The following is a 72,089-nucleotide window of genomic DNA, read 5'->3' as shown; positions in this document are numbered from 1 at the left end:
GCTCCACGATCCGACTTCTCGCAGTGTACTCCGATATCTCTCGAGTCTCCTTCGATTCCGGCCGGCTTTTCACGGCGTTTTTCTCTAGGGAGCACTCGATCGAATCCCGAGGAGGCATTGAAATAACCTCCGTCACCGGAGCTCTGCAAGGTCTGACCGCGGGTGCACGAGGATTTGAGGAAGACACTCGAACGTTCCTTGCCGAATGTTCCTCACGCTCGACGGCTGGAGTTTTAACGAGATCGTTGGTCATAGACGAAGGCATTGAAATAACCTCTGCTGCCAATTTATCGCGAGGCTCAGCCGTGGGCGCGCAAGGGTTCGAGAAGGGAACCCGAATGTTTCCTATCGTAATGTATTCATTCGCAAAGGAGATCTCGGCTCCTGTTCTGAAGAAGGGAGAACCGAGGATTCCGTCGATGTTAATTGGGAAGTTTTCTTCCAAGACATGAAATTCGATAGGGTTTTGACCCTGTAAGTGTATTTTAATTTGACCGAGAGTTGGAATGGATCCCTCGGTTATTCCTTGGACTTCTATAGTGTTCGTATGATCTATAGGTAGATTTGGTTCAAGACTTGACGCACGAATTAAATTGATCTCCGAACCTGTGTCTAACAAAAATTCACACTTCTTTTGTAATTGAGGGGCGGAGATTTTTACGCGAGGGATTGGTGAGTCTGCAGCAAGATTTACTGCTGAGACGAATCGTCGGACTGGTCGTTCGTCCGGATAGCTGTTTGGGTGCCGGCTGTAGTTTGAGTTGAAGATGCGGCCTCCCGCCTGGGGTTGGCTTCGGTCGGGAGGCCGGACTCGTTTCCCGACCTCCTATTATTATTGAAAGTGCGCTTACGGCACTCGTGAATATCGTGCCCGGGGACTTTGCAGTAGTTGCAAAATTTGTTAGAGCTTGAAGGGCGATCTGTGCGACCATCGCGGTACGTGTTTTGGTCGCGAGGATTATTTTCCCATCGCCGTTGCGACGTCGGGGAGCGATAAGAGTCCCGGTTTAAGTTTCTCGAGGACTGCTGAGACGAGTCCGGTCTGTTATCGCGGCGTTCTTGAGTTCGCTCTGGAATGTCACGAGCGGACTCGTACGTGGAACGCTGGCGATACGGCCGGTTATCAGAGAAGCTGACTCGTTTTTCTTCGCGGATCAGTTCTCGTCGACGAGTCTGGTCTGACTCATACTGCCTGTAAGCAGAGATGGCTGCTTCGAAAACAGTGGCAGGATTTCGCGAAGGGCAATGAAGCACTTCGGCACGCAGCTGAGGAAGGAGACCTCGTAGAAAACAATCTACTACGAAGCGATCTAGTTCTTCGTAATTAAGGCCAATGTCTGTGGCATCTTGAATCGCGGTTCGAAGGTCTTTGACGCGATTGATGAAGTCTAGGATGTGCTCGTTTGGAGCTTGGAGTACACTCGCGAGATCGCCACGGTACTGGTCAACGAATTTGTATGGGCCCAGTACTGTTCGTAATTTCTCGCATAGTGCAGAAATTGTGAATATGTGCTGGCCTTCTATAGCGGCATAAGCACGATCGTGGAGTTTATTGCAGAGCAATTTCGTGAGGGCACGCTCTGCAGTGGCCGGTACGGTGTCACGCGCGCGTTTGCATGCACGTATGAATTGTAGGACGGAAGACGAAGTACCGTCGAATCTAGGGACAAGCTCGGCGGCTTGTTTTAGAGCGAAATTACCAGTAGGTTCATACTGTGGGATTTCGCGTGGCTCTGGCGGTGAAGGTTCCCGCATATTAGAGACGTTACTAGGGCCTGGTGTAGGCGATTGTTGACGTAGGCTTTGACTCGTGATTTGGATGTTATGAAGCTCTTTTCGTATTTCGTCGAGCATATTCTTTTGGTTTTGTGCGTCTTCTTCATATTTGAGACGCAATTTGGCAATGAAATCTGTTTCCTCTTTGAGATATTGCTCTCTACGGGCGAGGTCTTGCGCATAAAGGAGTAACTCTTCCTCGGTCATTGGGGGAAGGTCTGCGTTAGGATCTGCTCGGAGATCCTTTTGAGATCGCGTGATTGGGCGAGACATTTTGAAAGATATAAATGGGATTTAAGAAATGTGAACTTCGTACTGACACGCGTCGGGGCTTATTAATGCAAATATCGGCGACCACTTCGATGTCCTACCGACTGCGCCAAATTTGTCACGTCCGTCACTGTGTTTTTGTTACAGGTACCAGGAGAGAGAAAAGAGAACAGTGACAGACGGACGGTTGAGATATTATGATTAAAATGAGGAGTGGTCTTTCGTGCCGAGACAGCCGCGGGCTGTCATATGCACTAGGACAACCGATATTGCTATGGATGCAGTCAAGAAAAGAACGTCCGACGCGGTTACAAGAAGTGTCCCGACAAGAATCACGCGCGAGATGATGCAACGAAAACGGTGAGTTTACAGGATTCAGCAATTATACAAGACATTATATGACTCACCGCAATGCTGTATTAACGCCTAATAATATTGTTGCAGCAGGAACTGGCGGTACTGACAGTAGGTGTCGTACATCGGGTCTTCTATACAGATGTCCTCGAGGTGGGGAAGATCTGGCAGAGCTGCTGCTGCTCTCCTCGGGACGACATTAGTGCCCTTGGATGCTGGCCGCAAGATGACACGTTGATGAGCTGGCAGAGGAACGTCACGGATGATTCGGCAACGGACCCTGGGAACGATGATCGTGTCTCGGCTGTCGTCGTCGTCGGCTATGTCGATCACCTCTGGACAATCGACCGGATGTAGAACTGGCGTCGGAGCTCGCGAGAGGTCCGCGTGGTTGACCTCTTTAGGAGGGTTGCAAGGGCAACCGTATACAGAAACGTAATCGGACGCGTCACACGGAATGTGCTCGGTGGTTCCCAGAAGTTCTGTCCACTCGGTAGTGGCAATGATTTGATCGAGCACCGCTTTATTTCTCAACGCGCGTCTCAATTTAGCAAGTTGATACTTGCGTCCCGCTCGACGTGGGCGTCGCATGGGTAAGGAATAGTAGTGACGGAATATTAATAAGATAATGAAAATGAACTTCCATTTGTTGTTAACCTTTTAGGTAGTTAACTCGCTTCACGTCTATAGTGGCGGCTCAGCGTTTCCACTGCGCTCTTTAGACCAATTCTAGACGTGGCACGAGAACTTCTCTATGACTCGCTTCAAATTCCTTATTGGCGGCTCAGCGTTTCCACTGCGCACTTTAGACCAAGTCCGGATATGTCACGAGTTTAATATATTCGATGCAAGAACTGAATTGGAAGATGGTGTTGAACTAACACAAGAATAACAAGATCGAAGCACTGGTATAACAACGATATATTAAATAAGAACTGGTAAGTACACTGGTATACAATATGTAAGTAGTATTATAATAGGAGTAGTAATTGGATTAATGAATAATGGATATAGTAATATGTTGTAGGAATAATGTATGAGAATTAGGAGTTGAGTTGAGTTGAGTTAGAGTTGGAATTGGAATTGGAATTAGGAGTGAAGGATCGACACACTTCACTTTCGCGGAGCTAGACTGAACACGTCTGCTCTTGAAGTCGGAAGAAGCCGGACTGGCGGCTGAGGCCAGGTTGGCACGTCTGTGCGAGTCGCTGGCTGAAGGCGGACTGATGCAAGCGCCTGCTCTGCCTTGCCTCCTTCGTTCGGAGTGGGGATAGCTGACGCTGCAGTCTCTTTGTTCTTCAGTCGTCGGAGTGGGAGAACCGCTGACGCAGCAGCGTCTTCGCTCCCGGGGACTGCACGTGCATTTCTGCTGACGCTGCAGTCTCGTGGCTGTCCTATTGCCCTCTACGAGCGTGGGACTGCTGATGCAGCAGTCTTTGGACTTCTCGACGTTTCTAGAAGCTTCTAGATGCTTCCAGAGTGATGCAATACTTTATTGCATTATGTGTCGTGGTGATGGGTTGAAACTGAGGTAAGGTGTTGATCAAGGTGAAGTTATGGTGATGGATAGAGACGGAGATAAGGATTAGAACAATAGAATATATGAGATCTTAATATTACGTTCTTATGTCTAGGGGACGGTGTATGGATCTTATGCAGATCAGACCTTGTATACATAGTGTGTGTACAAGGCTAACGTCGTATATCGGACGACGTAACAGTTGACGATATTTTGATTCGAGAAAACGGACGTGGATGCTGCGGAGCTTGCTATGCGAGCAAGTCTATCACTATCACGCACGTACGCGAACACGTTGAAACAGGAAATTGAATAAGGAATACTATTCGCGAACTTTCCAGTGAGAACTCTATCTCTAACTAACAACGTGTCACTTCAAACTACGAAGTTAGGAGCAAGGAAATAATAATTGGGATTTAGATTAACTCTGGTAAAACAAAGTATATTAAAAACGTAAAAGTGTTACGTCGTCCGATGTACGACGTTGGCCTTGTACACACACTATGTATACAAGGTCTGATCTACATAAGATCCACACACCGTCCCCTAGACATAAGAGCATAATATTAAGATCTCATATATTCTATTGTTCTAATCCTTATCTCCGCCTCTACCCATCACCATAACTTCACCTTGATCAACACCTTACCTCAGTTTCAACCCATCACCACGACACATAATGCAATAAAGTATTGCATCACTCTGGAAGCATCTAGAAGCTTCTAGAAACGTCGAGAAGTCCAAAGACTGCTGCATCAGCAGTCCCACGCTCGTAGAGGGCAATAGGACAGCCACGAGACTGCACCGTCAGCAGAAATGCACGTGCAGTCCCCGGGAGCGAAGACGCTGCTGCGTCAGCGGTTCTCCCACTCCGACGACCGAAGAACAAAGAGACTGCAGCGTCAGCTATCCCCACTCCGAACGAAGGAGGCAAGGCAGAGCGGACGCTTGCATCAGTCCGCCTCCATCTCGCGACTCGAGCAGTCCGCCTTCAGCCAGCGACTCGCACAGACGTGCCTACCTGGCCTCAGTCGCCAGTCCGGCTTCAAGAGCAGACGTGTTCAGTCTAGCTCCGCGAAAGTGAAGTGTGTCGATCCTTCACTCCTAATTCCAATTCCAATTCCAACTCTAACTCAACTCAACTCAAGTCCTAATTCTCATACGTTATTCCTATAACATATTACAATATCCATTATTCATTAATCCAATTACTACTCCTATTATAATATTACTTACATATTGTATACCAGTGTACTTACCAGTTCTTATTTAATATATCGTTGTTATACCAGTGCTTCGATCCTGTTATTCTTGTGTTAGTTCAACACCATCTTCCAATTCAGTTCTTGCATCGAATATATTAAACTCGTGACATATCCGGACTTGGTCTAAAGTGCGCAGTGGAAACGCTGAGCCGCCAATAAGGAATTTGAAGCGAGTCATAGAGAAGTTCTCGTGCCGCGTCTAGAATTGGTCTAAAGTGCGCAGTGGAAACGCTGAGCCGCCACTATAGACGTGAAGCGAGTTAACTACCAAAAAGGTTAATAACAAGTGGAAGTTCATTTTCATTATATTATTAATATTCCATCATTACTATTTCTTACCCATGCGACGCCCACGTCGAGCGGGACGCAAGTATCAACTCGCTAAATTGAGACGCGCGTTAAGAAATAAAGCGGTGCTCGATCAAATCATTGCCACTACCGAGTGGACAGAACTTCTGGGAACCACCGAGCACATTCCGTGTGACGCGTCCGATTACGTTTCTGTATACGGTTGCCCTTGCAGCCTTCCTAAAGAGGTCAACCACGCGGACCTCTCGCGAGCTCCGACGCCAGTTCTGCATCCGGTTGATCGTCCAGAGGTGATCGACATAGCCGACGACGACGACAGCCAAGACACGATCATCGTTCCCAGGGTCCGTTGCCGAATCATCAGTGACGTCCCTCTGCCAACTCATCAACGTGTCATCTTGCGGCCAGCATCCAAGGCCACTAATGTCGTCCCGAGGAGAGCAGCAGCAACTCTGCCAGATCTTCCCCACCTCGAGGACATCTGTATAGAAGACCCGATGTACGACACCTACCGCCAGTACCGCCAGTTCCTGCTGCAACAATATTATTAGGCGTTAATACAGCATTGCGGTGAGTCGTATAATATCTTGTATAATTGCTGAATCCTGTAAACTCACCGTTTTCGTTGCATCATCTCGCGCGTGATTCTTGTCGGACACTTCTTGTAACCGCGTCGGACGTTCTCTTCTTGACTGCATCCATAGCAATATCGGTTGTCCTAGTGCATATGACAGCCCGCGGCTGTCTCGGCACGAAAGACCACTCCTCATTTTAATCTTCATATCTCAACCGTCCGTCTGTCACTGTTCTCTTTTCTCTCTCCTGGTACCTGTAACAAAAACACAGTGACGGACGTGACAAATTTGGCGCAGTCGGTAGGACGTCGAAGTGGTCGCCGATATTTGCATTAATAAGCCCCGACGCGTGTCAGTGCGAAGTTCACATTTCTTAAATCCCATTTATATCTTTCAAAATGTCTCGCCCAATCACGCGATCTCAAAAGGATCTCCGAGCAGATCCTAACGCAGACCTTCCTCCAATGACCGAGGAAGAGTTACTCCTTTACGCGCAAGACCTCGCCCGTAGAGAGCAATATCTCAAAGAAGAAACTGATTTTATTGCCAAATTGCGTCTCAAATATGAAGAAGACGCACAAAACCAAAAGAATATGCTCGACGAAATACGAAAAGAGCTTCATAACATCCAAATCACGAGTCAAACCCTACGTCAACAATCGCCTACACCAGGCCCTAGTAACGTCTCTAATATGCGGGAACCTTCACCGCCAGAGCCACGCGAAATCCCACAGTATGAACCTACTGGTAATTTCGCTCTAAAACAAGCCGCCGAGCTTGTCCCTAGATTCGACGGAACTTCGTCTTCCGTCCTGCAATTCATACGTGCATGCAAACGCGCGCGTGACACCGTACCGGCCACTGCAGAGCGTGCCCTCACGAAATTGCTCTGCAATAAACTCCACGATCGTGCTTATGCCGCTATAGAAGGCGAGCACATAGTCACAATTTCTGCACTATGCGAAAAGTTACGTACAGTACTGGGCCCATACAAATTCGTGGACCAGTACCGTGGCGATCTCGCGAGTGTACTCCAAGCTCCAAACGAGCACATCTTAGACTTCATCAATCGCGTTAAAGACCTTCGAACCGCGATTCAAGATGCCACAGATATTGGCCTTGATTACGAAGAACTAGATCGCTTCGTAGTAGATTGTTTTCTACGAGGTCTCCTTCCCCAGCTGCGTGCCGAAGTGCTTCATTGCCCTTCGCGAAATCCTGCCACTGTTTTCGAAGCAGCCATCTCTGCTTACAGGCAGTATGAGTCAGACCAGACTCGTCGACGAGAACTGATCCGCGAAGAAAAACGAGTCAGCTTCTCTGATAACCGGCCGTATCGCCCGCGTTCCACGTACGAGTCCCCTCGTGACATTCCAGAGCGAACTCAAGAACGCCGCGATAACAGACCGGACTCGTCTCAGCAGTCCTCGAGAAACTCAAACCGGGACTCTTATCGCTCCCCGACGCCGCAACGGCGATGGGAAAATAATCCTCGCGACCAAAATACGTACCGCGATGGTCGCACAGATCGCCCCTCAAGCCCTAACAAATTTTGCAACTACTGCAAAGTCCCCGGGCACGATATTCACGAGTGCCGTAAGCGCACTTTTAATAATAATAGGAGGTCGGGAAACGAGTCCGGCCTCCCGACCGAAGCCAACCCCAGGCGGGAGGCCGCATCTTCAACTCAAACTACAGCCCGCACCCAAACAGCTATCCGGACGAACGACCAGTCCGACGATTCGTCTCAGCAGTAAATCTTGCTGCAGACTCACCAATCCCGCGCGTAAAAATCTCCGCCCCTCAATTACAAAAGAAGTGTGAATTTTTGTTAGACACGGGTTCGGAGATCAATTTAATTCGTGCGTCAAGTCTAGAACCAAATCTACCTATAGATTATACGAACACTATAGAAGTCCAAGGAATAACCGAGGGATCCATTCCAACTCTCGGCCAAATTAAAATACACTTACAGGGTCAAAACCCTATCGAATTTCATGTCTTGGAAGAAAACTTCCCAATTAACATCGACGGAATCCTCGGTTCTCCCTTCTTCAGAACAGGAGCCGAAATCTCCTTTGCGAATCAATCCATAACGATAGGAAACATTCGGGTTCCCTTCTCGAACCCTTGCGCGCCCACGGCTGAGCCTCGCGATAAATTGGCAGCAGAGGTTATTTCAATGCCTTCGTCTATGACCAACGATCTCGTTAAAACTCCAGCCGCCAAGCGTAAGGAACATTCGGCAAGGAACGTTCGAGTGTCTTCCTCAAATCCTCGTGCACCCGCGGTCAGACCTTGCAGAGCTCCGGTGACGGAGGTTATTTCAATGCCTCCTCGGGATTCGATCGAGTGCTCCCTAGAGAAAAACGCCGTGAAAAGCCGGCCGGAATCGAAGGAGACTCGAGAGATATCGGAGTACACTGCGAGAAGTCGGGTCGTGGAGCGTGAGGATCGAGTCCGAACAAAGACTCCTCCGAAATCCGAAGAATTCGTCCTCGAACCTCGTACCGTTGCGTGCATAGCGGTCGACGTCGAAGGACCCAAACAGGGATATATCCGCCGTGTTAATGTAGCGCCGGATGTATTCCTGGGTGACTGCGTTGTCACCAATCGTAAAGGCAAAGCGAGCCTCCGGTGTTTTAACACCTCGTCGGAAAGAGTTTCATTTCGATTGCCCCCATTGGAGATGGAAGAAATCGAGTCGTACTCTTCCGACCTTTCTAATTCCGGGTATCATCCCGACGTATTCGGTAACCATCCCGACCTTTCCAATTCCGGGAACCATCCCGACGCATTCGGTAACCATCCCGACATTACTAACTCCGGTAACCAGCCCGATTCTCATACTAACTCCGGTAACCAGCCCGATCATTGTACTAACTCCGGTAACCAGCCCGATAAAACCAAGGTCAGAATGACCTATTCCATCGCAAATTCCCACGAAGCTCGCGTGAAAGAGCTATTAGAAACTATCCCCATGGATCATCTCAGCGGTGACGAAATGGACCATGTTAAATCTTTGTTAGAAAAGCACAATGATCTTTTCCATCTCCAAGGGGATCGTTTGGGAAAAACAAACGCGGTGACTCACAAAATCATTACGACGGATGATATTCCAATCCATGTTAAACAGTATCGCTACCCACCAATCCACAAGGACGAAATCAACAAGCAAATGTCCGAACTCTTACGGAATGACATAGTCGTTCCATCTAACTCACCTTATAATTCCCCCTTGTGGATTGTTCCTAAGAAAGCGGACGCCGAGGGTAACAAAAAATGGCGCATGGTAATCGATTACCGCGCATTAAACGAGAAATCGGTGGCCGACGCGTACCCGCTACCTAGCATTAACGAAATCCTAGATCAGTTAGGCAGCGCGGCATACTTCAGTGTGTTTGACTTAGCCAGCGGATTCCATCAGATAGGAATGGAGAAGGAGGATGCCGCGAAGACCGCCTTCTCCACGCCTTTCGGCCACTACGAATTCAACAGAATGCCATTCGGTCTCCGTAATGCTCCGGCTACCTTCCAAAGATTAATGGACACAGTCCTCTGCGGCCTACAAGGCAACGAACTCTTCGTGTACCTCGATGATATCGTGATCTACGCGCGTTCACTAGAAGAACATTATGCCAAATTCAATAAACTAGCCCGCCGACTGCGCGGAGCCAACCTCAAATTACAGCCCTCGAAATGCGGCTTCCTTCATAAGGAAGTGGCATACCTGGGACATCAGATTAGTCAAGACGGCGTCAGACCATGTCCAAAGAAAATTAATGCCGTACAAAATTTCCCACGACCTAAGAACGCGAAAAACGTGCGCGAATTTCTAGGCCTTGCAGGGTACTACCGCAAATTTATTAATGACTTCGCTAAAATCTCCAAACCCCTAACCCAACTCCTCGCCAAAGAGCACAATTTCGAATGGGGTCCAAAACAAGAAAAGGCCTTCGAAGACCTACGACAAGCTCTGTGTGACGAACCGGTCCTTCAATACCCGGATTTCGATAAGCCGTTTAACGTCACCTGCGATGCATCTGGATATGCCATCGGCGCCGTACTAAGCCAAGGCGAAGTAGGCAAGGATCGTCCCGTTGCCTATGCCTCAAGGATCCTGCAGGGCGCTGAAGTGAACTATTCTACAATAGAGAAGGAGTGCTTAGCAATAATATTCGCAGTACAGTATTTTAGACCATATATTTACGGCCGAAAATTTACACTAATCACAGACCATAAACCGCTGGTCTGGATGACGTCAGTAAAAGACCCTACGTCGCGCCTCCTCAGATGGCGCCTAAAACTGGCCGAGTTTGAATATAAAGTCGTCTACAAACCTGGAAAAGCGAATTCTAACGCTGATGCCCTCTCCCGAAACCCAGTTACGTTGCCCCTCTCATGGAGCACCCCTGGAGGCACATCGCCGCCAAGAGCACCGTTATCAAATCCAGGAACCCCTCTCTTCGATAACCGCCGAAGGAGATGGGCCGACTCGCATCTTATGCCACCGCCTCAGTCAATTCCCCCGAGGAAGAGGAAATCATCGTCAAACTCAACATCTGAACCACCATCGAAAACGCCACCACGCCCTAGGGCGAGTTCAGATGACGACAGCCTTTTGGTATCACCACCCCTAGTACCCGCCTCCAGTCAAGAGGAGTCACCCATAACAGGACTAGAGGACATTTTAACCGCCGTCCCCAGCCTAATTCCCCAACCAACGGGACCAAACTGGCTCGATGAAGAAGAAGAAACCTTACCCTCTGAGGACGAGGAAGAAGATGAGGAGCCAAGACGACAAGGGAGAATAACGTACCTCCGCGACCGACTAATTATGAGGAAAGATAATTTAGTATGTTTCACAACCCTGGATGGTCAACCTATAGACCCAGGAGCCGTAGACCTCCATAGACAAAGGAAACTGTCCGACGGTCGAGATCTGACCTTATTCAAAGCAAAGATAAGTAATTTCGGTAGCAACAAGCTGATACAGATACCCATCAAACCATCCCTGACTCACGAGGTTTCAACTGACGACCTAAAAGAATGTTTCCGGACATTACTTGATGTAGCCAACGAACTCAGACTGCGAACATTTTCAATCTCTAAAACCTATATAGACGACAATTCCATGGAGTACGTCTCGAACCTCCTCATCGCGACATTCGAAGACACCCCCGTACACATATTCTTCTGCGCAAACGAAATCCAGATACCGGCCGAAGATAGATGGAAAGATATTATCGCAGAAAATCACGTCTCTGCGTACGCAGGGCACAAAGGAATTACAAAAACCCTGAAGAGAATCCGCGAAAGATATTGGTGGAGCGGTATGAAGATCCAGATAACGAACTACGTTAATAACTGCCTCAGTTGCCAACGTAATAAACTGACCAGGGTAATAACGCGCCTGCCGATGAGAATAACGGATACACCCGGTAGAGCGTTCGATAAGGTGTCCATGGACATTGTAGGGCCCCTTCCAACAACCAACGACGGAAACACATACATTTTAACCATACAGGATCTATTAACGAAACACTCAACCGCAATCCCTCTCAAATCCGCCGATGCTATCAGCACTGCGGATGCATTTATAAACAATTTTATCTGTCGTTTCGGAACACCTAAAGCCATCCTAACGGATCAAGGAGCAAATTTCACAAGCTCCCTGATGAAGGCCATCGCAAAACGATTCAGAATAACTCGGCTGCAAACAACAGCCTTCCACCCTCAAAGCAACGGGTCAATCGAAAGATCCCACCACGTCTTAGCAGAGTACCTGAAGCAATACGTCCACAAGAACAACTGGGACAAATGGGTCGATTTGGCAATGTTTAGTTACAATACAAGTGTCCACGAGGGCACAGATTTCACGCCGCACGAGTTAGTATTCGGCTCTTTGGCACGAGTCCCATCCGCCGATTCCTACTCCTACGAATGCGAAAACGACTCCTATACCCACTACCTCTCCCAATTGCAAAGAAAGATAACCGAAACCCAGATTCGCGCGCGCGGAAACTTAGTCTCCGCGAAAAGAAAATCAAAATCATACTACGATAGAAGAATTAACCCGGTAGAATTCAAGGTAGGAGAACAGGTATTCCTACTCAAAGAACCCTGCAAGGGCAAATTCGATGCGCAATATACGGGTCCTCACGAAATTTGCGACATCCTAGACTCAAACAATGTAAAAATTAAAGTAGGGAACCATTTTAAGATTGTACATGCAAACAAACTCAAGCGTGCACCGAATAATCTAACACAAACCCCGCGTCAGCGAAACGTGACACTCATCTGGAAGAAGATAAGGAAAGAACCCTGCCCGTTCTCAGTAGCCCCCACCTCCCTGATGAGATACAGGCAACACCAAAGTAATGACGACACTAGCAACTTGACGAAAGACCGTCAGTACGCTACGAACCGTCAAGACAGCAGCATCCAAGCGGGACAACCTAACAAGATGTGCAAACAAGGCAAGATCCATAGGACATCAGACCGTAGAGCCAAGAGGTATCTACAGAACTACCTCCAAGTAATCTGTTTCACGGGAACAATCTATATAACCTCCGAGGGAAAACAATTATGCTGCACATGCAGTCTGCCTGCTAAGATAGGAAGAACGGAACGCTTCGATCACGTTAGAATGTACGGCATGTACAACACATGTGAACAATGCAAAGAGAACATCTGTGATGAAAAGCCAGTCTGGGACTGTGCTCCATGCGCTTACCAAATAGCTCGTATGCGATCCAGGACGGATTTCCCTCACAGCCGTAGGCCAATTATCGAAGAATTCAGTTTCGACTCTGAATCCAATTCCGACTCCGACACTGACTTCGACTCTGATTCCGACTCGGAAGACCTCCAAACCAGCGATAGTGACGCCACTTCAGACGAAGATGACTGGACGGTGCCATCAAAGGTACACATAGCTGCAGACATCAGGGACCACAATGCGGATCCCGACCAGGACGGAACAGCCGAACCTAACAATTAAAATATACAGTCAGTTACAGGAAAAGTGCAAGTGAAAGTATTAGTGAACAAAGTGATTCCCCACCCACCCAAAACCCAACTATGCAAAATGAACAAAGCGAAATAAATTGCATAAAACCAGCCCCAGCCCCACGTGCCGACACCGATAACATTTCAGTGCGACCAGTGTTTCGTACAAATATAGGAAATACTCGCCGAGAACCGTGCTCCCTGCGCGGAGTACCCCCGGACGATGCGTCGCATGAATGAATGTGAGGTCGAGTGTTGAGCGAGAAATTTCTTCCTTGTAAGAAATTTCTTTTCCGCGTTGGGAGGTGTTACGTCGTCCGATGTACGACGTTGGCCTTGTACACACACTATGTATACAAGGTCTGATCTACATAAGATCCACACACCGTCCCCTAGACATAAGAGCATAATATTAAGATCTCATATATTCTATTGTTCTAATCCTTATCTCCGCCTCTACCCATCACCATAACTTCACCTTGATCAACACCTTACCTCAGTTTCAACCCATCACCACGACACATAATGCAATAAAGTATTGCATCACTCTGGAAGCATCTAGAAGCTTCTAGAAACGTCGAGAAGTCCAAAGACTGCTGCATCAGCAGTCCCACGCTCGTAGAGGGCAATAGGACAGCCACGAGACTGCACCGTCAGCAGAAATGCACGTGCAGTCCCCGGGAGCGAAGACGCTGCTGCGTCAGCGGTTCTCCCACTCCGACGACCGAAGAACAAAGAGACTGCAGCGTCAGCTATCCCCACTCCGAACGAAGGAGGCAAGGCAGAGCGGACGCTTGCATCAGTCCGCCTCCATCTCGCGACTCGAGCAGTCCGCCTTCAGCCAGCGACTCGCACAGACGTGCCTACCTGGCCTCAGTCGCCAGTCCGGCTTCAAGAGCAGACGTGTTCAGTCTAGCTCCGCGAAAGTGAAGTGTGTCGATCCTTCACTCCTAATTCCAATTCCAATTCCAACTCTAACTCAACTCAACTCAAGTCCTAATTCTCATACGTTATTCCTATAACATATTACAATATCCATTATTCATTAATCCAATTACTACTCCTATTATAATATTACTTACATATTGTATACCAGTGTACTTACCAGTTCTTATTTAATATATCGTTGTTATACCAGTGCTTCGATCCTGTTATTCTTGTGTTAGTTCAACACCATCTTCCAATTCAGTTCTTGCATCGAATATATTAAACTCGTGACATATCCGGACTTGGTCTAAAGTGCGCAGTGGAAACGCTGAGCCGCCAATAAGGAATTTGAAGCGAGTCATAGAGAAGTTCTCGTGCCGCGTCTAGAATTGGTCTAAAGTGCGCAGTGGAAACGCTGAGCCGCCACTATAGACGTGAAGCGAGTTAACTACCAAAAAGGTTAATAACAGGTGGAAGTTCATTTTCATTATATTATTAATATTCCATCATTACTATTTCTTACCCATGCGACGCCCACGTCGAGCGGGACGCAAGTATCAACTCGCTAAATTGAGACGCGCGTTAAGAAATAAAGCGGTGCTCGATCAAATCATTGCCACTACCGAGTGGACAGAACTTCTGGGAACCACCGAGCACATTCCGTGTGACGCGTCCGATTACGTTTCTGTATACGGTTGCCCTTGCAGCCTTCCTAAAGAGGTCAACCACGCGGACCTCTCGCGAGCTCCGACGCCAGTTCTGCATCCGGTTGATCGTCCAGAGGTGATCGACATAGCCGACGACGACGACAGCCAAGACACGATCATCGTTCCCAGGGTCCGTTGCCGAATCATCAGTGACGTCCCTCTGCCAACTCATCAACGTGTCATCTTGCGGCCAGCATCCAAGGCCACTAATGTCGTCCCGAGGAGAGCAGCAGCAACTCTGCCAGATCTTCCCCACCTCGAGGACATCTGTATAGAAGACCCGATGTACGACACCTACCGCCAGTACCGCCAGTTCCTGCTGCAACAATATTATTAGGCGTTAATACAGCATTGCGGTGAGTCGTATAATATCTTGTATAATTGCTGAATCCTGTAAACTCACCGTTTTCGTTGCATCATCTCGCGCGTGATTCTTGTCGGACACTTCTTGTAACCGCGTCGGACGTTCTCTTCTTGACTGCATCCATAGCAATATCGGTTGTCCTAGTGCATATGACAGCCCGCGGCTGTCTCGGCACGAAAGACCACTCCTCATTTTAATCTTCATATCTCAACCGTCCGTCTGTCACTGTTCTCTTTTCTCTCTCCTGGTGTCACGTCCGTCACTGTGTTTTTGTTACAGGTACCAAGAGAGAGAAAAGAGAACAGTGACAGACGGACGGTTGAGATATTATGATTAAATGAGGAGTGGTCTTTCGTGCCGAGACAGCCGCGGGCTGTCATATGCACTAGGACAACCGATATTGCTATGATGCAGTCAAGAAAAGAACGTCCGACGCGGTTACAAGAAGTGTCCCGACAAGAATCGCGCGCGAGAGGATGCAACGAGAACGGTGAGTTTACAGGATTCAGCAATTATACAAGACATTATACGACTCACCGCAATGCTGTATTAACGCCTAATAATATTGTTGCAGCAGGAACTGGCGGTACTGACAGTAGGTGTCGTACATCGGGTCTTCTATACAGATGTCCTCGAGGTGGGGAAGATCTGGCAGAGTTGCTGCTGCTCGGTTCGGGACGACGTTAGTGGCCTTGGATGCTGGCCGCAAGATGACACGTTGATGAGCTGGCAGAGGAACGTCACGGATGATTCGGCAACGGACCCTGGGAACGATGATCGTGTCTCGGCTGTCGTCGTCGTCGGCTATGTTGATCACCTCTGGACAATCGACCGGATGTAGAACTGGCGTCGGAGCTCGCGAGAGGTCCGCGTGGTTGACCTCTTTAGGAGGGTTGCAAGGGCAACCGTATACAGAAACGTAATCGGACGCGTCACACGGAATGTGCTCGGTGGTTCCCAGAAGTTCTGTCCACTCGGTAGTGGCGATGATTTGTTCGAGCACCGCTTTATTTCTTAACGCGCGTCTCAATTTAGCAAGTTGATACTTGCGTCTCGCTCGACGTGGGCGTCGCATGGGTAAGGAATAGTAATGATGGAATAATAATAATAATATAATGAAATGAACTTCCACTTGTTATTAACCTTTTTGGTAGTTAACTCGCTTCACGTCTATAGTGGCGGCTCAGCGTTACCACTGCGCACTTTAGACCAATTCTAGACGTGGCACGAGAACTTCTCTACGACTCGCTTCAAATTCCTTATTGGCGGCTCAGCGTTTCCACTGCGCACTTTAGACCAAGTCCGGATATGTCACGAGTTTAATATATTCGATGCAAGAACTGAATTGGAAGATGGTGTTGAACTAACACAAGAATAACAAGATCGAAGCACTGGTACAACAACGATATATTAAATAAGAACTGGTAAGTACACTGGTATACAATATGTAAGTAGTATTATAATAGGAGTAGTAATTGGATTAATGAATAATGGATATAGTAATATGTTGTAGGAATAATGTATGAGAATTAGGAGTTGAGTTGAGTTGAGTTAGAGTTGGAATTGGAATTGGAATTAGGAGTGAAGGATCGACACACTTCACTATCGCGGAGCTAGACTGAACACGTCTGCTCTTGAAGTCGGAAGAAGCCGGACTGGCGGCTGAGGCCAGGTTGGCACGACTGCTCGAGTCGCCGGTCGGAGGCGGACTGATGCAAGCGTCCGCTCTGCCTTGCCTCCTTCGTTCGGAGTGGGGATAGCTGACGCTGCAGTCTCTGTGTTCTTCAGTCGTCGGAGTGGGAGAACCGCTGACGCAGCAGCGTCTTCGCTCCCGGGGACTGCACGTGCATTTCTGCTGACGCTGCAGTCTCGTGGCTGTCCTATTGCCCTCTACGAGCGTGGGACTGCTGATGCAGCAGTCTTTGGACTTCTCGACGTTTCTAGAAGCTTCTAGATGCTTCCAGAGTGATGCAATACTTTATTGCATTATGTGTCGTGGTGATGGGTTGAAACTGAGGTAAGGTGTTGATCAAGGTGAAGTTATGGTGATGGGTAGAGACGGAGATAAGGATTAGAACAATAGAATAATGAGATCTTAATACTATGCTCTTATGTCTAGGGGACGGTGTATGGATCTTATGCAGATCAGACCTTGTATACATAGTGTGTGTACAAGGCCAACGTCGTACATCGGACGACGTAACACCTCCCAACGCGGAAAAGAAATTTCTGACAAGGAAGAAATTTCTCGCTCAACACTCGATCACACACTCATTCATGCGACGCATCGTCCGGAGGTACTCCGCGCAGGGAGCACAGTTCTCGGCGAGTATTTCCTATATTTGTACGAAACACTGGTCGCACTGAAATGTTGTCGGTGTCGGCACGTGGGGCTGGGGCTGATTTTATGCAATTTATTTCGCTTTGTTCATTTTGCATAATTGGGTTTTGGGTGGGTGGGGAATCACTGGTGTCACTGTCACTTTCGTCTTTTCTTATCTGCGTCCAGATGAGTGTCACGTTTCGATGACGCGGGGTTTGCGTTGGATTATTCGGCGCACGCTTGAGTTTGTTTGCATGTACAATCTTAAAATGGTTCCCTACTTTAATTTTTACATTGTTTGAGTCTAGGATGTCGCAAATTTCGTGAGGACCCGTATATTGCGCATGTTCTATATCTTCCGGTGGTCGAAGGAGATTTTGCCGATGCTGGGCTTCGAATTTCGCTCGCTTATTCTCATAGGGATATCCTTTATCGCGAGGGTACTCTGATTTATATTGCTTTCTTGCTGACGCGTATTTCGCTGTAGCGCAGAGATTAATTTTATCGTATTCGTTTCGCTTCGCATGGCAACGTGCAGATGGAAGTTGAAAGGAATCGAGTTTCTGTGGATCATCAAAGATATGATTTTGAAGTAAGTTAAGAAGTTCTTTTACTCTGGAGGCTTTGATATCCTTCTCTGGTTTAGAACTGTCGCTGGATTTATCGTGCAATATAGAACAGACCTGCTTACATATGGGTCTTGAAAATCTTTGATTGTCGTAGGAATGGAGTTGGTCTTGGAATTGATCGGGCTGGTTACCGGAGTTAGAATAAGGATCGGGCTGGTTACCGGAATTAGTATGAGAATCGGGCTGGTTACCGGAGTTAGAAAGGTCGGGATGGTTACCGAATACGTCGGGACGATACCCGGAATTAGAAAGGTCGGGATGGTTACCGAATACGTCGGGATGGTTCCCGGAATTAGTAAGGTCGGGATGGTTACCGAATGCGTCGGGATGGTTCCCGGAATTAGAAAGGTCGGGATGGTTACCGAATGCGTCGGGATAGTACCCGGAATTAGAAAGGTCGGGATGGTTACCGAATGCGTCGGGATGATACCCGGAATTAGAAAGGTCGGAAGAGTACGACTCGATTTCTTCCATCTCCAATGGGGGCAATCGAAATGAAACTCTTTCCGACGAGGTGTTAAAACACCGGAGGCTCGCTTTGCCTTTACGATTGGTGACGACGCAGTCACCCAGGAATACATCCGGCGCTACATTAACACGGCGGATATATCCCTGTTTAGGTCCTTCGACGTCGACCGCTATGCACGCAACGGTACGAGGTTCGAGGACGAATTCTTCGGATTTCGGAGGAGTCTTTGTTCGGACTCGATCCTCACGCTCCACGATCCGACTTCTCGCAGTGTACTCCGATATCTCTCGAGTCTCCTTCGATTCCGGCCGGCTTTTCACGGCGTTTTTCTCTAGGGAGTACTCGATTGAATCCCGAGGAGGCATTGAAATAACCTCCGTCACCGGAGCTCTGCAAGGTCTGACCGCGGGTGCACGAGGATTTGAGGAAGACACTCGAACGTTCCTTGCCGAATGTTCCTCACGCTTGGCGGCTGGAGTTTTAACGAGATCGTTGGTCATAGACGAAGGCATTGAAATAACCTCTGCTGCCAATTTATCGCGAGGCTCAGCCGTGGGCGCGCGAGGGTTCGAGAAGGGGACCCGAATGTTTCCTATAGTAATGTATTCGTTCGCAAAGGAGATCTCGGCTCCTGTTCTGAAGAAGGGAGAACCGAGGATTCCGTCGATGTTAATTGGGAAGTTTTCTTCCAAGACATGAAATTCGATAGGGTTTTGACCCTGTAAGTGTATTTTAATTTGACCGAGAGTTGGAATGGATCCCTCGGTTATTCCTTGGACTTCTATAGTGTTCGTATGATCTATAGGTAGATTTGGTTCTAGACTTGACGCACGAATTAAATTGATCTCCGAACCCGTGTCCAACAAAAATTCACACTTCTTTTGTAATTGAGGGGCGGAGATTTTTACGCGCGGGATTGGTGAGTCTGCAGCAAGATTTACTGCTGAGACGAATCGTCGGACTGGTCGTTCGTCCGGATAGCCGTTTGGGTGCGGGCTGTAGTTTGAGTTGAAGATGCGGCCTCCCGCCTTGGGTTGGCTTCGGTCGGGAGGCCGGACTCGTTTCCCGACCTCCTATTATTATTAAAAGCGCGCTTACGGCACTCGTGAATATCGTGCCCGGGGACTTTGCAGTAGTTGCAAAATTTGTTAGGGCTTGAGGGGCGATCTGTGCGACCATCGCGGTACGTGTTTTGGTCGCGAGGATTATTTTCCCATCGCCGTTGCGGCGTCGGGGAGCGATAAGAGTCCCGGTTTAAGTTTCTCGAGGACTGCTGAGACGAGTCCGGTCTGTTATCGCGGCGTTCTTGAGTTCGCTCTGGAATGTCACGAGCGGACTCGTACGTGGAACGCGGGCGATACGGCCGGTTATCAGAGAAGCTGACTCGTTTTTCTTCGCGGATCAGTTCTCGTCGACGAGTCTGGTCTGACTCATACTGCCTGTAAGCAGAGATGGCTGCTTCGAAAACAGTGGCAGGATTTCGCGAAGGGCAATGAAGCACTTCGGCACGCAGCTGGGGAAGGAGACCTCGCAGAAAACAATCTACTACGAAGCGATCTAGTTCTTCGTAATCAAGGCCAATATCTGTGGCATCTTGAATCGCGGTTCGAAGGTCTTTAACGCGATTGATGAAGTCTAGGATGTGCTCGTTTGGAGCTTGGAGTACACTCGCGAGATCGCCACGGTACTGGTCAACGAATTTGTATGGGCCCAGTACTGTTCGTAATTTCTCGCATAGTGCAGAAATTGTGAATATGTGCTGGCCTTCTATAGCGGCATAAGCACGATCGTGGAGTTTATTGCAGAGCAATTTCGTGAGGGCACGCTCTGCAGTGGCCGGTACGGTGTCACGCGCGCGTTTGCATGCACGTATGAATTGCAGGACGGAAGACGAAGTTCCGTCGAATCTAGGGACAAGCTCGGCGGCTTGTTTTAGAGCGAAATTACCAGTAGGTTCATACTGTGGGATTTCGCGTGGCTCTGGCGGTGAAGGTTCCCGCATATTAGAGACGTTACTAGGGCCTGGTGTAGGCGATTGTTGACGTAGGCTTTGACTCGTGATTTGGATGTTATGAAGCTCTTTTCGTATTTCGTCGAGCATATTCTTTTGGTTTTGTGCGTCTTCTTCATATTTGAGACGCAATTTGGCAATAAAATCAGTTTCTTCTTTGAGATATTGCTCTCTACGGGCGAGGTCTTGCGCGTAAAGGAGTAACTCTTCCTCGGTCATTGGAGGAAGGTCTGCGTTAGGATCTGCTCGGAGATCCTTTTGAGATCGCGTGATTGGGCGAGACATTTTGAAAGTTATGAATGGGATTTAAGAAATGTGAACTTCGTACTGACACGCGTCGGGGCTTGTTAATGCAAATATCGGCGACCACTTCGATGTCCTACCGACTGCGCCAAATTTGTCACGTCCGTCACTGTGTTTTTGTTACAGGTACCAAGAGAGAGAAAAGAGAACAGTGACAGACGGACGGTTGAGATATTATGATTAAATGAGGAGTGGTCTTTCGTGCCGAGACAGCCGCGGGCTGTCATATGCACTAGGACAACCGATATTGCTATGATGCAGTCAAGAAAAGAACGTCCGACGCGGTTACAAGAAGTGTCCCGACAAGAATCGCGCGCGAGAGGATGCAACGAGAACGGTGAGTTTACAGGATTCAGCAATTATACAAGACATTATACGACTCACCGCAATGCTGTATTAACGCCTAATAATATTGTTGCAGCAGGAACTGGCGGTACTGACAGTAGGTGTCGTACATCGGGTCTTCTATACAGATGTCCTCGAGGTGGGGAAGATCTGGCAGAGTTGCTGCTGCTCGGTTCGGGACGACGTTAGTGGCCTTGGATGCTGGCCGCAAGATGACACGTTGATGAGCTGGCAGAGGAACGTCACGGATGATTCGGCAACGGACCCTGGGAACGATGATCGTGTCTCGGCTGTCGTCGTCGTCGGCTATGTTGATCACCTCTGGACAATCGACCGGATGTAGAACTGGCGTCGGAGCTCGCGAGAGGTCCGCGTGGTTGACCTCTTTAGGAGGGTTGCAAGGGCAACCGTATACAGAAACGTAATCGGACGCGTCACACGGAATGTGCTCGGTGGTTCCCAGAAGTTCTGTCCACTCGGTAGTGGCGATGATTTGTTCGAGCACCGCTTTATTTCTTAACGCGCGTCTCAATTTAGCAAGTTGATACTTGCGTCTCGCTCGACGTGGGCGTCGCATGGGTAAGGAATAGTAATGATGGAATAATAATAATAATATAATGAAATGAACTTCCACTTGTTATTAACCTTTTTGGTAGTTAACTCGCTTCACGTCTATAGTGGCGGCTCAGCGTTACCACTGCGCACTTTAGACCAATTCTAGACGTGGCACGAGAACTTCTCTACGACTCGCTTCAAATTCCTTATTGGCGGCTCAGCGTTTCCACTGCGCACTTTAGACCAAGTCCGGATATGTCACGAGTTTAATATATTCGATGCAAGAACTGAATTGGAAGATGGTGTTGAACTAACACAAGAATAACAAGATCGAAGCACTGGTACAACAACGATATATTAAATAAGAACTGGTAAGTACACTGGTATACAATATGTAAGTAGTATTATAATAGGAGTAGTAATTGGATTAATGAATAATGGATATAGTAATATGTTGTAGGAATAATGTATGAGAATTAGGAGTTGAGTTGAGTTGAGTTAGAGTTGGAATTGGAATTGGAATTAGGAGTGAAGGATCGACACACTTCACTATCGCGGAGCTAGACTGAACACGTCTGCTCTTGAAGTCGGAAGAAGCCGGACTGGCGGCTGAGGCCAGGTTGGCACGACTGCTCGAGTCGCCGGTCGGAGGCGGACTGATGCAAGCGTCCGCTCTGCCTTGCCTCCTTCGTTCGGAGTGGGGATAGCTGACGCTGCAGTCTCTGTGTTCTTCAGTCGTCGGAGTGGGAGAACCGCTGACGCAGCAGCGTCTTCGCTCCCGGGGACTGCACGTGCATTTCTGCTGACGCTGCAGTCTCGTGGCTGTCCTATTGCCCTCTACGAGCGTGGGACTGCTGATGCAGCAGTCTTTGGACTTCTCGACGTTTCTAGAAGCTTCTAGATGCTTCCAGAGTGATGCAATACTTTATTGCATTATGTGTCGTGGTGATGGGTTGAAACTGAGGTAAGGTGTTGATCAAGGTGAAGTTATGGTGATGGGTAGAGACGGAGATAAGGATTAGAACAATAGAATAATGAGATCTTAATACTATGCTCTTATGTCTAGGGGACGGTGTATGGATCTTATGCAGATCAGACCTTGTATACATAGTGTGTGTACAAGGCCAACGTCGTACATCGGACGACGTAACACTGGTACCTGTAACAAAAACACAGTGACGGACGTGACAAAAGAATACAACGGTAAAGATGCTTATTATTAACGAAATCGAAATACGTACTAAGTACGAAATATGAAACGCAATAAAAATGTTTAATTGAATAAACGAAGTAATATTTGAATTAAACGAATAAGAATACGATATTACTGAATGGTATTAGGGACTGTGTCTAAACAGTATGGATTTGGGAAGATTGTGTCTAAACAATCTGGATTTGGAAAGACTATGTCTAAATAGTCTGGACTTGGAAGATTGACGAAAACTCGACTGACCCACTCGGGTCCCCGGAGAGGACTGGGGAGAATCGAACGTTCGTCGACGAATAACGTTCGTCCGAAAAATGCTGACTTCGCAAAAGGGGACCGTGTCCTCTTTGTGCCGGTCTTCGTCGTAAACAGCGCGATGGCCGCCGCACTAGAGTCAGCAGTTTTCGTTCCCAGTGGTGCAGGACTCGAAAATTAAGTGGTAACCATTGGCGTACCTATTTATTTATTTAAATAAATTGGGACTTAGAATATTTTCGAGCGCTTGCTCTTGCAAGGCGTTTCGATGTAAATTTTATATGTCATATGATTAGTTGACATCATTTGTCGACCGATCATATGTTTGAAAATATTCTAAGTACTTTTGAAAATTACCAAAAATCGAAATTTTGGTAAAGTCTAAACAAACGCGAATTGAGAACCTAACCTACAAATTTTTAGGTTAGTTTCATGATTTTCGCTCACGAGTCCAATGATATTTCAATCTTCGAGTTTGGGCCATTTTTGGCTATTTTAGGATTTTGACAGATTTTGGATTTTAGGTTATGTTGATGGATTTCAATCAAATGTACGTGGTGTTAAGGATTCATTGTTATGAAGGATTTTTAGGAGGTTTGGAATCTTTAAAGGGGAACGCTCGCTCTTATGTATCTAATTTTACATGTAGTCTTAAAGCTAACGTCGGAGGTGCGACCGACGTCACACTCTCTACGGGCGAGGTCTTGTGCGTATAGGAGTAGCTCTTCCTCGGTCATTGGGGGAAGGTCTGCGTTAGGATCTGCTCGGAGATCCCTTTGAGATCGCGTGATTGGGCGAGACATTTTGAAAGATATAAATGGGATTTAGAAATGTGAACTTCGCACTGACACGCGTCGGGGCTTATTAATGCAAATATCGGCGACCACTTCGTTGTCCTACCGACTGCGCCAAATTTGTCACGTCCGTCACTGTGGTTTTGTTACAGGTACCAAGAGAGAGAAAAGGATGGCACTCAAGAACAGTGACAGACGGACGGTGGAGATATGAAGATTAATTGTGGAGTGGTCTTTCGTGCCGAGACAGCCGCGGGCTGTCATATGCACTAGGACAACCGATATTGCTATGGATGCAGTCAAGAAGAGAACGTCCGACGCGGTTACAAGAAGTGTCCCGACAAGAATCACGCGCGAGATTGATGCAACGAAAACGGTGAGTTTACAGGATTCAGCAATTATACAAGACATTATACGACTCACCGCAATGCTGTATTAACGCCTAATAATATTGTTGCAGCAGGAACTGGCGGTACTGACAGTAGGTGTCGTACATCGGGTCTTCTATGCAGATGTCCTCGAGGTGGGGAAGATCTGGCAGAGTTGCTGCTGCTCGGTTCGGGACGACATTAGTGGCCTTGGATGCTGGCCGCAAGACGACACGTTGGTGAGCTGGCAGAGGAACGTCACGGATGATTCGGCAACGGACCCTGGGAACGATGATCGTGTCTTGGCTGTCGTCGTCGGCTATGTCGATTACCTCAGGACGATCGACCGGATGCAGAACTGGCGTCGGAGCTCGCGAGAGGTCCGCGTGGTTGACCTCTTTAGGAGGGTTGCAAGGGCAACCGTATACAGAAACGTAATCGGACGCGTCACACGGAATGTGCTCGGTGGTTCCTAGAAGTTCTGTCCACTCGGTAGTGGCAATGATTTGTTCGAGCACCGCTTTATTTCTCAACGCGCGTCTCAATTTAGCAAGTTGATACTTGCGTCCCGCTCGACGTGGGCGTCGCATGGGTAAGGAATAGTAATGATGGAATATTAATAATATAATGAAAATGAACTTCCACTTGTTATTAACCTTTTTGGTAGTTAACTCGCTTCACGTCTATAGTGGCGGCTCAGCGTTTCCACTGCGCTCTTTAGACCAATTCTAGACGTGGCACGAGAACTTCTCTGTGACTCGCTTCAAATTCCTTATTGGCGGCTCAGCGTTTCCACTGCGCACTTTAGACCAAGTCCGGATATGTCACGAGTTTAATATATTCGATGCAAGAACTGAATTGGAAGATGGTGTTGAACTAACACAAGAATAACAAGATCGAAGCACTGGTATAACAACGATATATTAAATAAGAACTGGTAAGTACACTGGTATACAATATGTAAGTAATATTATAATAGGAGTAGTAATTGGATTAATGAATAATGGATATTGTAATATGTTATAGGTGTTACGTCGTCCGATGTACGACGTTGGCCTTGTACACACACTATGTATACAAGGTCTGATCTGCATAAGATCCACACACCGTCCCCTAGACATAAGAGCATAGTATTAAGATCTCATTATTCTATTGTTCTAATCCTTATCTCCGTCTCTACCCATCACCATAACTTCACCTTGATCAACACCTTACCTCAGTTTCAACCCATCACCACGACACATAATGCAATAAAGTATTGCATCACTCTGGAAGCATCTAGAAGCTTCTAGAAACGTCGAGAAGTCCAAAGACTGCTGCATCAGCAGTCCCACGCTCGTAGAGGGCAATAGGACAGCCACGAGACTGCAGCGTCAGCAGAAATGCACGTGCAGTCCCCGGGAGCGAAGACGCTGCTGCGTCAGCGGTTCTCCCACTCCGACGACTGAAGAACAAAGAGACTGCAGCGTCAGCTATCCCCACTCCGAACGAAGGAGGCAAGGCAGAGCGGACGCTTGCATCAGTCCGCCTTCAGCCAGCGACTCGCACGGACATGCCAGTCCGGCTTCAAGAGCAGACGTGTTCAGTCTAGCCCCGCGAAAGTGAAGTGTGTCGATCCTTCACTCCTAATTCCAATTCCAATTCCAACTCTAACTCAACTCAACTCAAGTCCTAATTCTCATACGTTATTCCTACAACATATTACTATATCCATTATTCATTAATCCAATTACTACTCCTATTATAATACTACTTACATATATTGTATACCAGTGTACTTACCAGTTCTTATTTAATATATCGTTGTTATACCAGTGCTTCGATCTTGTTATTCTTGTGTTAGTTCAACACCATCTTCCAATTCAGTTCTTGCATCGAATATATTAAACTCGTGACATATCCGGACTTGGTCTAAAGTGCGCAGTGGAAACGCTGAGCCGCCAATAAGGAATTTGAAGCGAGTCATAGAGAAGTTCTCGTGCCACGTCTAGAATTGGTCTAAAGAGCGCAGTGGAAACGCTGAGCCGCCACTATAGACGTGAAGCGAGTTAACTACCAAAAAGGTTAATAACAAGTGGAAGTTCATTTTCATTATATTATTATTAATATTCCATCATTACTATTCCTTACCCATGCGACGCCCACGTCGAGCGGGACGCAAGTATCAACTTGCTAAATTGAGACGCGCGTTGAGAAATAAAGCGGTGCTCGATCAAATCATTGCCACTACCGAGTGGACAGAACTTCTGGGAACCACCGAGCACATTCCGTGTGACGCGTCCGATTACGTTTCTGTATACGGTTGCCCTTGCAACCCTCCTAAAGAGGTCAACCACGCGGACCTCTCGCGAGCTCCGACGCCAGTTCTACATCCGGTCGATTGTCCAGAGGTGATCGACATAGCCGACGACGACGACAGCCGAGACACGATCATCGTTCCCAGGGTCCGTTGCCGAATCATCCGTGACGTTCCTCTGCCAGCTCATCAACGTGTCGTCTTGCGGCCAGCATCCAAGGCCACTAACGTCGTCCCGAACCGAGCAGCAGCAACTCTGCCAGATCTTCCCCACCTCGAGGACATCTGTATAGAAGATCCGATGTACGACACCTACTGTCAGTACCGCCAGTTCCTGCTGCAACAATATTATTAGGCGTTAATACAACATTGCGGTGAGTCGTATAATATCTTGTATAATTGTTGAATCCTGTAAACTCACCGTTCTCGTTGCATCCTCTCGCGCGCGATTCTTGTCGGGACACTCCTTGTAACCGCGTCGGACGTTCTTTTCTTGACTGCATCCATAGCAATATCGGTTGTCCTAGTGCATATGACAGCCCGCGGCTGTCTCGGCACGAAAGACCACTCCTCATTTTAATCATAATATCTCAACCGTCCGTCTGTCACTGTTCTCTTTTCTCTCTCCTGGTACCTGTAACAAAAACACAGTGACGGACGTGACAAATTTGGCGCAGTCGGTAGGACGTCGAAGTGGTCGCCGATATTTGCATTAATAAGCCCCGACGCGTGTCAGTGCGAAGTTCACATTTCTTAAATCCCATTCATATCTTTCAAAATGTCTCGCCCAATCACGCGATCTCAAAAGGATCTCCGAGCAGATCCTAACGCAGACCTTCCTCCAATGACCGAGGAAGAGTTACTCCTTTATGCGCAAGACCTCGCCCGTAGAGAGCAATATCTCAAAGAGGAAACTGATTTTATTGCCAAATTGCGTCTCAAATATGAAGAAGACGCACAAAACCAAAAGAATATGCTCGACGAAATACGAAAAGAGCTTCATAACATCCAAATCACGAGTCAAACCCTACGTCAACAAACGCCTACACCAGGTCCTAGTAACGTCTCTAATATGCGGGAACCTTCACCGCCAGAGCCACGCGAAATCCCACAGTATGAACCTACTGGCAATTTTGCTCTAAAGCAAGCCGCCGAGCTTGTCCCTAGATTCGACGGAACTTCGTCTTCCGTCCTACAATTCATACGTGCATGCAAACGCGCGCGTGACACCGTACCGGCCACTGCAGAGCGTGCCCTCACGAAATTGCTCTGCAATAAACTCCACGATCGTGCTTATGCCGCTATAGAAGGCGAGCACATATCCACAATTTCTGCACTATGCGAAAAGTTACGTACAGTGCTGGGCCCATATAAATTCGTGGACCAGTACCGTGGCGATCTCGCAAGTGTACTCCAAGCTCCAAACGAGCACATCTTAGACTTCATCAATCGCGTTAAAGACCTTCGAACCGCGATTCAGGATGCCACAGATATTGGCCTTGATTACGAAGAACTAGATCGCTTCGTAGTAGATTGTTTTCTACGAGGTCTCCTTCCCCAGCTGCGTGCCGAAGTGCTTCATTGCCCTTCGCGAAATCCTGCCACTGTTTTCGAAGCAGCCATCTCTGCTTACAGGCAGTATGAGTCAGACCAGACTCGTCGACGAGAACTGATCCGCGAAGAAAAACGAGTCAGCTTCTCTGATAACCGGCCGTATCGCCAGCGTTCCACGTACGAGTCCGCTCGTGACATTCCAGAGCGAACTCAAGAACGCCGCGATAACAGACCGGACTCGTCTCAGCAGTCCTCGAGAAACTCAAACCGGGACTCTTATCGCTCCCCGACGCCGCAACGGCGATGGGAAAATAAAACTCGCGACCAAAACACGTACCGCGATGGTCGCACAGACCGCCCCTCAAGCTCTAACAAATTTTGCAACTATTGCAAAGTCCCCGGGCACGATATTCACGAGTGCCGTAAGCGCGCTTTTAATAATAATAGGAGGTCGGGAAACGAGTCCGGCCTCCCGACCGAAGCCAACCCAAGGCGGGAGGCCGCATCTTCAACCCAAACTACAGCCCGCACCCAAACGGCTATCCGGACGAACGACCAGTCCGACGATTCGTCTCAGCAGTAAATCTTGCTGCAGACTCACCAATCCCGCGCGTAAAAATCTCCGCCCCTCAATTACAAAAGAAGTGTGAATTTTTGTTGGACACGGGTTCGGAGATCAATTTAATTCGTGCGTCAAGTCTAGAACCAAATCTACCTATAGATCATACGAACACTATAGAAGTCCAAGGAATAACCGAGGGATGCATTCCAACTCTCGGTCAAATTAAAATACACTTACAGGGTCAAAACCCTATTGAATTTCATGTCTTGGAAGAAAACTTCCCAATTAACATCGACGGAATCCTCGGTTCTCCCTTCTTCAGAACAGGAGCCGAGATCTCCTTTGCGAATGAATACATTATGATAGGAAACATTCGGGTTCCCTTCTCGAACCCTTGCGCGCCCACGGCTGAGCCTCGCGATGAATTGGCAGCAGAGGTTATTTCAATGCCTTCGTCTATGACCAACGATCTCGTTAAAACTCCAGCCGCCGAGCGTGAGGAACATTCGGCAAGGAACGTTCGAGTGTCTTCCTCAAATCCTCGTGCACCCGCGGTCAGACCTTGCAGAGCCCCGGTGACGGAGGTTATTTCAATGCCTCCTCGGGATTCGATCGAGTGCTCCCTAGAGAAAAACGCCGTGAAAAGCCGGCCGGAATCGAAGGAGACTCGAGAGATATCGGAGTACACTGCGAGAAGTCGGGTCGTGGAGCGTGAGGATCGAGTCCGAACAAAGACTCCTCCGAAATCCGAAGAATTCGTCCTCGAACCTCGTACCGTTGCGTGCATAGCGGTCGACGTCGAAGGACCTAAACAGGGATATATCCGCCGTGTTAACGTAGCGCCGGATGTATTCCTGGGTGACTGCGTTGTCACCAATCGTAAAGGCAAAGCGAGCCTCCGGTGTTTTAACACCTCGTCGGAAAGAGTTTCATTTCGATTGCCCCCATTGGAGATGGAAGAAATCGAGTCGTACTCTTCCGACCTTTCTACTTCCGGGTATCATCCCGACGTATTCGGTAACCATCCCGACCTTTCTAATTCCGGGTACTATCCCGACGCATTCGGTAACCATCCCGACCTTTCTAATTCCGGGAACCATCCCGACGCATTCGGTAACCATCCCGACCTTTCTACTTCCGGGTATCGTCCCGACGCATTCGGTAACCATCCCGACCTTTCTAACTCCGGTAACCAGCCCGATTCTTATACTAACTCCGGTAACCAGCCCGATCATTATACTAACTCCGGTAACCAGCCCGATAAAACCAAGGTCAGAATGACCTATTCCATCGCAAATTCCCACGAAGCTCGCGTGAAAGAGCTATTAGGAACTATCCCCATGGATCATCTCAGCGGCGACGAAATGGACCATGTTAAATCTTTGTTAGAAAAGCACAATGATCTTTTCCATCTCCAAGGGGATCGTTTGGGGAAAACAAATGCGGTGACTCACAGAATCATCACGACGGATGATATTCCAATCCATGTTAAACAGTATCGCTACCCACCAATCCACAAGGACGAAATCAACAAGCAAATGTCCGAACTCTTACGGAATGACATAGTCGTTCCATCTAACTCACCTTATAATTCCCCCTTGTGGATTGTTCCTAAGAAAGCGGACGCCGAGGGTAACAAAAAGTGGCGCATGGTAATCGATTACCGCGCATTAAACGAGAAGTCGGTGGCCGACGCGTACCCGCTACCTAGCATTAACGAAATCCTAGATCAGTTAGGCAGCGCCGCATACTTCAGTGTGTTTGACTTAGCCAGCGGATTCCATCAGATAGGAATGGAGAAGGAGGATGCCGCGAAGACCGCCTTCTCCACGCCTTTCGGCCACTACGAATTCAACAGAATGCCATTCGGTCTCCGTAATGCTCCGGCTACCTTCCAAAGATTAATGGACACAGTCCTCTGCGGCCTACAAGGCAACGAACTCTTCGTGTACCTCGATGATATCGTGATCTACGCGCGTTCATTAGAAGAACATTATGCCAAATTCAATAAACTAGCCCGCCGACTGCGCGGAGCCAACCTCAAATTACAGCCCTCGAAATGCGGCTTCCTTCATAAGGAAGTGGCATACCTGGGACATCAGATCAGTCAAGACGGCGTCAGACCATGTCCAAAGAAAATTAATGCCGTACAAAATTTCCCACGACCTAAGAACGCGAAAAACGTGCGCGAATTTTTAGGCCTTGCAGGGTACTACCGCAAATTTATTAATGACTTCGCTAAAATCTCCAAACCCCTAACCCAACTCCTCGCCAAAGAGCACAATTTCGAATGGGGTCCAAAACAAGAAAAGGCCTTCGAAGACCTACGACAAGCTCTGTGTGACGAACCGGTCCTTCAATACCCGGATTTCGATAAGCCGTTTAACGTCACCTGCGATGCATCTGGATATGCCATCGGCGCCGTACTAAGCCAAGGCGAAGTAGGCAAGGATCGTCCCGTTGCCTATGCCTCAAGGATCCTGCAGGGCGCTGAAGTGAACTATTCTACAATAGAGAAGGAGTGCTTAGCAATAATATTCGCAGTACAGTATTTTAGACCATATATTTACGGCCGAAAATTTACACTAATCACAGACCATAAACCGCTGGTCTGGATGACGTCAGTAAAAGACCCTACGTCGCGCCTCCTCAGATGGCGCCTAAAACTGGCCGAGTTTGAATATAAAGTCGTCTACAAACCTGGAAAAGCGAATTCTAACGCTGATGCCCTCTCCCGAAACCCAGTTACGTTGCCCCTCTCATGGAGCACTCCTGGAGGCACATCGCCGCCAAGAGCACCGTTATCAAATCCAGGAACCCCTCTCTTCGATAACCGCCGAAGGAGATGGGCCGACTCGCATCTTATGCCACCGCCTCAGTCAATTCCCCCGAGGAAGAGGAAATCATCGTCAAACTCAACATCTGAACCACCATCGAAAACGCCACCACGCCCTAGGGCGAGTTCAGATGACGACAGCCTTTTGGTATCACCACCCCTAGTACCCGCCTCCAGTCAAGAGGAGTCACCCATAACAGGACTAGAGGACATTTTAACCGCCGTCCCCAGCCTAATTCCCCAACCAACGGGACCAAACTGGCTCGATGAAGAAGAAGAAACCTTACCCTCCGAGGACGAGGAAGAAGATGAGGAGCCAAGACGACAAGGGAGAATAACGTACCTCCGCGACCGACTAATTATGAGGAAAGATAATTTAGTATGTTTCACAACCCTGGATGGTCAACCTATAGACCCAGGAGCCGTAGACCTCCATAGACAAAGGAAACTGTCCGACGGTCGAGATCTGACCTTATTCAAAGCAAAGATAAGTAATTTCGGTAGCAACAAGCTGATACAGATACCCATCAAACCATCCCTGACTCACGAGGTTTCAACTGACGACCTAAAAGAATGTTTCCGGACATTACTTGATGTAGCCAACGAACTCAGACTGCGAACATTTTCAATCTCTAAAACCTATATAGATGACAATTCCATGGAGTACGTCTCGAACCTCCTCATCGCGACATTCGAAGACACCCCCGTACACATATTCTTCTGCGCAAACGAAATCCAGATACCGGCCGAAGATAGATGGAATGATATTATCGCAGAAAATCACGTCTCTGCGTACGCAGGGCACAAAGGAATTACAAAAACCCTGAAGAGAATCCGCGAAAGATATTGGTGGAGCGGTATGAAGATCCAGATAACGAACTACGTTAATAACTGCCTCAGTTGCCAACGTAATAAACTGACCAAGGTAAAAACGCGCCTGCCGATGAGAATAACGGATACACCCGGTAGAGCGTTCGATAAGGTGTCCATGGACATTGTAGGGCCCCTTCCAACAACCAACGACGGAAACACATACATCTTAACCATACAGGATCTATTAACGAAACACTCAACCGCAATCCCTCTTAAATCCGCCGATGCCATCAGCACTGCGGACGCATTTATAAACAATTTTATCTGCCGTTTCGGAACACCTAAAGCCATCCTAACGGATCAAGGAGCCAATTTCACAAGTTCCCTGATGAAGGCCATCGCAAAACGATTCAGAATAACTCGGCTGCAAACAACAGCCTTCCACCCTCAAAGCAACGGGTCAATCGAGAGATCCCACCACGTCTTAGCAGAATACCTGAAGCAATACGTCCACAAAAACAACTGGGACAAATGGGTCGATTTAGCAATGTTTAGTTACAATACGAGTGTCCACGAGGGCACAGATTTCACGCCGCACGAGTTAGTATTCGGCTCTTTGGCACGAGTCCCATCCGCCGATTCCTACTCCTACGAATGCGAAAACGACTCCTATACCCACTACCTCTCCCAATTGCAAAGAAAGATAACCGAAACCCAGATTCGCGCGCGCGGAAACTTAGTCTCCGCGAAAAGAAAATCCAAATCATACTACGATAGAAGAATTAACCCGGTAGAATTCAAGGTGGGAGAACAAGTATTCCTACTCAAAGAACCCTGCAAGGGCAAATTCGATGCGCAATATACGGGTCCTCACGAAATTTGCGACATCCTAGACTCAAACAATGTAAAAATTAAAGTAGGGAACCATTTTAAGATTGTACATGCAAACAAACTCAAGCGTGCGCCGAATAATCCAACGCAAACCCCGCGTCAGCGAAACGTGACACTCATCTGGAAGAAGATAAGAAAAGACAAAAGTGACAGTGACACCAGTGATTCCCCACCCACCCTAAACCCCGAGAAAAGACAGTCGAAGAATGAACATTGCGAATACGACTTGTCGGACATTACAAAACCAGCCCCAGCCCCACATGCCGACACCGATAACATTTCAGTGCGACCAGTGTTTCGTACAAATATAGGAAATACTCGCCGAAAACTGTGCTCCCTGCGCGGAGTACCTCCGGACGATGCGTCGCATGAATGAGTGTGATATCGAGTGTTGAGCGAGAAATTTCTTCCTTATAAGAAATTTCTTTTCCGCGTTGGGAGGTGTTACGTCGTCCGATGTACGACGTTGGCCTTGTACACACACTATGTATACAAGGTCTGATCTGCATAAGATCCATACACCGTCCCCTAGACATAAGAGCATAGTATTAAGATCTCATTATTCTATTGTTCTAATCCTTATCTCCGTCTCTACCCACCACCATAACTTCACCTTGATCAACACCTTACCCCAGTTTCAACCCATCACCACGACACATAATGCAATAAAGTATTGCATCACTCTGGAAGCATCTAGAAGCTTCTAGAAACGTCGAGAAGTCCAAAGACTGCTGCATCAGCAGTCCCACGCTCGTAGAGGGCAATAGGACAGCCACGAGACTGCAGCGTCAGCAGAAATGCACGTGCAGTCCCCGGGAGCGAAGACGCTGCTGCGTCAGCGGTTCTCCCACTCCGACGACCGAAGAACAAAGAGACTGCAGCGTCAGCTATCCCCACTCCGAACGAAGGAGGCAAGGCAGAGCGGACGCTTGCATCAGTCCGCCTCCATCTCGCGACTCGAGCAGTCCGCCTCCAGACAGCGACTCGAACGGTCCGCTCCAAGCGAGCGACTCGCACGGACGTGCCAGTCCGGCTTCTTCCGACTTCAAGAGCAGACGTGTTCAGTCTAGCTCCGCGATAGTGAAGTGTGTCGATCCTTCACTCCTAATTCCAATTCCAATTCCAACTCTAACTCAACTCAACTCAAGTCCTAATTCTCATACATTATTCCTATAACATATTACTATATCCATTATTCATTAATCCAATTACTACTCCTATTATAATACTACTTACATATTGTATACCAGTGTACTTACCAGTTCTTATTTAATATATCGTTGTTATACCAGTGCTTCGATCTTGTTATTCTTGTGTTAGTTCAACACCATCTTCCAATTCAGTTCTTGCATCGAATATATTAAACTCGTGACATATCCGGACTTGGTCTAAAGTGCGCAGTGGAAACGCTGAGCCGCCAATAAGGAATTTGAAGCGAGTCATAGAGAAGTTCTCGTGCCACGTCTAGAATTGGTCTAAAGTGCGCAGTGGAAACGCTGAGCCGCCACTATAGACGTGAAGCGAGTTAACTACCAAAAAGGTTAATAACAAGTGGAAGTTCATTTTCATTATATTATTAATATTCCATCATTACTATTCCTTACCCATGCGACGCCCACGTCGAGCGGGACGCAAGTATCAACTTGCTAAATTGAGACGCGCGTTGAGAAATAAAGCGGTGCTCGATCAAATCATTGCCACTACCGAGTGGACAGAACTTCTGGGAACCACCGAGCACATTCCGTGTGACGCGTCCGATTACGTTTCTGTATACGGTTGCCCTTGCAACCCTCCTAAAGAGGTCAACCACGCGGACCTCTCGCGAGCTCCGACGCCAGTTCTACATCCGGTCGATTGTCCAGAGGTGATCGACATAGCCGACGACGACGACAGCCGAGACACGATCATCGTTCCCAGGGTCCGTTGCCGAATCATCCGTGACGTTCCTCTGCCAGCTCACCAACGTGTCGTCTTGCGGCCAGCATCCAAGACCACTAATGTCGTCCCGAACCGAGCAGCAGCAACTCTGCCAGATCTCCCTCACCTCGAGGACATCTGTATAGAAGATCCGATGTACTACACCTACTGTCAGTACCGCCAGTTCCTGCCACAACAATATTATTAGGCGTCAATACAACATTGCGGTGAGTCGTATAATGTCTTGTATAATTGCCGAATCCTGTAAACTCACCGTTCTCGTTGCATCATCTCGCGCGTGATTCTTGTCGGGACACTTCTTGTAACCGCGTCGGACGTTCTCTTCTTGACTGCATCCATAGCAATATCGGTTGTCCTAGTGCATATGACAGCCCGCGGCTGTCTCGGCACGAAAGACCACTCCTCATTTTAATCTTCATATCTCAACCGTCCGTCTGTCACTGTTCTCTTTTCTCTCTCCTGGTACCTGTAACAAAAACACAGTGACGGACGTGACACCGCATCTTCAACCCAAACTACAGCCCGCACCCAAACGACTATCCGGACGAACGACCAGTCCGACGATTCGTCTCAGCAGTAAATCTTGCTGCAGACTCACCAATTCCGCGCGTAAAAATCTCCGCCCCTCAATTACAAAAGAAGTGTGAATTTTTGTTGGACACGGGTTCGGAGATCAATTTAATTCGTGCGTCAAGTCTAGAACCAAATCTACCTATAGATCATACGAACATTATAGAAGTCCAAGGAATAACCGAGGGATCCATTCCAACTCTCGGTCAAATTAAAATACACTTACAGGGTCAAAACCCTATCGAATTTCATGTCTTGGAAGAAAACTTCCCAATTAACATCGACGGAATCCTCGGTTCTCCCTTCTTCAGAACAGGAGCCGAGATCTCCTTTGCGAATGAATACATAACGATAGGAAACATTCGGGTTCCCTTCTCGAACCCTTGCGCGCCCACGGCTGAGCCTCGCGATGAATTGGCAGCAGAGGTTATTTCAATGCCTTCGTCTATGACCAACGATCTCGTTAAAACTCCAGCCGCCAAGCGTGAGGAACATTCGGCAGGGAACGTTCGAGTGTCTTCCTCAAATCCTCGTGCACCTGCGGTCAGACCTTGCAGAGCCCCGGTGACGGAGGTTATTTCAATGCCTCCTCGGGATTCGATCGAGTGCTCCCTAGAGAAAAACGCCGTGAAAAGCCGGCCGGAATCGAAGGAGACTCGAGAGATATCGGAGTACACTGCGAGAAGTCGGATCGTGGAGCGTGAGGATCGAGTCCGAACAAAGACTCCTCCGAAATCCGAAGAATTCGTCCTCGAACCTCGTACCGTTGCGTGCATAGCGGTCGACGTCGAGGGACCTAAACAGGGATATATCCGCCGTGTTAATGTAGCGCCGGATGTATTCCTGGGTGACTGCGTCGTCACCAATCGTAAAGGCAAAGCGAGCCTCCGGTGTTTTAACACCTCGTCGGAAAGAGTTTCATTTCGATTGCCCCCATTGGAGATGGAAGAAATCGAGTCGTACTCTTCCGACCTTTCTAATTCCGGGAATCATCCCGACGCATTCGGTAACCATCCCGACCTTTCTAATTCCGGGTACTATCCCGACGCATTCGGTAACCATCCCGACCTTTCTAATTCCGGGAACCATCCCGACGTATTCGGTAACCATCCCGACATTACTAACTCCGGTAACCAGCCCGATTCTTATACTAACTCCGGTAACCAGCCCGATCATTATACTAACTCCGGTAACCAGCCCGATTCTCATACTAACTCCGGTAACCAGCCCGATCATTATACTAACTCCGGTAACCAGCCCGATCAATTCCAAGACCAATTCCATTCCTACGACAATCAAAGATCTTCAAGACCCATATGTAAGCAGGTCTGTTCTATACTGCACGATAAATCCTGCGACAGTTCTAAACCAGAGAAGGATATCAAAGCCTCCAGAGTAAAAGAACTTCATAACTTACTTCGAAATCATATCTTTGATGATCCACAGAAACTCGATTCCTTTCAACTTCCATCTGCACGTTGCCATGCGAAGCGAAACAAATACGATAAAATTAATCTCTGCGCTACAGCGAAATGCGCGTCAGCAAGAAAGAAATATAAATCCGAGTACCCTCGCGATAACAGATACCCCTACCAGATTAAACGAGCGAAATACGAAACCTCTGGTCAGCAAAATCTCCTTCCACCACTGGAAGATCAGCATATCACATCGCAACACCGCTCCTCCGAAGCAGCAATCGCCTCAGAAGACCGTCAGTCTTTAGACACACACGAAACTGTAATCATGCAGCCGATCCAAGTTGCCATCTTACTCTCTATAGCCACGCGAGTGTACACCCTCATCGGATACGATTGTGGAGGATCTACACTGAACACGACAACGTTCTCCATCATCGATATTCCTGATTGCGAGCCTGAGGAAATCAAGCCCACGGAGGACTCAGTAAAAATCCAATTGCTACAACTAGCAGAGTTTACTCAGACGAGAGTAATCCAGTGCCACATAGAAATCGACCGCACGATATTCTATTGTGGCATGCACTCACATGTTTCCATCGTCACGAACGGACGACAGGAATATTTACTGGCAACCACCAGTGAAACCTGTTCCGAGTTGCAGAAGACCGGAACAATCCTCATCACTCCGACCGCCCAGGTCACGGGAGTCCAGCCCAATTCTACTACATCCCGCAGCCTCACATTGGCGGGAGAACTTCAAAATAACGGGCAATGCGCGGGAACAACGTACAACGACCCATTCGGCACTTGGACCAGTGTCGTTGTACAGGCCATTGTTCGAATAACCCTGAGGGACTACACAGCAACAGTGAAGCTCTCTACAGGTCAGATCCATCTACAGTCAGGACAAATATGCTCCTTCACAAAAGGAAGCTGCCTTGATACGCAAGATGGACATACATTCTGGGACGTCGTTCCCAACGATTACTGCAAGTTCAATAGCTACGACGTTCTCTACGAAGGACTAGCTACCAGAGTTTCTACAAAGACAAAGTTCTCACCTACACTATATATGGTGGAATCTGAAGACACCACATTCGCGTTGACAGAATCTGGTCGTACATCAATTTGCGGTTATATTATTATTCGCACGGAGCACCCCAAGCTCTTTATTCTGGATACAAGTTTGTCCGGTAAATTCAAGGAACGCACTCACACCATAGTAAGCAATCTGGACATATTCACCTACGTGAATAGTAAGTTCATCTACGTAGAAAAACATCTGAAAAGTCAACTTACCCAGTTGTACCAGGATGTCATCCGGCAAAAGTGCGAACTGGAGAAACAGGTCCTTCAAAACGCACTAACGATGTTACACTCATCACCGGAAGAAATAGCAGCTGCCATTATGCGAGAACCAGGATTCGTCGCAGTTCCAGCTGGAGAAGTGGTGCATATTATAAAGTGCATTCCAGTAACCGTACAAGTTCGGAAAACGGATAAGTGTTTCGATGAACTTCCGATCACTTACCAGAATTCTTCCAAGTTCTTAAAGCCAGGAGACCATATTATAGTTGCCACAGGTACAGAAAAGCCATGCAATGAACTCCTGCCGCCTCTCTACAAAATAAACGGAATTTGGTATCGTTTAACGCCATCACTCACAGAGACCGTTGCCCCAGCAACATTACAACCGCTCATCAAACCACGTGGAAGTACGTGGATCCAACAAATATCGCAACAGGCGGAATCTATTCCCAAGAGGATCTCAACAAACTACAGGACCACATCATGTTTCCAGTGGAAAGAGTGGCCGTAATAAATTCTATCGCCCAAGGAGCATCCGGCAGAGATTACGCAACAGGGAACGTTAATATGTTCAACCTGCTTGACGAAAACTCCCTGCAACAGATAGCGGAGTCAACAGCACAAAAACTGTGGTCAGGATTCACCACATTTGGTTCAATCAGTGCCGGAGTGCTAGGAATATATATAGCAATCCGAACAATAAAGACTATCATAAGTACCATAATCAATGGTATTGCATTGCACTCACTTTACGGATGGAGTTTGCATCTAGCAGTCGCCGTATGGAGCTCCCTCACAAGATTCTTCATCTTCCTGAAACAAAAGGACAATACTTACACGTATACAGCAAGATACAGGAAAAATGCAAGTGAAAGTGTTAGTGAACAAAGTGATTCCCCACCCACCCTAAACCCCGAGAAAAGACAGTCGAAAAATGAACATTGCGAATACGACTTGTCGGACATTACAAAACCAGCCCCAGCCCCACGTGCCGACACCGACAACATTTCAGTGCGACCAGTGTTTCGTACAAATATAGGAAATACTCGCCGAGAACTGTGCTCCCTGCGCGGAGTACCCCCGGACGATGCGTCGCATGAATGAATGTGAAAGCGAGTGTTGAGCGAGAAATTTCTCCCATGTAAGAAATTTCTTTTCCGCGTTGGGAGGTGTTACGTCGTCCGATGTACGACGTTGGCCTTGTACACACACTATGTATACAAGGTCTGATCTGCATAAGATCCACACACCGTCCCCTAGACATAAGAGCATAGTATTAAGATCTCATTATTCTATTGTTCTAATCCTTATCTCCGTCTCTACCCATCACCATAACTTCACCTTGATCAACACCTTACCTCAGTTTCAACCCATCACCACGACACATAATGCAATAAAGTATTGCATCACTCTGGAAGCATCTAGAAGCTTCTAGAAACGTCGAGAAGTCCAAAGACTGCTGCATCAGCAGTCCCACGCTCGTAGAGGGCAATAGGACAGCCACGAGACTGCAGCGTCAGCAGAAATGCACGTGCAGTCCCCGGGAGCGAAGACGCTGCTGCGTCAGCGGTTCTCCCACTCCGACGACTGAAGAACAAAGAGACTGCAGCGTCAGCTATCCCCACTCCGAACGAAGGAGGCAAGGCAGAGCGGACGCTTGCATCAGTCCGCCTTCAGCCAGCGACTCGCACGGACATGCCAGTCCGGCTTCAAGAGCAGACGTGTTCAGTCTAGCTCCGCGAAAGTGAAGTGTGTCGATCCTTCACTCCTAATTCCAATTCCAATTCCAACTCTAACTCAACTCAACTCAAGTCCTAATTCTCATACGTTATTCCTACAACATATTACTATATCCATTATTCATTAATCCAATTACTACTCCTATTATAATACTACTTACATATATTGTATACCAGTGTACTTACCAGTTCTTATTTAATATATCGTTGTTATACCAGTGCTTCGATCTTGTTATTCTTGTGTTAGTTCAACACCATCTTCCAATTCAGTTCTTGCATCGAATATATTAAACTCGTGACATATCCGGACTTGGTCTAAAGTGCGCAGTGGAAACGCTGAGCCGCCAATAAGGAATTTGAAGCGAGTCATAGAGAAGTTCTCGTGCCACGTCTAGAATTGGTCTAAAGAGCGCAGTGGAAACGCTGAGCCGCCACTATAGACGTGAAGCGAGTTAACTACCAAAAAGGTTAATAACAAGTGGAAGTTCATTTTCATTATATTATTATTAATATTCCATCATTACTATTCCTTACCCATGCGACGCCCACGTCGAGCGGGACGCAAGTATCAACTTGCTAAATTGAGACGCGCGTTGAGAAATAAAGCGGTGCTCGATCAAATCATTGCCACTACCGAGTGGACAGAACTTCTGGGAACCACCGAGCACATTCCGTGTGACGCGTCCGATTACGTTTCTGTATACGGTTGCCCTTGCAACCCTCCTAAAGAGGTCAACCACGCGGACCTCTCGCGAGCTCCGACGCCAGTTCTACATCCGGTCGATTGTCCAGAGGTGATCGACATAGCCGACGACGACGACAGCCGAGACACGATCATCGTTCCCAGGGTCCGTTGCCGAATCATCCGTGACGTTCCTCTGCCAGCTCATCAACGTGTCGTCTTGCGGCCAGCATCCAAGGCCACTAACGTCGTCCCGAACCGAGCAGCAGCAACTCTGCCAGATCTTCCCCACCTCGAGGACATCTGTATAGAAGATCCGATGTACGACACCTACTGTCAGTACCGCCAGTTCCTGCTGCAACAATATTATTAGGCGTTAATACAACATTGCGGTGAGTCGTATAATATCTTGTATAATTGTTGAATCCTGTAAACTCACCGTTCTCGTTGCATCCTCTCGCGCGCGATTCTTGTCGGGACACTCCTTGTAACCGCGTCGGACGTTCTTTTCTTGACTGCATCCATAGCAATATCGGTTGTCCTAGTGCATATGACAGCCCGCGGCTGTCTCGGCACGAAAGACCACTCCTCATTTTAATCTTCATATCTCAACCGTCCGTCTGTCACTGTTCTCTTTTCTCTCTCCTGGTACCTGTAACAAAAACACAGTGACGGACGTGACATAGGAATAACGTATGAGAATTAGGACTTGAGTTGAGTTGAGTTAGAGTTGGAATTGGAATTGGAATTAGGAGTGAAGGATCGACACACTTCACTTTCGCGGAGCTAGACTGAACACGTCTGCTCTTGAAGCCGGACTGGCGGCTGAGGCCAGGTAGGCACGTCTGTGCGAGTCGCTGGCTGAAGGCGGACTGCTCGAGTCGCGAGATGGAGGCGGACTGATGCAAGCGCCTGCTCTGCCTTGCCTCCTTCGTTCGGAGTGGGGATAGCTGACGCTGCAGTCTCTTTGTTCTTCAGTCGTCGGAGTGGGAGAACCGCTGACGCAGCAGCGTCTTCGCTCCCGGGGACTGCACGTGCATTTCTGCTGACGGTGCAGTCTCGTGGCTGTCCTATTGCCCTCTACGAGCGTGGGACTGCTGATGCAGCAGTCTTTGGACTTCTCGACGTTTCTAGAAGCGTCTAGATGCTTCCAGAGTGATGCAATACTTTATTGCATTATGTGTCGTGGTGATGGGTTGAAACTGAGGTAAGGTGTTGATCAAGGTGAAGTTATGGTGATGGGTAGAGACGGAGATAAGGATTAGAACAATAGAATAATGAGATCTTAATACTATGCTCTTATGTCTAGGGGACGGTGTGTGGATCTTATGCAGATCAGACCTTGTATACATAGTGTGTGTACAAGGCCAACGTCGTACATCGGACGACGTAACAACTCAAATAATATAAAAATCAAAGTAGGGAACCATTTTAAGATTGTACATGCAAACAAACTCAAGCGTGCGCCGAATAATCCAACGCAAACCCCGCGTCAGCGAAACGTGACACTCATCTGGACGCAGATAAGAAAAGACAAAAGTGACAGTGACACCAGTGATTCCCCTGTTACGTCGTCCGATGTACGACGTTGGCCTTGTACACACACTATGTATACAAGGTCTGATCTGCATAAGATCCATACACCGTCCCCTAGACATAAGAGCATAGTATTAAGATCTCATTATTCTATTGTTCTAATCCTTATCTCCGTCTCTACCCATCACCATAACTTCACCTTGATCAACACCTTACCTCAGTTTCAACCCATCACCACGACACATAATGCAATAAAGTATTGCATCACTCTGGAAGCATCTAGAAGCTTCTAGAAACGTCGAGAAGTCCAAAGACTGCTGCATCAGCAGTCCCACGCTCGTAGAGGGCAATAGGACAGCCACGAGACTGCAGCGTCAGCAGAAATGCACGTGCAGTCCCCGGGAGCGAAGACGCTGCTGCGTCAGCGGTTCTCCCACTCCGACGACTGAAGAACAAAGAGACTGCAGCGTCAGCTATCCCCACTCCGAACGAAGGAGGCAAGGCAGAGCGGACGCTTGCATCAGTCCGCCTTCAGCCAGCGACTCGCACAGACGTGCCAACCTGGCCCCAGCCGCCAGTCCGGCTTCTTCCGGCTTCAAGAGCAGACGTGTTCAGTCTAGCTCCGCGAAAGTGAAGTGTGTCGATCCTTCACTCCTAATTCCAATTCCAATTCCAACTCTAACTCAACTCAACTCAAGTCCTAATTCTCATACGTTATTCCTACAACATATTACTATATCCATTATTCATTAATCCAATTACTACTCCTATTATAATACTACTTACATATTGTATACCAGTGTACTTACCAGTTCTTATTTAATATATCGTTGTTATACCAGTGCTTCGATCTTGTTATTCTTGTGTTAGTTCAACACCATCTTCCAATTCAGTTCTTGCATCGAATATATTAAACTCGTGACATATCCGGACTTGGTCTAAAGTGCGCAGTGGAAACGCTGAGCCGCCAATAAGGAATTTGAAGCGAGTCATAGAGAAGTTCTCGTGCCACGTCTAGAATTGGTCTAAAGAGCGCAGTGGAAACGCTGAGCCGCCACTATAGACGTGAAGCGAGTTAACTACCAAAAAGGTTAATAACAAGTGGAAGTTCATTTTCATTATATTATTAATATTCCATCATTACTATTCCTTACCCATGCGACGCCCACGTCGAGCGGGACGCAAGTATCAACTTGCTAAATTGAGACGCGCGTTGAGAAATAAAGCGGTGCTCGATCAAATCATTGCCACTACCGAGTGGACAGAACTTCTGGGAACCACCGAGCACATTCCGTGTGACGCGTCCGATTACGTTTCTGTATACGGTTGCCCTTGCAACCCTCCTAAAGAGGTCAACCACGCGGACCTCTCGCGAGCTCCGACGCCAGTTCTACATCCGGTCGATTGTCCAGAGGTGATCGACATAGCCGACGACGACGACAGCCGAGACACGATCATCGTTCCCAGGGTCCGTTGCCGAATCATCCGTGACGTTCCTCTGCCAGCTCATCAACGTGTCGTCTTGCGGCCAGCATCCAAGGCCACTAACGTCGTCCCGAACCGAGCAGCAGCAACTCTGCCAGATCTTCCCCACCTCGAGGACATCTGTATAGAAGATCCGATGTACGACACCTACTGTCAGTACCGCCAGTTCCTGCTGCAACAATATTATTAGGCGTTAATACAACATTGCGGTGAGTCGTATAATATCTTGTATAATTGTTGAATCCTGTAAACTCACCGTTCTCGTTGCATCCACTCGCGCGCGATTCTTGTCGGGACACTCCTTGTAACCGCGTCGGACGTTCTTTTCTTGACTGCATCCATAGCAATATCGGTTGTCCTAGTGCATATGACAGCCCGCGGCTGTCTCGGCACGAAAGACCACTCCTCATTTTAATCATAATATCTCAACCGTCCGTCTGTCACTGTTCTCTTTTCTCTCTCCTGGTACCTGTAACAAAAACACAGTGACGGACGTGACAAATTTGGCGCAGTCGGTAGGACATCGAAGTGGTCGCCGATATTTGCATTAATAAGCTCCGACGCGTGTCAGTACGAAGTTCACATTTCTTAAATCCCATTTATATCTTTCAAAATGTCTCGCCCAATCACGCGATCTCAAAAGGATCTCCGAGCAGATCCTAACGCAGACCTTCCTCCAATGACCGAGGAAGAGCTACTCCTTTATGCGCAAGACCTCGCCCGTAGAGAGCAATATCTCAAAGAGGAAACTGATTTTATTGCCAAATTGCGTCTCAAATATGAAGAAGACGCACAAAACCAAAAGAATATGCTCGACGAAATACGAAAAGAGCTTCATAACATCCAAATCACGAGTCAAACCCTACGTCAACAGACGCCTACACCAGGCCCTAGTAACGTCTCTAATATGCGGGAACCTTCACCGCCAGAGCCACGCGAAATCCCACAGTATGAACCTACTGGTAATTTCGCTCTAAAACAAGCCGCCGAGCTTGTCCCTAGATTCGACGGAACTTCGTCTTCCGTCCTACAATTCATACGTGCATGCAAACGCGCGCGTGACACCGTACCGGCCACTGCAGAGCGTGCCCTCACGAAATTGCTCTGCAATAAACTCCACGATCGTGCTTATGCCGCTATAGAAGGCGAGCACATATTCACAATTTCTGCACTATGCGAAAAGTTACGTACAGTGCTGGGCCCATACAAATTCGTGGACCAGTACCGTGGCGATCTCGCGAGTGTACTCCAAGCTCCAAACGAGCACATATTAGACTTCATCAATCGCGTTAAAGACCTTCGAACCGCGATTCAAGATGCCACAGATATTGGCCTTGATTACGAAGAACTAGATCGCTTCGTAGTAGATTGTTTTCTACGAGGTCTCCTTCCCCAGCTGCGTGCCGAAGTGCTTCATTGCCCTTCGCGAAATCCTGCCACTGTTTTCGAAGCAGCCATCTCTGCTTACAGGCAGTATGAGTCAGACCAGACTCGTCGACGAGAACTGATCCGCGAAGAAAAACGAGTCAGCTTCTCTGATAACCGGCCGTATCGCCCGCGTTCCACGTACGAGCCCGCTCGTGACATTCCAGAGCGAACTCAAGAACGCCGCGATAACAGACCGGACTCGTCTCAGCAGTCCTCAAGAAACTCAAACCGGGACTCTTATCGCTCCCCGACGCCGCAACGGCGATGGGAAAATAATCCTCGCGACCAAAACACGTACCGCGATGGTCGCACAGATCGCCCCTCAAGCCCTAACAAATTTTGCAACTACTGCGAAGTCCCCGGGCACGATATTCACGAGTGCCGTAAGCGCGCTTTTAATAATAATAGGAGGTCGGGAAACGAGTCCGGCCTCCCGACCGAAGCCAACCCAAGGCGGGAGGCCGCATCTTCAACCCAAACTACAGCCCGCACCCAAACGGCTATCCGGACGAACGACCAGTCCGACGATTCGTCTCAGCAGTAAATCTTGCTGCAGACTCACCAATCCCGCGCGTAAAAATCTCCGCCCCTCAATTACAAAAGAAGTGTGAATTTTTGTTAGACACGGGTTCGGAGATCAATTTAATTCGTGCGTCAAGTCTAGAACCAAATCTACCTATAGATCATACGAACACTATAGAAGTCCAAGGAATAACCGAGGGATCCATTCCAACTCTCGGTCAAATTAAAATACACTTACAGGGTCAAAACCCTATCGAATTTCATGTCTTGGAAGAAAACTTCCCAATTAACATCGACGGAATCCTCGGTTCTCCCTTCTTCAGAACAGGAGCCGAGATCTCCTTTGCGAATGAATACATAACGATAGGAAACATTCGGGTTCCCTTCTCGAACCCTTGCGCGCCCACGGCTGAGCCTCGCGATAAATTGGCAGCAGAGGTTATTTCAATGCCTTCGTCTATGACCAACGATCTCGTTAAAACTCCAGCCGCCAAGCGTGAGGAACATTCGGCAAGGAACGTTCGAGTGTCTTCCTCAAATCCTCGTGCACCCGCGGTCAGACCTTGCAGAGCCCCGGTGACGGAGGTTATTTCAATGCCTCCTCGGGATTCGATCGAGTACTCCCTAGAGAAAAACGCCGTGATGTCACGTCCGTCACTGTGTTTTTGTTACAGGTACCAGGAGAGAGAAAAGAGAACAGTGACAGACGGACGGTTGAGATATGAAGATTAAAATGAGGAGTGGTCTTTCGTGCCGAGACAGCCGCGGGCTGTCATATGCACTAGGACAACCGATATTGCTATGGATGCAGTCAAGAAGAGAACGTCCGACGCGGTTACAAGAAGTGTCCCGACAAGAATCACGCGCGAGATGATGCAACGAGAACGGTGAGTTTACAGGATTCGGCAATTATACAAGACATTATACGACTCACCGCAATGTTGTATTGACGCCTAATAATATTGTTGTAGCAGGAACTGGCGGTACTGACAGTAGGTGTAGTACATCGGATCTTCTATACAGATGTCCTCGAGGTGGGGAAGATCTGGCAGAGTTGCTGCTGCTCGGTTCGGGACGACATTAGTGGTCTTGGATGCTGGCCGCAAGACGACACGTTGGTGAGCTGGCAGAGGAACGTCACGGATGATTCGGCAACGGACCCTGGGAACGATGATCGTGTCTCGGCTGTCGTCGTCGTCGGCTATGTCGATCACCTCTGGACAATCGACCGGATGTAGAACTGGCGTCGGAGCTCGCGAGAGGTCCGCGTGGTTGACCTCTTTAGGAGGGTTGCAAGGGCAACCGTATACAGAAACGTAATCGGACGCGTCACACGGAATGTGCTCGGTGGTTCCCAGAAGTTCTGTCCACTCGGTAGTGGCAATGATTTGATCGAGCACCGCTTTATTTCTCAACGCGCGTCTCAATTTAGCAAGTTGATACTTGCGTCCCGCTCGACGTGGGCGTCGCATGGGTAAGGAATAGTAATGATATATAATGAAATGAACTTCCACTTGTTATTAACCTTTTTGGTAGTTAACTCGCTTCACGTCTATAGTGGCGGCTCAGCGTTTCCACTGCGCACTTTAGACCAATTCTAGACGTGGCACGAGAACTTCTCTATGACTCGCTTCAAATTCCTTATTGGCGGCTCAGCGTTTCCACTGCGCACTTTAGACCAAGTCCGGATATGTCACGAGTTTAATATATTCGATGCAAGAACTGAATTGGAAGATGGTGTTGAACTAACACAAGAATAACAAGATCGAAGCACTGGTATAACAACGATATATTAAATAAGAACTGGTAAGTACACTGGTATACAATATGTAAGTAGTATTATAATAGAAGTAGTAATTGGATTAATGAATAATGGATATAGTAATATGTTATAGGAATAATGTATGAGAATTAGGACTTGAGTTGAGTTGAGTTAGAGTTGGAATTGGAATTGGAATTAGGAGTGAAGGATCGACACACTTCACTATCGCGGAGCTAGACTGAACACGTCTGCTCTTGAAGTCGGAAGAAGCCGGACTGACTCTGAGGCCAGGTAGGCACGTCTGTGCGAGTCGCTGGCTGAAGGCGGACTGATGCAAGCGCCTGCTCTGCCTTGCCTCCTTCGTTCGGAGTGGGGATAGCTGACGCTGCAGTCTCTTTGTTCTTCAGTCGTCGGAGTGGGAGAACCGCTGACGCAGCAGCGTCTTCGCTCCCGGGGACTGCACGTGCATTTCTGCTGACGGTGCAGTCTCGTGGCTGTCCTATTGCCCTCGACGAGCGTGGGACTGCTGATGCAGCAGTCTTTGGACTTCTCGACGTTTCTAGAAGCGTCTAGATGCTTCCAGAGTGATGCAATACTTTATTGCATTATGTGTCGTGGTGATGGGTTGAAACTGAGGTAAGGTGTTGATCAAGGTGAAGTTATGGTGATGGGTAGAGACGGAGATAAGGATTAGAACAATAGAATAATGAGATCTTAATACTATGCTCTTATGTCTAGGGGACGGTGTGTGGATCTTATGCAGATCAGACCTTGTATACATAGTGTGTGTACAAGGCCAACGTCGTACATCGGACGACGTAACACCTCCCAACGCGGAAAAGAAATTTCTTACAAGGAAGAAATTTCACGCTCAACACTCGATCACACACTCATTCATGCGACGCATCGTCCGGGGGTACTCCGCGCAGGGAGCACAGTTCTCGGCGAGTATTTCCTATATTTGTACGAAACACTGGTCGCACTGAAATGTTGTCGGTGTTGGCACGTGGGGCTGGGGCTGGTTTTATGCAACTTATTTCGCTTTGTTCATTTTGCATAGTTGGGTTTTGGGTGGGTGGGGAATCACTGGTGTCACTGTCACTTTTGTCTTTTCTTATCTGCGTCCAGATGAGTGTCACGTTTCGCTGACGCGGGGTTTGCGTTAGATTATTCGGCGCACGCTTGAGTTTGTTTGCATGTACAATCTTAAAATGGTTACCTACTTTAATTTTCACATTGTTTGAGTCTAAGATGTCGCAGATTTCATGTGGACCCGTATATTGCGCGTCGAATTTGCCCTTGCAGGGTTCTTTGAGTAGGAATACCTGTTCTATATCTTCCGGTGGTCGAAGGAGATTTTGCCGATGCTGGGCTTCGAATTTCGCTCGCTTATTCTCATAGGGATATCCGTTATCGCGAGGGTATTCGGATTTACATTTCTTTCTTGCTGACGCGCATTTCGCTGTAGCGCAGAGATTAATTTTATCGTATTTGTTTCGCTTCGCATGGCAACGTGCAGATGGAAGTTGAAAGGAATCGAGTTTCTGTGGATCATCAAAGATATGATTTCGAAGTAAGTTATGAAGTTCTTTTACTTTGGAGGCTTTGATATCCTTCTCTGGTTTAGAACTGTCGCTGGATTTATCGTGCAGTATAGAACAGACCTGCTTACATATGGGTCTTGAAGATCTTTGATTGTCGTAGGAATGGAGTTGGTCTTGGAATTGATCGGGCTGGTTACCGGAGTTAGAATAATGATCGGGCTGGTTACCGGAGTTAGAATAAGAATCGGGCTGGTTACCGGAGTTAGTATAAGAATCGGGCTGGTTACCGGAGTTAGTAATGTCGGGATGGTTACCGAATACGTCGGGACGATACCCGGAATTAGAAAGGTCGGGATGGTTACCGAATGCGTCGGGATAGTACCCGGAATTAGAAAGGTCGGGATGGTTACCGAATGCGTCGGGATGATACCCGGAATTGGAAAGGTCGGGATGGTTACCGAATACGTCGGGGTGATACCCGGAATTAGAAAGGTCGGGATGGTTACCGAATACGTCGGGATGGTTCCCGGGATTAGAAAGGTCGGAAGAGTACGACTCGATTTCTTCCATCTCCAATGGGGGCAATCGAAATGAAACTCTTTCCGACGAGGTGTTAAAACACCGGAGGCTCGCTTTGCCTTTACGATTGGTGACAACGCAGTCACCCAGGAATACATCCGGCGCTACATTAACACGGCGGATATATCCCTGTTTGGGTCCTTCGACGTCGACCGCTATGCACGCAACGGTACGAGGTTCGAGGACGAATTCTTCGGATTTCAGAGGAGTCTTTGTTCGGACTCGATCCTCACGCTCCACGATCCGACTTCTCGCAGTGTACTCCGATATCTCTCGAGTCTCCTTCGATTCCGGCCGGCTTTTCACGGCGTTTTTCTCTAGGGAGCACTCGATCGAATCCCGAGGAGGCATTGAAATAACCTCCGTCACCGGAGCTCTGCAAGGTCTGACCGCGGGTGCACGAGGATTTGAGGAAGACACTCGAACGTTCCTTGCCGAATGTTCCTCACGCTTGGCGGCTGGAGTTTTAACGAGATCGTTGGTCATAGACGAAGGCATTGAAATAACCTCTGCTGCCAATTTATCGCGAGGCTCAGCCGTGGGCGCGCAAGGGTTCGAGAAGGGAACCCGAATGTTTCCTATCATAATGTATTGATTCGCAAAGGAGATCTCGGCTCCTGTTCTGAAGAAGGGAGAACCGAGGATTCCGTCGATGTTAATTGGGAAGTTTTCTTCCAAAACATGAAATTCGATAGGGTTTTGACCCTGTAAGTGTATTTTAATTTGACCGAGAGTTGGAATGGATCCCTCGGTTATTCCTTGGACTTCTATAGTGTTCGTATGATCTATAGGTAGATTTGGTTCTAGACTTGACGCACGAATTAAATTGATCTCCGAACCCGTGTCCAACAAAAATTCACACTTCTTTTGTAATTGAGGGGCGGAGATTTTTACGCGCGGAATTGGTGAGTCTGCAGCAAGATTTACTGCTGAGACGAATCGTCGGACTGGTCGTTCGTCCGGATAGTTGTTTGGGTGCGGGCTGTAGTTTGGGTTGAAGATGCGGCCTCCCGCCTGGGGTTGGCTTCGGTCGGGAGGCCGGACTCGTTTCCCGACCTCCTATTATTATTAAAAGCGCGCTTACGGCACTCGTGAATATCGTGCCCGGGGACTTTGCAGTAGTTGCAAAATTTGTTAGAGCTTGAAGGGCGATCTGTGCGACCATCGCGGTACGTGTTTTGGCCGCGAGGATTATTTTCCCATCGCCGTTGCGGCGTCGGGGAGCGATAAGAGTCTCGGTTTAAGTTTCTCGAGGACTGCTGAGACGAGTCCGGTCTGTTATCGCGGCGTTCTTGAGTTCGTTCTGGGATATCACGAGCGGATTCATTCGTGGAACGCGGGCGATACGGCCGGTTATCAGAGAAGCTGACTCGTTTTTCTTCGCGGATCAGTTCTCGTCGACGAGTCTGGTCTGACTCATACTGCCTGTAAGCAGAGATGGCTGCTTCGAAAACAGTGGCAGGATTTCGCGAAGGGCAATGAAGCACTTCGGCACGCAGCTGGGGAAGGAGACCTCGTAGAAAACAATCTACTACGAAGCGATCTAGTTCTTCGTAATCAAGGCCAATATCTGTGGCATCTTGAATCGCGGTTCGAAGGTCTTTAACGCGATTGATGAAGTCTAAGATGTGCTCGTTTGGAGCTTGGAGTACACTCGCGAGATCGCCACGGTACTGGTCCACGAATTTGTATGGGCCCAGTACTGTACGTAACTTTTCGCATAGTGCAGAAATTGTGACTATGTGCTCGCCTTCTATAGCGGCATAAGCACGATCGTGGAGTTTATTGCAGAGCAATTTCGTGAGGGCACGCTCTGCAGTGGCCGGTACGGTGTCACGCGCGCGTTTGCATGCACGTATGAATTGCAGGACGGAAGACTGTTACGTCGTCCGATGTACGACGTTGGCCTTGTACACACACTATGTATACAAGGTCTGATCTACATAAGATCCACACACCGTCCCCTAGACATAAGAGCATAATATTAAGATCTCATATATTCTATTGTTCTAATCCTTATCCCCGCCTCTACCCATCACCATAACTTCACCTTGATCAACACCTTACCTCAGTTTCAACCCATCACCACGACACATAATGCAATAAAGTATTGCATCACTCTGGAAGCATCTAGAAGCTTCTAGAAACGTCGAGAAGTCCAAAGACTGCTGCATCAGCAGTCCCACGCTCGTAGAGGGCAATAGGACAGCCACGAGACTGCAGCGTCAGCAGAAATGCACGTGCAGTCCCCGGGAGCAAAGACGCTGCTGCGTCAGCAGTTCTCCCACTCCGACGACTGAAGAACAAAGAGACTGCAGCGTCAGCTATCCCCACTCCGACCGAAGGAGGCAAGGCAGAGCGAACGCTTGCATCAGTCCGCCTCCGACCGGCGACTCGAGCAGTCGTGCCAACCTGGCCTCAGCCGCCAGTCCGGCTTCTTCCGACTTCAAGAGCAGACGTGTTCAGTCTAGCTCCGCGAAAGTGAAGTGTGTCGATCCTTCACTCCTAATTCCAATTCCAATTCCAACTCTAACTCAACTCAACTCAAGTCCTAATTCTCATACGTTATTCCTATAACATATTACAATATCCATTATTCATTAATCCAATTACTACTCCTATTATAATACTACTTACATATTGTATACCAGTGTACTTACCAGTTCTTATTTAATATATCGTTGTTATACCAGTGCTTCGATCTTGTTATTCTTGTGTTAGTTCAACACCATCTTCCAATTCAGTTCTTGCATCGAATATATTAAACTCGTGACATATCCGGACTTGGTCTAAAGTGCGCAGTGGAAACGCTGAGCCGCCAATAAGGAATTTGAAGCGAGTCATAGAGAAGTTCTCGTGCCACGTCTAGAATTGGTCTAAAGAGCGCAGTGGAAACGCTGAGCCGCCACTATAGACGTGAAGCGAGTTAACTACCTAAAAGGTTAATAACAAATGGAAGTTCATTTTCATTATATTATTAATATTCCATCATTACTATTCCTTACCCATGCGACGCCCACGTCGAGCGGGACGCAAGTATCAACTTGCTAAATTGAGACGCGCGTTAAGAAATAAAGCGGTGCTCGAACAAATCATCGCCACTACCGAGTGGACAGAACTTCTGGGAACCACCGAGCACATTCCGTGTGACGCGTCCGATTACGTTTCTGTATACGGTTGCCCTTGCAACCCTCCTAAAGAGGTCAACCACGCGGACCTCTCGCGAGCTCCGACGCCAGTTCTGCATCCGGTCGATCGTCCTGAGGTGATCGACATAGCCGACGACGACGACAGCCGAGACACGATCATCGTCCCCAGGGTCCGTTGCCGAATCATCAGTGACGTCCCTCTGCCAACTCATCAACGTGTCGTCTTGCGGCCAGCATCCAAGGCCACTAATGTCTTCCCGAACCGAGCAGCAGCAACTCTGCCAGATCTTCCCCACCTCGAGGACATCTGTATAGAAGACCCGATGTACGACGTCTACCGCCAGTACCGCCAGTTCCTGCTGCAACAATGTTATTAGGTGTTAATACAACATTGCGGTGAGTCGTATAATATCTTGTATAATTGTTGAATCCTGTAAACTCACCGTTCTCGTTGCATCATCTCGCGCGTGATTCTTGTCGGGACACTTCTTGTAACCGCGTCGGACGTTCTCTTCTTGACTGCATCATAGCAATATCGGTTGTCCTAGTGCATATGACAGCCCGCGGCTGTCTCGGCACGAAAGACCACTCCTCAATTACTTTTCATATATCCACCGTCCGTCTGTCACTGTTCTTGAGTGCCATCCTTTTCTCTCTCTTGGTACCTGTAACAAAAACACAGTGACGGACGTGACAAGACGAAGTTCCGTCGAATCTAGGGACAAGCTCGGCGGCTTGTTTTAGAGCGAAATTGCCAGTAGGTTCATACTGTGGGATTTCGCGTGGCTCTGGCGGTGAAGGTTCCCGCATATTAGAGACGTTACTAGGGCCTGGTGTAGGCGATTGTTGACGTAGGCTTTGACTCGTGATTTGGATGTTATGAAGCTCTTTTCGTATTTCGTCGAGCATATTCTTTTGGTTTTGTGCGTCTTCTTCATATTTGAGACGCAATTTGGTAATAAAATCAGTTTCTTCTTTGAGATATTGCTCTTGTCACGTCCTGGCGGGGCTATAAGAGCAAGAGAAGAGAATACCGCGGCCCGGCTACTCGACTCTTCCACTGACTGACATTTAATAAAAGTGTTGGTCTTTTTATCAACAGACTAGGACCCGATGCCGACACCTGCATGCAGTCTTACACAGATGAATGATGCACGCGACCCTGAAACATACGCGATAATATGTTCCACTTACTTTTACGCTTCGCTTGTTTGTCGATTGACACGAGACATGAATTCGCAACGGATGAACAGCTACGGTTGCGCTGATGGCCTTGAATACGGTCCGCTCTGCTTGACAGGCGTTGATCCAAATGGCTGGAAACGACCTTCAAGGATTGACGACTGCGCCAAACTCTGTCACGTCAATATTTGACAGGAACGACCTCCAATGATTGACAGCTGGCTGCTACGGTATTGTAGACGGATGCGCTCGTTGAGGAAACGGGCGTGGACGCTGTACGATACCGTGAATCTAACTCACGAATATCGTCCGCGTGATTGACGATATTTTAATTAGCGAAAACGGGCGTGGACGCTGTGCGATCCCGTGAATTTATCTCGCGAATATCGTCCGCGTGGTTGACGATATTTTGATTCGAGAAAACGGACGTGGATGCTGCGGAGCTTGCTATGCGAGCAAGTCTATCACTATCACGCACGTACGCGAACACGTTGAAACAGGAAATTGAATAAGGAATACTATTCGCGAACTTTCCAGTGAGAACTCTATCTCTAACTAACAACGTGTCACTTCAAACTACGAAGTTAGGAGCAAGGAAATAATAATTGGGATTTAGATTAACTCTGGTAAAACAAAGTATATTAAAAACGTAAAAGAATACAACGGTAAAGATGCTTATTATTAACGAAATCGAAATACGTACTAAGTACGAAATATGAAACGCAATAAAAATGTTTAATTGAATAAACGAAGTAATATTTGAATTAAACGAATAAGAATACGATATTACTGAATGGTATTAGGGACTGTGTCTAAACAGTATGGATTTGGGAAGATTGTGTCTAAACAATCTGGATTTGGAAAGACTATGTCTAAATAGTCTGGACTTGGAAGATTGACGAAAACTCGACTGACCCACTCGGGTCCCCGGAGAGGACTGGGGAGAATCGAACGTTCGTCGACGAATAACGTTCGTCCGAAAAATGCTGACTTCGCAAAAGGGGACCGTGTCCTCTTTGTGCCGGTCTTCGTCGTAAACAGCGCGATGGCCGCCGCACTAGAGTCAGCAGTTTTCGTTCCCAGTGGTGCAGGACTCGAAAATTAAGTGGTAACCATTGGCGTACCTATTTATTTATTTAAATAAATTGGGACTTAGAATATTTTCGAGCGCTTGCTCTTGCAAGGCGTTTCGATGTAAATTTTATATGTCATATGATTAGTTGACATTGTCACGTCCGTCACTGTGTTTTTGTTACAGGTACCAGGAGAGAGAAAAGAGAACAGTGACAGACGGACGGTTGAGATATGAAGATTAAAATGAGGAGTGGTCTTTCGTGCCGAGACAGCCGCGGGCTGTCATATGCACTAGGACAACCGATATTGCTATGGATGCAGTCAAGAAGAGAACGTCCGACGCGGTTACAAGAAGTGTCCGACAAGAATCACGCGCGAGATGATGCAACGAAAACGGTGAGTTTACAGGATTCAGCAATTATACAAGATATTATACGACTCACCGCAATGCTGTATTAACGCCTAATAATATTGTTGCAGCAGGAACTGGCGGTACTGGCGGTAGGTGTCGTACATCGGGTCTTCTATACAGATGTCCTCGAGGTGGGGAAGATCTGGCAGAGTTGCTGCTGCTCTCCTCGGGACGACATTAGTGGCCTTGGATGCTGGCCGCAAGATGACACGTTGATGAGTTGGCAGAGGGACGTCACTGATGATTCGGCAACGGACCCTGGGAACGATGATCGTGTCTTGGCTGTCGTCGTCGTCGGCTATGTCGATCACCTCTGGACGATCAACCGGATGCAGAACTGGCGTCGGAGCTCGCGAGAGGTCCGCGTGGTTGACCTCTTTAGGAAGGCTGCAAGGGCAACCGTATACAGAAACGTAATCGGACGCGTCACACGGAATGTGCTCGGTGGTTCCCAGAAGTTCTGTCCACTCGGTAGTGGCAATGATTTGATCGAGCACCGCTTTATTTCTTAACGCGCGTCTCAATTTAGCGAGTTGATACTTGCGTCCCGCTCGACGTGGGCGTCGCATGGGTAAGAAATAGTAATGATGGAATATTAATAATATAATGAAAATGAACTTCCACTTGTTATTAACCTTTTTGGTAGTTAACTCGCTTCACGTCTATAGTGGCGGCTCAGCGTTTCCACTGCGCACTTTAGACCAATTCTAGACGCGGCACGAGAACTTCTCTATGACTCGCTTCAAATTCCTTATTGGCGGCTCAGCGTTTCCACTGCGCACTTTAGACCAAGTCCGGATATGTCACGAGTTTAATATATTCGATGCAAGAACTGAATTGGAAGATGGTGTTGAACTAACACAAGAATAACAGGATCGAAGCACTGGTATAACAACGATATATTAAATAAGAACTGGTAAGTACACTGGTATACAATATGTAAGTAATATTATAATAGGAGTAGTAATTGGATTAATGAATAATGGATATTGTAATATGTTATAGGAATAACGTATGAGAATTAGGACTTGAGTTGAGTTGAGTTAGAGTTGGAATTGGAATTGGAATTAGGAGTGAAGGATCGACACACTTCACTTTCGCGGAGCTAGACTGAACACGTCTGCTCTTGAAGCCGGACTGGCGACTGAGGCCAGGTAGGCACGTCTGTGCGAGTCGCTGGCTGAAGGCGGACTGCTCGAGTCGCGAGATGGAGGCAGACTGATGCAAGCGCCTGCTCTGCCTTGCCTCCTTCGTTCGGAGTGGGGATAGCTGACGCTGCAGTCTCTTTGTTCTTCAGTCGTCGGAGTGGGAGAACCGCTGACGCAGCAGCGTCTTCGCTCCCGGGGACTGCACGTGCATTTCTGCTGACGCTGCAGTCTCGTGGCTGTCCTATTGCCCTCTACGAGCGTGGGACTGCTGATGCAGCAGTCTTTGGACTTCTCGACGTTTCTAGAAGCTTCTAGATGCTTCCAGAGTGATGCAATACTTTATTGCATTATGTGTCGTGGTGATGGGTTGAAACTGAGGTAAGGTGTTGATCAAGGTGAAGTTATGGTGATGGATAGAGACGGAGATAAGGATTAGAACAATAGAATAATGAGATCTTAATATTATGCTCTTATGTCTAGGGGACGGTGTATGGATCTTATGTAGATCAGACCTTGTATACATAGTGTGTGTACAAGGCCAACGTCGTACATCGGACGACGTAACACCTCCCAACGCGGAAAAGAAATTTCTTACAAGGAAGAAATTTCTCGCTCAACACTCGATTACACACTCATTCATGCGACGCATCGTCCGGAGGTACTCCGCGCAGGGAGCACAGTTCTCGGCGAGTATTCCCTATATTTGTACGAAACACTGGTCGCACTGAAATGTTGTCGGTGTCGGCACGTGGGGCTGGGGCTGGTTTTATGCAATTTATTTCGCTTTGTTCATTTTGCATAGTTGGGTTTTGGGTGGGTGGGGAATCACTGGTGTCACTGTCACTTTTGTCTTTTCTTATCTGCGTCCAGATGAGTGTCACGTTTCGCTGACGCGGGGTTTGCGTTGGATTATTCGGCGCACGCTTGAGTTTGTTTGCATGTACAATCTTAAAATGGTTTCCTACTTTAATTTTCACATTGTTTGAGTCTAAGATGTCGCAGATTTCATGTGGACCCGTATATTGCGCATCGAATTTGCCTTTGCGGGGTTCTTTGAGTAGGAATACTTGTTCTATATCTTCCGGTGGTCGAAGGAGATTTTGCCGACGCTGGGCTTCGAATTTCGCTCGCTTATTCTCATAGGGGTATCCGTTATCGCGAGGGTACTCGGATTTATATTTCTTTCTTGCTGACGCGTATTTCGCCGTAGCGCAGAGATTAATTTTATCGTATTTGTTTCGCTTCGCATGGCAACGTGCAGATGGAAGTTGAAAGGAATCGAGTTTCTGTGGATCATCAAAGATATGATTTCGAAGTAAGTTATGAAGTTCTTTTACTTTGGAGGCTTTGATATCCTTCTCTGGTTTAGAACTGTCACTGGATTTATCGTGCAGTATAGAACAGACCTGCTTACATATGGGTCTTGAAGATCTTTGATTGTCGTAGGAATGGAGTTGGTCTTGGAATTGATCGGGCTGGTTACCGGAGTTAGAATAAGGATCGTGCTGGTTACCGGAGTTAGTATAATGATCGGGCTGGTTACCGGAGTTAGTATAAGAATCGGGCTGGTTACCGGAGTTAGTATGAGAATCGGGCTGGTTACCGGAGTTAGTATAAGAATCGGGCTGGTTACCGGAGTTAGTATGAGAATCGGGCTGGTCACCGGAGTTAGAAAGGTCGGGATGGTTACCGAATGCGTCGGGATGGTACCCGGAAGTAGAAAGGTCGGGATGGTTACCGAATACGTCGGGATGATACCCGGAAGTAGAAAGGTCGGGATGGTTACCGAATACGTCGGGATGATACCCGGAATTAGAAAGGTCGGGATGGTTACCGAATGCGTCGGGATGATACCCGGAATTAGAAAGGTCGGGATGGTTACCGAATGCGTCGGGATAGTACCCGGAATTAGAAAGGTCGGGATGGTTACCGAATGCGTCGGGATAGTTCCCGGAAGTAGAAAGGTCGGAAGAGTACGACTCGATTTCTTCCATCTCCAATGGGGGCAATCGAAATGAAACTCTTTCCGACGAGGTGTTAAAACACCGGAGGCTCGCTTTGCCTTTACGATTGGTGACAACGCAGTCACCCAGGAATACATCCGGCGCTACATTAACACGGCGGATATATTCCTGTTTAGGTCCTTCGACGTCGACCGCTATGCACGCAACGGTACGAGGTTCGAGGACGAATTCTTCGGATTTCGGAGGAGTCTTTGTTCGGACTCGATCCTCACGCTCCACGACCCGACTTCTCGCAGTGTACTCCGATATCTCTCGAGTCTCCTTCGATTCCGGCCGGCTTTTCACGGCGTTTTTCTCTAGGGAGTACTCGATCGAATCCCGAGGAGGCATTGAAATAACCTCCGTCACCGGAGCTCTGCAAGGTCTGACCGCGGGTGCACGAGGATTTGAGGAAGACACTCGAACGTTCCCTGCCGAATGTTCCTCACGCTTGGCGGCTGGAGTTTTAACGAGATCGTTGGTCATAGACGAAGGCATTGAAATAACCTCTGCTGCCAATTTATCGCGAGGCTCAGCCGTGGGCGCGCAAGGGTTCGAGAAGGGAACCCGAATGTTTCCTATCATAATGTATTCATTCGCAAAGGAGATCTCGGCTCCTGTTCTGAAGAAGGGAGAACCGAGGATTCCGTCGATGTTAATTGGGAAGTTTTCTTCCAAGACATGAAATTCAATAGGGTTTTGACCCTGTAAGTGTATTTTAATTTGACCGAGAGTTGGAATGGATCCCTCGGTTATTCCTTGGACTTCTATAGTGTTTGTATGATCTATAGGTAGATTTGGTTCTAGACTTGACGCAAGAATTAAATTGATCTCCGAACCCGTGTCTAACAAAAATTCACACTTCTTTTGTAATTGAGGGGCGGAGATTTTTACGCGCGGAATTGGTGAGTCTGCAGCAAGATTTACTGCTGAGACGAATCGTCGGACTGGTCGTTCGTCCGGATAGCTGTTTGGGTGCGGGCTGTAGTTTGAGTTGAAGATGCGGCCTCCCGCCTTGGGTTGGCTTCGGTCGGGAGGCCGGACTCGTTTCCCGACCTCCTATTATTATTAAAAGCGCGCTTACGGCACTCGTGAATATCGTGCCCGGGGACTTTGCAATAGTTGCAAAATTTGTTAGGGCTTGAGGGGCGATCTGTGCGACCATCGCGGTACGTGTTTTGGTCGCGAGGATTATTTTCCCATCGCCGTTGCGGCGTCGGGGAGCGATAAGAGTCCCGGTTTAAGTTTCTCGAGGACTGCTGAGACGAGTCCGGTCTGTTATCGCGGCGTTCTTGAGTTCGCTCTGGAATGTCACGAGGGGACTCGTACGTGGAACGCGGGCGATACGGCCGGTTATCAGAGAAGCTGACTCGTTTTTCTTCGCGGATCAGTTCTCGTCGACGAGTCTGGTCTGACTCATACTGCCTGTAAGCAGAGATGGCTGCTTCGAAAACAGTGGCAGGATTTCGCGAAGGGCAATGAAGCACTTCGGCACGCAGCTGGGGAAGGAGACCTCGTAGAAAACAATCTACTACGAAGCGATCTAGTTCTTCGTAATCAAGGCCAATATCTGTGGCATCTTGAATCGCGGTTCGAAGGTCTTTAACGCGATTGATGAAGTCTAAGATGTGCTCGTTTGGAGCTTGGAGTACACTCGCGAGATCGCCACGGTACTGGTCCACGAATTTGTATGGGCCCAGTACTGTTCGTAATTTCTCGCATAGTGCAGAAATTGTGAATATGTGCTGGCCTTCTATAGCGGCATAAGCACGATCGTGGAGTTTATTGCAGAGCAATTTTGTGAGGGCACGCTCTGCAGTGGCCGGTACGGTGTCACGCGCGCGTTTGCATGCACGTATGAATTGTAGGACGGAAGACGAAGTTCCGTCGAATCTAGGGACGAGCTCGGCGGCTTGTTTTAGAGCGAAATTACCAGTAGGTTCATACTGTGGGATTTCGCGTGGCTCTGGCGGTATAGGTTCCCGCATATTAGAGACGTTACTAAGGCCTGGTGTAGGCGATTGTTGACGTAGGGTTTGACTCGTGATTTGGATGTTATGAAGCTCTTTTCGTATTTCGTCGAGCATATTCTTTTGGTTTTGTGCGTCTTCTTCATATTTGAGACGCAATTTGGCAATAAAATCAGTTTCCTCTTTGAGATATTGCTCTCTACGGGCGAGGTCTTGCGCATAAAGGAGTAGCTCTTCCTCGGTCATTGGAGGAAGGTCTGCGTTAGGATCTGCTCGGAGATCCTTTTGAGATCGCGTGATTGGGCGAGACATTTTGAAAGATATGAATGGGATTTAAGAAATGTGAACTTCGCACTGACACGCGTCGGGGCTTATTAATGCAAATATCGGCGACCACTTCGTTGTCCTACCGACTGCGCCAAATTTGTCACGTCCGTCACTGTGTTTTTGTTACAGGTACCAGGAGAGAGAAAAGAGAACAGTGACAGACGGACGGTGGATATATGAAGATTAATTGTGGAGTGGTCTTTCGTGCCGAGACAGCCGCGGGCTGTCATATGCACTAGGACAACCGATATTGCTATGGATGCAGTCAAGAAAAGAACGTCCGACGCGGTTACAAGGAGTGTGCCGACAAGAATCGCGCGCGAGAGGATGCAACGAGAACGGTGAGTTTACAGGATTCAACAATTATACAAGATATTATACGACTCACCGCAATGTTGTATTAACGCCTAATAATATTGTTGCAGCAGGAACTGGCGGTACTGACAGTAGGTGTCGTACATCGGATCTTCTATACAGATGTCCTCGAGGTGGGGAAGATCTGGCAGAGTTGCTGCTGCTCGGTTCGGGACGACGTTAGTGGCCTTGGATGCTGGCCGCAAGACGACACGTTGATGAGTTGGCAGAGGGACGTCACTGATGATTCGGCAACGGACCCTGGGAACGACGATCGTGTCTTGGCTGTCGTCGTCGTCGGCTATGTCGATCACCTCTGGACGATCGACCGGATGCAGAACTGGCGTCGGAGCTCGCGAGAGGTCCGCGTGGTTGACCTCTTTAGGAAGGCTGCAAGGGCAACCGTATACAGAAACGTAATCGGACGCGTCACACGGAATGTGCTCGGTGGTTCCCAGAAGTTCTGTCCACTCGGTAGTGGCAATGATTTGATCGAGCACCGCTTTATTTCTCAACGCGCGTCTCAATTTAGCAAGTTGATACTTGCGTCCCGCTCGACGTGGGCGTCGCATGGGTAAGGAATAGTAGTGACGGAATATTAATAAGATAATGAAAATGAACTTCCATTTGTTGTTAACCTTTTAGGTAGTTAACTCGCTTCACGTCTATAGTGGCGGCTCAGCGTTTCCACTGCGCTCTTTAGACCAATTCTAGACGTGGCACGAGAACTTCTCTATGACTCGCTTCAAATTCCTTATTGGCGGCTCAGCGTTTCCACTGCGCACTTTAGACCAAGTCCGGATATGTCACGAGTTTAATATATTCGATGCAAGAACTGAATTGGAAGATGGTGTTGAACTAACACAAGAATAACAAGATCGAAGCACTGGTATAACAACAATATATTAAATAAGAACTGGTAAGTACACTGGTATACAATATGTAAGTAGTATTATAATAGGAGTAGTAATTGGATTAATGAATAATGGATATTGTAATATGTTATAGGAATAATGTATGAGAATTAGGACTTGAGTTGAGTTGAGTTAGAGTTGGAATTGGAATTGGAATTAGGAATGAAGGATCGACACACTTCACTATCGCGGAGCTAGACTGAACACGTCTGCTCTTGAAGTCGGAAGAAGCCGGACTGGCGGCTGAGGCCAGGTAGGCACGTCTGTGCGAGTCGCTGGCTGAAGGCGGACTGATGCAAGCGTCTGCTCTGCCTTGCCTCCTTCGTTCGGAGTGGGGATAGCTGACGCTGCAGTCTCTTTGTTCTTCAGTCGTCGGAGTGGGAGAACCGCTGACGCAGCAGCGTCTTCGCTCCCGGGGACTGCACGTGCATTTCTGCTGACGCTGCAGTCTCGTGGCTGTCCTATTGCCCTCTACGAGCGTGGGACTGCTGATGCAGCAGTCTTTGGACTTCTCGACGTTTCTAGAAGCTTCCAGATGCTTCCAGAGTGATGCAATACTTTATTGCATTATGTGTCGTGGTGATGGGTTGAAACTGAGGTAAGGTGTTGATCAAGGTGAAGTTATGGTGATGGGTAGAGACGGAGATAAGGATTAGAACAATAGAATAATGAAATCTTAATATTATGTTCTTATGTCTAGGGGACGGTGTATGGATCTTATGCAGATCAGACCTTGTATACATAGTGTGTGTACAAGGCTAACGTCGTATATCGGACGACGTAACACCTCCCAACGCGGAAAAGAAATTTCTTACAAGGAAGAAATTTCTCGCTCAACACTCGATCACACACTCATTCATGCGACGCATCGTCCGGAGGTACTCCGCGCAGGGAGCACAGTTCTCGGCGAGTATTTCCTATATTTGTACGAAACACTGGTCGCACTGAAATGTTATCGGTGTCGGCACGTGGGGCTGGGGCTGGTTTTGTATTGTCCGACAAGTCGTATACGCAATGTTCATTTTTCGACTGTCTTTTCTCGGGGTTTAGGGTGGGTGGGGAATCACTTTGTTCACTAACACTTTCACTTGCACTTTTCCTGTATCTTGCTGCATACGTGTAAGTATTGTCCTTTTGCTTCAGGAAGATGAAGAATCTTGTGAGGGAGCTCCATACGGCGACTGCTAGATGCAAACTCCATCCGTAAAGTGAGTGCAATGCAATACCATTGATTATGGTACTTATGATAGTCTTTATTGTTCGGATTGCTATATATATTCCTAGCACTCCAGCACTGATTGAACCAAATGTGGTGAATCCTGACCACAGTTTTTGTGCTGTTGATTCCGCTATCTGTTGCAGGGAGTTTTCGTCAAGCAGGTTGAACATATTAACGTTTCCTGTTGCGTAATCTCTGCCGGATGCTCCTTGGGCGATAGAATTTATTACGGCCACTCTTTCCACTGGAAACATGATGTGGTCCTGTAGTTTGTTGAGATCCTCTTGGGAATAGATTCCGCCTGTTGCGATATTTGTTGGATCCACGTACTTCCATGTGGGTTTGATGAGCGGTTGTAATGTTGCTGGGGCAACGGTCTCTGTGAGTGACGGCGTTAAACGATACCAAATTCCGTTTATTTTGTAGAGAGGCGGCAGGAGTTCATTGCACGGCTTTTCTGTACCTGTGGCAACTATAATATGATCTCCTGGCTTTAAGAACTTGGAAGAATTCTGGTAAGTGATCGGAAGTTCATCGAAACACTTATCCGTTTTCCGAACTTGTACGGTTACTGGAATGCACTTTATAATATGCACCACTTCTCCAGCTGGAACTGCGACGAATCCTGGTTCTCGCATAATGGCAGCTGCTATTTCTTCCGGTGATGAGTGTAACATCGTTAGTGCGTTTTGAAGGACCTGTTTCTCCAGTTCGCACTTTTGCCGGATGACATCCTGGTACAACTGGGTAAGTTGACTTTTCAGATGTTTTTCTACGTAGATGAACTTACTATTCACGTAGGTGAATATGTCCAGATTGCTTACTATGGTATGAGTGCGTTCCTTGAATTTACCGGACAGACTTGTATCCAGAATAAAGAGCTTGGGGTGCTCCGTGCGAATAATAATATAACCGCAAATTGATGTACGACCAGATTCTGTCAACGCGAATGTGGTGTCTTCAGATTCCACCATATATAGTGTGGGTGAGAACTTTGTCTTTGTAGAAACTCTGGTAGCTAGTCCTTCGTAGAGAACGTCGTAGCTATTGAACTTGCAGTAATCATTGGGAACGACGTCCCAGAATGTATGTCCATCTTGCGTATCAAGGCAGCTTCCTTTTGTGAAGGAGCATATTTGTCCTGACTGTAGATGGATCTGACCTGTAGAGAGTCTCACTGTTGCTGTGTAGTCCCTCAGGGTTATTCGAACAATGGCCTGTACAACGACACTGGTCCAAGTGCCGAATGGGTCGTTGTACGTTGTTCCTGCGCATTGCCCGTTATTTTGAAGTTCTCCCGCCAATGTGAGGCTGCGGGATGTAGTAGAATTGGGCTGGACTCCCGTGACCTGGGCGGTCGGAGTGATGAGGATTGTTCCGGTCTTCTGCAACTCGGAACAGGTTTCACTGGTGGTTGCCAGTAAATATTCTTGTCGTCCGTTCGTGACGATGGAAACATGTGAGTGCATGCCACAATAGAATATCGTGCGGTCGATTTCTATGTGGCACTGGATTACTCTCGTCTGAGTAAACTCTGCTAGTTGTAGCAATTGGATTTTTACTGAGTCCTCCGTGGGCTTGCTTTCTTCAGGCTCGCAATCAGGAATATCGATGATGGAGAACGTTGTCGTGTTCAGTGTAGATCCTCCACAATCGTATCCGATGAGGGTGTACACTCGCGTGGCTATAGAGAGTAAGATGGCAACTTGGATCGGTTGCATGATTACAGTTTCGTGTGTCTCTAAGGACTGACGGTCTTCTGAGGCGATTGCTGCTTCGGAGGAGCGGTGTTGCGATGTGATATGCTGATCTTCCAGTGGTGGAAGGAGATTTTGCTGACCAGAGGTTTCGTATTTCGCTCGTTTAATCTGGTAGGGGTATCCGTTATCGCGAGGGTACTCGGATTTATATTTCTTTCTTGCTGACGCGTATTTCGCTGTAGCGCAGAGATTAATTTTATCGTATTTGTTTCGCTTCGCATGGCAACGTGCAGATTGAAGTTGAAAGGAATCGAGTTTCTGTGGATCATCAAAGATATGATTTCGAAGTAACTCATGAAGTTCTTTTACTTTGGAGGCTTTGATATCCTTCTCTGGTTTAGAACTGTCACTGGGTTTATTGTGCAATATAGAACAGACCTGCTTACATATGGGTCTTGAAGATCTTTGATTGTCGTAGGAATGGAGACGGTCTTGGAATTGCTCGGGCTGGTTACCGGAGTTAGTATAATGATCGGGCTGGTTACCGGAGTTAGTATGAGAATCGGGCTGGTTACCGGAGTTAGTATGGTCGGGATGGTTACCGGAGCTAGTATGAGAATCGGGCTGGTTACCGGAGTTAGTATAAGAATCGGGCTGGTTACCGGAGTTAGTATGGTCGGGATGGTTACCGAATGCGTCGGGATGATACCCGGAATTAGAAAGGTCGGGATGGTTACCGAATACGTCGGGATGATTCCCGGAATTAGAAAGGTCGGGATGGTTACCGAATACGTCGGGATGGTTCCCGGAATTAGATAGGTCGGAAGAGTACGACTCGATTTCTTCCATCTCCAATGGGGGCAATCGAAATGAAACTCTTTCCGACGAGGTGTTAAAACACCGGAGGCTCGCTTTGCCTTTACGATTGGTGACGACGCAGTCACCCAGGAATACATCCGGCGCTACGTTAACACGGCGGATATATCCCTGTTTAGGTCCTTCGACGTCGACCGCTATGCACGCAACGGTACGAGGTTCGAGGACGAATTCTTCGGATTTCGGAGGAGTCTTTGTTCGGACTCGATCCTCACGCTCCACGATCCGACTTCTCGCAGTGTACTCCGATATCTCTCGAGTCTCCTTCGATTCCGGCCGGCTTTTCACGGCGTTTTTCTCTAGGGAGCACTCGATCGAATCCCGAGGAGGCATTGAAATAACCTCCGTCACCGGAGCTCTGCAAGGTCTGACCGCGGGTGCACGAGGATTTGAGGAAGACACTCGAACGTTCCTTGCCGAATGTTCCTCACGCTCGACGGCTGGAGTTTTAACGAGATCGTTGGTCATAGACGAAGGCATTGAAATAACCTCTGCTGCCAATTTATCGCGAGGCTCAGCCGTGGGCGCGCAAGGGTTCGAGAAGGGAACCCGAATGTTTCCTATCGTAATGTATTCATTCGCAAAGGAGATCTCGGCTCCTGTTCTGAAGAAGGGAGAACCGAGGATTCCGTCGATGTTAATTGGGAAGTTTTCTTCCAAGACATGAAATTCGATAGGGTTTTGACCCTGTAAGTGTATTTTAATTTGACCGAGAGTTGGAATGGATCCCTCGGTTATTCCTTGGACTTCTATAATGTTCGTGTGATCTATAGGTAGATTTGGTTCAAGACTTGACGCACGAATTAAATTGATCTCCGAACCCGTGTCCAACAAAAATTCACACTTCTTTTGTAATTGAGGGGCGGAGATTTTTACGCGCGGAATTGGTGAGTCTGCAGCAAGATTTACTGCTGAGACGAATCGTCGGACTGGTCGTTCGTCCGGATAGTCGTTTGGGTGCGGGCTGTAGTTTGGGTTGAAGATGCGGCCTCCCGCCTGGGGTTGGCTTCGGTCGGGAGGCCGGACTCGTTTCCCGACCTCCTATTATTATTAAAAGCGCGCTTACGGCACTCGTGAATATCGTGCCCGGGGACTTTGCAGTAGTTGCAAAATTTGTTAGGGCTTGAGGGGCGATCTGTGCGACCATCGCGGTACGTGTTTTGGTCGCGAGGATTATTTTCCCATCGCCGTTGCGGCGTCGGGGAGCGATAAGAGTCCCGGTTTAAGTTTCTCGAGGACTGCTGAGACGAGTCCGGTCTGTTATCGCGGCGTTCTTGAGTTCGCTCTGGATTGTCACGAGGGGACTCGTACGTGGAACGCTGGCGATACGGCCGGTTATCAGAGAAGCTGACTCGTTTTTCTTCGCGGATCAGTTCTCGTCGACGAGTCTGGTCTGACTCATACTGCCTGTAAGCAGAGATGGCTGCTTCGAAAACAGTGGCAGGATTTCGCGAAGGGCAATGAAGCACTTCGGCACGCAGCTGGGGAAGGAGACCTCGTAGAAAACAATCTACTACGAAGCGATCTAGTTCTTCGTAATCAAGGCCAATATCTGTGGCATCTTGAATCGCGGTTCGAAGGTCTTTAACGCGATTGATGAAGTCTAAGATGTGCTCGTTTGGAGCTTGGAGTACACTCGCGAGATCGCCACGGTACTGGTCAACGAATTTGTATGGGCCCAGTACTGTTCGTAATTTCTCGCATAGTGCAGAAATTGTGAATATGTGCTGGCCTTCTATAGCGGCATAAGCACGATCGTGGAGTTTATTGCAGAGCAATTTCGTGAGGGCACGCTCTGCAGTGGCCGGTACGGTGTCACGCGCGCGTTTGCATGCACGTATGAATTGCAGGATGGAAGACGAAGTTCCGTCGAATCTAGGGACAAGCTCGGCGGCTTGTTTTAGAGCGAAATTACCAGTAGGTTCATACTGTGGGATTTCGCGTGGCTCTGGCGGTGAAGGTTCCCGCATATTAGAGACGTTACTAGGGCCTGGTGTAGGCGATTGTTGACGTAGGCTTTGACTCGTGATTTGGATGTTATGAAGCTCTTTTCGTATTTCGTCGAGCATATTCTTTTGGTTTTGTGCGTCTTCTTCATATTTGAGACGCAATTTGGCAATAAAATCAGTTTCTTCTTTGAGATATTGCTCTCTACGGGCGAGGTCTTGCGCGTAAAGGAGTAACTCTTCCTCGGTCATTGGAGGAAGGTCTGCGTTAGGATCTGCTCGGAGATCGTTTTGAGATCGCGTGATTGGGCGAGACATTTTGAAAGATATGAATGGGATTTAAGAAATGTGAACTTCGTACTGACACGCGTCGGGGCTTGTTAATGCAAATATCGGCGACCACTTCGATGTCCTACCGACTGCGCCAAATTTGTCACGTCCGTCACTGTGTTTTTGTTACAGGTACCAGGAGAGAGAAAAGAGAACAGTGACAGACGGACGGTTGAGATATTATGATTAAAATGAGGAGTGGTCTTTCGTGCCGAGACAGCCGCGGGCTGTCATATGCACTAGGACAACCGATATTGCTATGGATGCAGTCAAGAAAAGAACGTCCGACGCGGTTACAAGAAGTGTCCCGACAAGAATCACGCGCGAGATGATGCAACGAAAACGGTGAGTTTACAGGATTCAGCAATTATACAAGACATTATATGACTCACCGCAATGCTGTATTAACGCCTAATAATATTGTTGCAGCAGGAACTGGCGGTACTGACAGTAGGTGTCGTACATCGGGTCTTCTATACAGATGTCCTCGAGGTGGGGAAGATCTGGCAGAGCTGCTGCTGCTCTCCTCGGGACGACATTAGTGCCCTTGGATGCTGGCCGCAAGATGACACGTTGATGAGCTGGCAGAGGAACGTCACGGATGATTCGGCAACGGACCCTGGGAACGATGATCGTGTCTCGGCTGTCGTCGTCGTCGGCTATGTCGATCACCTCTGGACAATCGACCGGATGTAGAACTGGCGTCGGAGCTCGCGAGAGGTCCGCGTGGTTGACCTCTTTAGGAGGGTTGCAAGGGCAACCGTATACAGAAACGTAATCGGACGCGTCACACGGAATGTGCTCGGTGGTTCCCAGAAGTTCTGTCCACTCGGTAGTGGCAATGATTTGATCGAGCACCGCTTTATTTCTCAACGCGCGTCTCAATTTAGCAAGTTGATACTTGCGTCCCGCTCGACGTGGGCGTCGCATGGGTAAGGAATAGTAGTGACGGAATATTAATAAGATAATGAAAATGAACTTCCATTTGTTGTTAACCTTTTAGGTAGTTAACTCGCTTCACGTCTATAGTGGCGGCTCAGCGTTTCCACTGCGCTCTTTAGACCAATTCTAGACGTGGCACGAGAACTTCTCTATGACTCGCTTCAAATTCCTTATTGGCGGCTCAGCGTTTCCACTGCGCACTTTAGACCAAGTCCGGATATGTCACGAGTTTAATATATTCGATGCAAGAACTGAATTGGAAGATGGTGTTGAACTAACACAAGAATAACAAGATCGAAGCACTGGTATAACAACAATATATTAAATAAGAACTGGTAAGTACACTGGTATACAATATGTAAGTAGTATTATAATAGGAGTAGTAATTGGATTAATGAATAATGGATATTGTAATATGTTATAGGAATAATGTATGAGAATTAGGACTTGAGTTGAGTTGAGTTAGAGTTGGAATTGGAATTGGAATTAGGAGTGAAGGATCGACACACTTCACTATCGCGGAGCTAGACTGAACACGTCTGCTCTTGAAGTCGGAAGAAGCCGGACTGGCGGCTGAGGCCAGGTAGGCACGTCTGTGCGAGTCGCTGGCTGAAGGCGGACTGATGCAAGCGTCTGCTCTGCCTTGCCTCCTTCGTTCGGAGTGGGGATAGCTGACGCTGCAGTCTCTTTGTTCTTCAGTCGTCGGAGTGGGAGAACCGCTGACGCAGCAGCGTCTTCGCTCCCGGGGACTGCACGTGCATTTCTGCTGACGCTGCAGTCTCGTGGCTGTCCTATTGCCCTCTACGAGCGTGGGACTGCTGATGCAGCAGTCTTTGGACTTCTCGACGTTTCTAGAAGCTTCCAGATGCTTCCAGAGTGATGCAATACTTTATTGCATTATGTGTCGTGGTGATGGGTTGAAACTGAGGTAAGGTGTTGATCAAGGTGAAGTTATGGTGATGGGTAGAGACGGAGATAAGGATTAGAACAATAGAATAATGAAATCTTAATATTATGTTCTTATGTCTAGGGGACGGTGTATGGATCTTATGCAGATCAGACCTTGTATACATAGTGTGTGTACAAGGCTAACGTCGTATATCGGACGACGTAACAGGAGGACGGGTTCGGAATTCTCCGACACTGGCACTATCACTATCTTTGTCCTCGATGGCCGCTGAAGTCTTGTTGTCCCTCTGCTTCATGAATATAAAGAACCGGGTCAGTGAACTCCAGATGGCGACGACGAGATGCAGGCTCCAGCCGTATAGTGAGTGTAATGCGATGCCGTTAACGTGTCACGTCCGTCACTGTGTTTTTGTTACAGGTACCAGGAGAGAGAAAAGAGAACAGTGACAGACGGACGGTGGATATATGAAGATTAATTGTGGAGTGGTCTTTCGTGCCGAGACAGCCGCGGGCTGTCATATGCACTAGGACAACCGATATTGCTATGGATGCAGTCAAGAAAAGAACGTCCGACGCGGTTACAAGGAGTGTGCCGACAAGAATCGCGCGCGAGAGGATGCAACGAGAACGGTGAGTTTACAGGATTCAACAATTATACAAGATATTATACGACTCACCGCAATGTTGTATTAACGCCTAATAATATTGTTGCAGCAGGAACTGGCGGTACTGACAGTAGGTGTCGTACATCGGATCTTCTATACAGATGTCCTCGAGGTGGGGAAGATCTGGCAGAGTTGCTGCTGCTCGGTTCGGGACGACGTTAGTGGCCTTGGATGCTGGCCGCAAGACGACACGTTGATGAGCTGGCAGAGGAACGTCACTGATGATTCGGCAACGGACCCTGGGAACGACGATCGTGTCTTGGCTGTCGTCGTCGTCGGCTATGTCGATCACCTCTGGACGATCGACCGGATGCAGAACTGGCGTCGGAGCTCGCGAGAGGTCCGCGTGGTTGACCTCTTTAGGAAGGCTGCAAGGGCAACCGTATACAGAAAAGTAATCGGACGCGTCACACGGAATGTGCTCGGTGGTTCCCAGAAGTTCTGTCCACTCGGTAGTGGCAATGATTTGATCGAGCACCGCTTTATTTCTCAACGCGCGTCTCAATTTAGCAAGTTGATACTTGCGTCCCGCTCGACGTGGGCGTCGCATGGGTAAGGAATAGTAATGACGGAATATTAATAAGATAATGAAAATGAACTTCCATTTGTTGTTAACCTTTTAGGTAGTTAACTCGCTTCACGTCTATAGTGGCGGCTCAGCGTTTCCACTGCGCTCTTTAGACCAATTCTAGACGTGGCACGAGAACTTCTCTATGACTCGCTTCAAATTCCTTATTGGCGGCTCAGCGTTTCCACTGCGCACTTTAGACCAAGTCCGGATATGTCACGAGTTTAATATATTCGATGCAAGAACTGAATTGGAAGATGGTGTTGAACTAACACAAGAATAACAAGATCGAAGCGCTGGTATAACAACGATATATTAAATAAGAACTGGTAAGTACACTGGTATACAATATGTAAGTAATATTATAATAGGAGTAGTAATTGGATTAATGAATAATGGATATTGTAATATGTTATAGGAATAACGTATGAGAATTAGGACTTGAGTTGAGTTGAGTTAGAGTTGGAATTGGAATTGGAATTAGGAGTGAAGGATCGACACACTTCACTTTCGCGGAGCTAGACTGAACACGTCTGCTCTTGAAGTCGGAAGAAGCCGGACTGGCACGTCCGTGCGAGTCGCTCGCTTGGAGCGGACCGTTC

The sequence above is a fragment of the Lasioglossum baleicum genome, chromosome 17 (assembly GCF_051020765.1).
Source record: "Lasioglossum baleicum chromosome 17, iyLasBale1, whole genome shotgun sequence".
Taxonomy (NCBI): domain Eukaryota; kingdom Metazoa; phylum Arthropoda; class Insecta; order Hymenoptera; family Halictidae; genus Lasioglossum; species Lasioglossum baleicum.
This window is presented reverse-complemented; position numbering follows the sequence as displayed.